Source organism: Tachypleus tridentatus, chromosome 12 (assembly GCF_004210375.1).
Source record: "Tachypleus tridentatus isolate NWPU-2018 chromosome 12, ASM421037v1, whole genome shotgun sequence".
NCBI lineage: Eukaryota > Metazoa > Arthropoda > Merostomata > Xiphosura > Limulidae > Tachypleus > Tachypleus tridentatus.
Window position 1 is genome coordinate 25,063,944 of NC_134836.1, and position 65,585 is coordinate 25,129,528.

Genomic DNA, 65,585 nt, shown 5'->3' on the forward strand with positions numbered 1-65,585 from the left:
GAGCTGACATTAAATAAGGTCTTACAGCTCTAATATCACTTCTAAAGCTATAGCATATCAGAATCGTCATGGGTGAAATTGTAACTCTGGGCATGTGTCTCGATATCTTTATTTTCAATTCTAGTATGTTTGCTAAAGGAACAGTTTTTCCGTTTCCTGAAACGAAGGAGTAAGTTCGATTTTGTTGTGTCCAGGCTGGTAGTTAGGTAACTTGTCACCAAAATGTTACTCATTGCTTTGCTATATTCAAGTCTGTGGTTTATGTGCTCTGGGACGTAACTGTTAACATCTTCTCAAACTTCATTACTTGCGAGACATACACCACTCGCCCTCAATTTATAAACTTGATATATTGCTGTTTCTAACAGTTATAACATCTTCAAGACAGGAGTCTCGGACAGTGTTTTTTTTTATGTCATGACTGATTGGCATAACATAAAAAGTTACATTAAAACTCATATTGGTTGTGCCTGCCTCCAAAGTTATTTAAATGCAATCGTTATGAATTTATTTATTTTTTAATATAAAGGTTTTTGATTACCGAATACCAACAAATGTATTCTAGGAGAAGACTCTCATACAAAAAGACCCTCACAACTCATCCTTTAAGATTCATCGAACATATTTTAAGGAAAAGACCTGATTTTGTATTAGAAATAAACTCTTTAAATATTTTTATATAAAGTGGTGTCAGTTTTGTTTTATGTAAAACTTTATTTTTGGTGTCATATTTTCCCAGTCAAGGTACGTTGACGCAAAATCAGAAATACTAACAATTATTCTATTAATGATAGTCATAACTAAACACTTTAAATGCTTAAAATTTTCGTCGTTAAATTTTCCAATAATATTTTTCATTTGAGAACAGTGAGAAACTATACTATCAACTATCAACCAACAACCAGTCAGAAGCTGTTGATAACAATATTTTATTTACGACCATACAATACCTTTCAAAATTTAGAAATATTGTTATTTACAATAATTTTCATGAATATTTAATTAATTTGTGTAGCAGAAGTCAAAATAGGTTTTGTTAAAATATATAATAGCTTAAAGTAATCTGACTTTGCTTCACAGTTTAGCTCATTCTCATAAGCAGACAATAAATATGATACCTTATCATTTTATAGCATATAGTAATATTTTCAAGTAAAAAAGTCAGATATTGATGTAATATTCACCTTTCCTGACACACACTGTCTAATTTGGATTATAAAAATGTTAAATATACTTTAGAATAATCCACTATGTAATATACTAGAAGCTGATTGTAAACAAAGTGAAATGTTGAATTAAACTGAACATTTCTGTGACTCTAGTGACTCCACTCTTTATATTCTAAAGCTAATGTTGACATTTATTACAGAATAGAAGTGTCCAATGGTCAAGAAGTGCTGCATTTTATACTGTAGTACATATTATTGGCACCACGAAAAACAACAAGAAAAGAGTATCCCCCGCTGGTACAGCGGTATATCTCCGGATTTAAAATCAGCGGTTCGATTCCCCTCGGTGGACTGAGCAGATAGCCCGATGTAGCTTTGCTATAAGAAAAACACACAGAAAAGAGTGAATACTTTAAATTAATTTTTATTAAGAACCTATAATGTACAACAACTACGTTTTTTAGTTGAGGTACATGTTATAATAAATTATTTTTTACACTGTTTGGGATTTAAATTTGAAAAGAGTATACTAGATTCAGTCTAGCGTTTCCTAGTGGTTAAATTGCTGGGCTCAGGGTATGAAGGTCTAAAATTAACATCGTATGCTGACTTTAGCCGTGGCTGCATTATAAGTTGTTGATGTTGATTGTTTAGCGCAAAGCTACACAATGGGATATGTGCGTCCGTTGTAGGAAATTCATTCACTGATTTCAGTATTGTAAGTCCACAAACGTACCGCTGATATACTGACAGACAGGCTGCGTTATAAGAATGACAGTTCATCCTGTTTCCGGTTCAATATGTGGCAAAGACTTTCTGCTACTGAGTGCCTACCTACCCTCTGATTAGTAGTTCAAGATTAAGGAAGACAGCAAATAGCTTCGGTAACTTTGTAAAAAATACAAATACAATGGCTTTATTAGTGTTTCTAAGCGGATACTATATGTTTTTAACATCAGCGAATTTATTAAAACAAAACATGTAGATTTTACCAATACAATCTTTATATTATTACATTTAATCTAATTTAAATGACAATTTTATTTGGCTTAAAGTGACACTAGATTCATTTGAAGGTGCGAAACACTAACACTTTTTGGTTATATAAATGTTTCTATGTAAAAGCAATAGACGTAGAAATAATCAAACAGAGACTTACTCCCAATTCTATTCGCATATTAAGGAGAAACAGGAATAAATCTTCAATAGCCACGAAACTCGAATTTCTTTTGCGAAGATTTAAAGTTAATCTATGAGATAGTCCCCTCTTTATTAGCTGCCGTATATTTTTGTGTACCAGCAATACCAAAGATAGGGTGCGCATATACCCGATTCGATTTTATTACTCATCAAAATCGCTATCAGCCAACCTTCAAATTGAAATTCTTTTAAGTAGGGTTAAAGAAAGATTAATCTAAGAGACCTTGGGCTTGATCAAATACATTAATAGGAAATGTTTGACCTCCTGAGTCTCTAACTTCAATTATATCTCAAATCAATCAGGAAATGACGGAGATATAAACTAAAAGTTTGTGCTTGAAAATAAAAACTCAGAACCGTTTTATGAGCCACTATGCTGCGGCTAAAAAGTACTTTATTTGATTGAAAATTTGTGACTCTGCAGCAATTTCCACAAAACTGTTAATTTTTGCGAGTAACTATAGTTGATGATTATTTTTATTTTCTTTATTCCCTTCAAAATATCCAAATTTTTTTTTATTTTAATTTTCTGACCTGTTTTACACAAAGAAGATACACAAACAAAATCATTTTTTTACCCTAAATGATAAAAAATACAGGACGGAGAAAGTAATACCATGTTTTAAATTCAGTCTTCTCTTAATAAATCTTAATACCATTCTAAGAGTAAAAAAATATTAATTAGAAACACATAAAATAACAGAAATCACCAGCTTTCAATATGTTGATCAAGTAGAATATTAGAATATATCTTATTCGATATGTATAATATCTTAATATTGTTTGTTTTGAATTTCGCACAATGCTACTCGAGGGCTATCTGCGCTAGCCGTCCCTAATGTAGCAGTGTAAGACTAGAGAGAAAGCAGCTAGTCATCACCACCCACCGCCAACTTTTGGACTACTCTTTTACCAGCGAATAGTGGGATTAAGCGTCACGTTATAACGCCTCCACGGCTGAAAGGGCGAGCATGTTTGGTGCGATGGGGATTCGAACCCGCGACCCTCGGATGACGAGTCGAACGCCTTAACACGCTTGGCCATGCCAGGCCTATCTTAATATTATCCAACTTAACTCAGACCAAGCATGACTCAATGTTTATAGCACTGAACTCCAGTGTTCGAGACAAAATGTGGCAGAACAGACTTTCCACTTTCAGCTTTTGCTGTGTTATAAAAGTAACAAATAATATCGTTGTTCGTTTTACAAAGCCCTTGTAATAGCAGATACTTCCGACTGTTTGTCTTTTTCATAGTTCAACATTGTGGAAGACTACACCTGAAACATAGGTTTCTCCGACCAGGCCTGTGTTTGCATAAGGTGCTTTTGAAGTTGAAAATTTCAGTTCTATTTCAGAGTAAATTAAAAAGGTAATTTCAATTTATTCGGGATGTAAATTGTATTGTTTTTTTGTGTGTTTTAAATGTCTCTGAAACATTAATAAGGTTTAACATTAGCTAAACACTTTAACTCAACTCACCCTTTATTGTGTACTTTTGAAGGTAGTTATAGATATACAAAAATAATATAAAGACACAAAACAATTTACTCATACCATTTTTTTTGTTTTGTATTTAGATCTTAGCCCTTCGACGAAGATGCACTTTATTGCGTTATACCTTTTACAAGTTAATAAACTACTTTTTCACTGTATTATGAACCCAAATGTTGGTTGATAAATGTAAATAAAAAAAGGCAACATGGAACTGTCGCCAATAGCTTTTATTGGACAATGTCGTGAAAAAAATTATTTTTAATTACGCAAAAGTTATTCTGTACATCAAGATGGAAATAGGAAGATTTTTTGTTTGGAATTTCGCACAAAGCTACTCGAGGGCTATCTGTGCTAGCCGTCCCTAATTTAGCAGTGTAAGACTAGAGGGAAGGCAGCTAGTCATCACCACCCACCGCCAACTCTTGGGCTACTCTTTTACCAACGAATAGTGGGATTGACCGTAACATTATACGCCCTCATGGCTGGGAGGGCGAGCATGTTTAGCGCGACGCGGGCGCGAACCCTCGACCCTCGGATTACGAGTCGCACGCCTTACTCGCTTGGCCATGCCAGGCCCGAGAGAGAAAGAAGTCACACGAATCTCAAGAACAATTGTTTTCTTATAATTATTTTATCAAATACTTTATAAACAAAGATATGAAACTTGTAATTCTATAAGTAACGAAGAAATAGAACTGTTCTTTCTTTCTCCTTAGCAGATAAATTTAAAAAAAAATTGCATCAACCAATTTTGAAATTCGAGAAAATTAGATTTTAATATTACTAACGCCATTTTATTAAAGTTCAAACTTTTGAGGCCACATAAAGCTAGTGATAACAATTTCAAGATACCGTTTTTTATTTATATTTCATCAACCAACATTTGAGATCATAATACAATGACAGAAAGAAGTATATTAATTTGTAAAAACTATCTGTGAAGTTTTGATACACCTAAGAAGGTTTTGTGTCAATTTGTGAAGATAGTGTTAAGGCTGATGATAAAGGATTTTTGAACAACTATAATAAAACAGCTGATGTAAAAATTTCCAGAAAGTTCAGGACTCAGGAACTATAATAATAATAATACACCTTCCAGAAATTGTAGTTGTTACTGAAGTCAAACAGTAAAATAAAAAAAGGGTGGGGGAGAAAGGAACTTCGCAAAAACTTACTGAGTTACAATGATTTAATACGCTTATGTGAATTTAAAACTTACAATTGATCTTACAGTTATAGAATGCTATTCAAATGATATGTCATAGTTTCACTTATAATTAAAAACTAAGGGGACTTTAGCAGTTAAAGCTGATGTCCATGAGGTTATTTTTTATGGCATAAAAAAAGTTAGGCCCAGCCGAATTTACGTAACGTACACTTAATGGTTCTGATTTTCACCACAGAAGTCTATTCTTCTAGGGATATTTGTAGACATTATTACTTGGTCAAGAAATTAATTTACGCTAGTCAAATTATTTCCTTCATCGTCCAAAACATGTTTAATATATGTTGTTTCGGTTATAAGCATTCATCAGATACAATCATGTTTAGCGTAAAGCCTAAACCGGTTAATTCCGATGTAAATTTTAAGGATAAAAACGTAACACACATTAAAATAAAATAGACTATTTTTAAAGGATGAAAAAGTACTTGTCTCAGAAATATATTTTCTTCACAAAGTAATAATGTTATTATATTAAAAGTCACTCTTTTTGTTTCCTCGCTTGAACCTAAGCTTGACCGTATGAAGTCTTGCAGGTAAATTGTGACGTTTTAACAAACGGTACGTAGCTGAATTTCAGGAATTTTAATAATTTAAGGAAAAACATGTGCTTCTAAGGTTTTATTCAATACAGGACATATAATAAAGATTAAGCACAGTTTCTGAACTATGTTCAAGGAGTCTTAATTTAATATTCATTGTATTTTAAAGCACATTTTGCATATTATGCATCAGTTTGATATTACGTCAATGACCGATGGTTGAAGCGTCCATAATAACATATGAGTCATACGATAAAATAAATACAAATAATATGAATATTTCAGTTAGTCCTATATATACTATTAGCCTCCCGTATGTATATTTTACATAAATATTAGTGATTTCACACCAATACTTCAACCAGTTCTTTACAGTGAGTATTGTAATGAGAGTAAAATGATAACCACTTAGAATGATTGTTACTAAGAAATTGATAAGGTACAAAAATATTAATAATGTTTTAAATGTGTTACTTTGCAGACGTTAAACAAAGTCGACTCAACATTTATGAGCATTATTTCCATGCCGCTTTCACTCACTTTATCGATTTCTTTGTTGCTGTGTGATGTCTTGTGGGTTTGTTTGACTGCTTCCATTTGTGTATGTGCACTAAATCTTTAGTGTGTGTGAAATATAGAGAAAAAGAGCAAAACAAAAAAAAATCATAAGAATATGTTATGTTCTGTACGCCAGTGATTTAACGCTATGATATGAAACTCCTCCCAAACTGGATATTAACAAATAACGCAAAAAATAGTTTTCAGACACGAGAGAGCGTATTTTCTAAGATCGTGACGTTTTGTTACAGCACGTGGTATTCGCTCTTAACTGGAACGAAATAACAACCATAACCTCTTCTTTGGTCTCTCACAACAATGACAAAAACTTCTTCAATAATACCTAAAAAAATCACTTTCGTAATTTTCGCCCTGTCGTTATTTATCATCCAAAACCTCATGAGTAAATCGTTTTTTGTTTTGTTTTTTTACATGCATCACATTAGCTAATGAACTGGATACCAGCTGTTTTAGAAACCTACACCCACACGGTACTGCTCGTAATAGAATGAGAAAAATATATGAACTTTTGATAATGTGTGACAATAGAAAAAAAAAAAAAAAAAAAACCTCAAATTATGGCCATACGTTTACAATCACAATACAATAAATCTTACACCATCAAAATAATAAAATTTTCAGATGTACAACTGTACAGTGAAGCTCAACTCGGTTGGTTACAGACACCAACATTATTCAGAATACAAATGCACTGGTTTGCACAATTATATTAAAGCAGAATGATATTCCGAAAGCATTTTGATTGTCAACCGTAAGACTGCATATGATCAAGCTGTTCATGTATTCTCTTAATTATCAGATTTATTCATACATTCGCTCATTCCATTATAGCAGTTTCATGCTCGTGTACAAAGTAGGTTTGACTTCCTGTACGTCTTATAGACTTACAAACACAAAATATGACTCCGATGCATGCATCTGCAATTGGAGAGAGTGAGTAAGTTCAGGCACTAGATGTTCATCTTGTAACTTACAACCCGTGTCATCTGGTGCATGAGGATCATGTTTAAGTACATGTGTACCAAATCCTTGACTAATAATGTGTTCTTTTTTTGTGATAATACAAGACATTACTTGTGGAAGGAAGAACTTCTGTTGAACGATCTTTCTCGAAGAGAATTACTCTACCACTATCAGTTTTATTTACATCAAAAAATCCACGAATCTTATTTAACAAAACTTTCTGCAGCTTTCTCTACTTCCTGGCTGAAAGTTTCAAGACCCAAACTATCAAGCAGTTTATAATGCTGTGTAACACTTTCCATCTAGTTTTTTTTTTCTGTGTCCTGCTATAAATGACGTAGTGCCACACCCTGTTAAATCATTAAATCATTAAACCATAAATGTAATATATTTATGACTGTTCTACTTAGGCGATAATAAATTGTATGAACTGGAATATATTGATGTTTCTTTGAAGTTCCAGTCTTCATTCACAGAAACCTGCAGTTTATTTTTTCAATGTGGGCAAGCAAAAGAACCAAGAAGAATTGTGTCACGGGCTGAGATGACAAAGCAATCAGCGTTACCTTCAGTCGAGTGAATAATAATCCTAGTATCTGGTTTAAGATGGCTGACATCCTTCCTTGGATTTGTATGATGCACATCCTCTTTGTTTGTGAAGCCGCGACCACAATAAATTTTATTAAGCGATGCTATTTGCATCAATTTACTGAAAGGAAAAGAAATACAAAATCTGTTTTATTAACAAGCAAAACTAAAAAGTGGTCCAGTTATTTGGCAAAGGAAGTTTCTTGCCTTCTTGTATCTTAAGATGGCTGTAATGGGTATTGAAACTTTTATTAAAATAAAGTTTAGAACAACGTTTAGACCTTCTTGAATTAACCTGAAGATGATCTAAGAAGGTCGAAACGTTGCTCTATACTTTACTTTAATAAATGTTTTAATATCCATGCCATCTGTCTTGAGATACAATTTTTACTTCAAGTGGATATCTCGTCATCACGAATTTCTTGACTTCAGTTGCTCACCTAATTGGCTTGCTTCCCATAGCCTGCCTGTCACTGGTACTTTTTTTGATAAACTGCTTGTAATATCATTGATATCAGTGTTATCTGTAGTGAACTGTACAAATTTCACATGTATTAAGTATGGAGGTATAACAGCTCCATTTTTGGTACTAATGTATTAAGGATACTTTCATCAAGAGCTGCATCACGTTTCAGAACTGATTTATAGCTGAGGGCATCTCCTGCATTTTGGAATTACTGCACAAGTTGCTTTGATCTGATTGCTTGTTGCAATGTGCTCTCTAACCCAATATTTGTGGTGCCCATTACTTACCTTTGCTGACACCGTAGACCATATCCTGGACAACGCTAAGACGCTGTTTTGTATTATCTTCCGATTCATCCAACTCATTAACTAGTACAAACATATATAACGTATCTGGAATACAGCGTAGTGCATCATTCTTATTCACATCAAAACCTTTATGTTCAGGATGTGCCGTTGTATCTCTTCGCAGTTTCAGTGCTACTTGTACTAACGACATGAAAATATCTTTTGGCTGGTATACGCAGGAATATGCAGGGACTCATTTTCAGTAATAGCCAAATCAGAAATTGGAACACAATTGTATTTGGTAGACACAAGTAGTGTTTTACTGTCTGAAACACACTGATCATGCATAACAATAAAGTCAAAGGTATCTCTTGTTTTGGACATAAGACAGTTCTTAAATAACGATATATGACTGATGAATGACAGTGGTGTGTTAACTTTGGCTTTTTCAGCCAGAACACAATAACATTCCAAACTGAAGATAGTTCTAGCACATGACCTTTATCGGCAGAACACTGCACGTCGTTTGAGAGCCGTGCCATAGCTAAATCCATGTTTTCACTCTCCCATGTTGTAGGCCTCATAAGGCGACTGTAACAAATTATATGGGATTTTTCTTCAGCTGTAATGAGATCATATACTCCAGTTAAGCCTAAACTTATTTTCTGGTCAAAGGCAGCAGCTTCTAATATGTACTGGCTCATTTTAAATATTGTTACGGGTATTCGTCTGCTTTACAGATTGAGTTTAACAAAATATACAAACAATCCAGTCAACGGGTTTTACAGATCTACGGGATAATGCTGGCAGTTTTTTGATGCTAACTTTCTGGGAAGTGCTAGTCTTTGTTAAGCCAGATGTTAATATTTTCGATTGACATTCTAGTCTCTGGAACTTTCCTTTGTCCATACTATACATAGCATTGTTTATTTTATACTAATGAACTAGTTTCTTCACCACTAAATACATTCTCCAGCCTATCTGTGACATCTCGGCTTTTCCTATCCCTCAGTTTTTGTTTTTGCTTTCTTATTTGTGTCACTTCTTTGATTTTTTGTTGACCCTGACCGCTTGCATCCCTTAACTCATACAACTTAACCTTGTCACATAATCTGTATATAATAATAGTTCATAACACAAGTTGCAAGAGATAAACCTGAAACAAACTAACATACATCAACATGCTTCAAAATAAAACTCTCAGAAGGACACACAGTGTCAGACATTAAATAATGAAAATGTAATGTAAGACAAGGTAATACCTGTGTATCACATTACAATTGATGAAACTTGGAATGATAAAATGGTCTACAGTCATAGTTCTTACATTCAATATTTTATAGTAAATGATGTTTAAAGATGGCGATCTTGTGTGAATGCAGAAGAGGGTATAGTTGTGCTAATCCTTGTGTTTTACATTCAGTTTCCAGATTATTTATCCTGTCGCCAATGCTCTTTACTACTTCTGTATTGTTTTTCGCTGATGTTATTTTATATTTCTATAAATTTATTATTACAATATTTCTGCATCCAATGACCTTTACTACTTCGGGTTTGCTGTTATAATACTTCACTACATCATTCTTGGATCTTATTTTAAATTAAATGTTCCTCAGACATTTCTTCCTTGTAATTCTTCTCTTGAATTCCATATATTTTATCTCTTGGTTGTCTTTCTTCTTCACATTTTTTTTAACTTTCTCCTCATTGTTTTATATCTTCTTATAAGCTCTTTTCACTCTTTCGTCATTTCCAGCAAACTTTTGACTTCACTTTGAGCACTTCGGTTTCTAGATGTGTTATCTTGGCATCGATGTTCTTTTCAACGTCATTGATTTTGCTGTTGTGATCATTTTGGGTTTCTTTTTGTATTTCGTTTTTGACGGTATTATTTTTACTTTTTATTGTCCTTCAATATATATCTGGAGTACAAAATTCGTTTTTTTTCCTAAACTTCCATCCCTCCAGTATCTCAGCGGTATGTGTGCGAACTACAACGCTAAAAACTGGGTTTCGATACCTGTCGTAGGCAGAGCACAGATAGCCCATTGTGTAGCTTTGTGCTTAATTTAAAACAACAACCTAAACTTGTTTTTACCTCTTCAATCTTTTTGCTGTAATCCCGGTGTAGTATACTTTCTGTAGTTTCGTTCATCTTATTTGTATCTTTAATTAGACTTTAAACCTTACGTTTATTTCTTTTAATACCTTTATTAAATGTTTTTGTCTTACTTCTTTATCATATTTCATTTCATACAGTTTTCCTGTCTGTCATCTAATTTTGGCCCGGCATGGCCAGGTGGTTACGGTACTCGGCTTGTAATCCGAGGGTCGTGAGTTAGAATCCCAGTCACACCAAACATACTCGACCTTTCAGCCGTGTAGGCGTTATAATGTGACGGTTAATCCCACTATTCGTATGTAAAAGAATAGCCCAAGAGGTGGCGGTAGGTGGTGATGACTATCTGCCTTCCCTCTAGTCTTACATTACAAAATTAGGGACAGCTAGCGCAGATAGCCTTCGTGCAGCTTTGCGTGAAATTAAAAACAAACAATCTTTTAATTTTACGAAAATTTATTTTATTTATTCCGAATTTTCTTTTTATGTTCTGTCTCCACTGTTTCACGATCTCCAACATATTTTTGATTTCGCTACGTGCTTGTTTTATATTGAAATTTAGTCAAAGCTCTGTTTTATTTTTACAAACATAATCCAGTCTCTGACATAAGCTGTTGCGACTCGCTTTATCCCTTTGCAGATTGCTTTTAATTATTTGGTACAAATAACACGAAATTCAGTCCATTATAAAATAACAAAATTATTGATTTCTTCAGTAATATTCTACGTGCAGCTTTCCCTGATAGACTTAATTACGTGTCTATCATTTCACACTAAACTTAATCGACTCAAACTTGCGACTATCTAACTTTCTGATCACTAGTACACTGACTGGATAACTTTATCTCACTCAGTATCTCTACTTCACTGAATAAGTGGATCATGTATCTCTGAATACAAAATACGATTTCCTTCATATTGCATTAAGTTTCAAGAGTCGCCGTCATCACTATGTTGCGTTAGAAACTCTCTTTAGCTTACAGCATTAAACTCCAAAAGTAAAACGTTAAAATTTAGCCCAAATTGGTATTCGTTTGCAAAATGTAATATTTCTTTCACACTTAATGACACTAGTGATACTTAATCATACGAGAACACCAACATTTGAGTACCACAGTTGATATTCTGTACACTGTATCAATATGCAAAGGATTTTGTTCACACCGTGTTAGTTTACTAGAGCTGATATTCTATACATTGTAATAAACTGTATTAGTGTTCTAAGCTTGATATTTTCTACACGGTATTGGTGTATCATATTAGATATTATTCAAATTGTATTAGTACAGAATTGATACTGTTTACACTGTATTAGTATACCAGAAATAAGATTATTTACACTGCATTAGTGTACCAGAGATAAGATTGTTTACACTACATTAGTGTACCAGAGATAAGATTGTTTACACTACATTAGTGTACCAGAGATAAGATTGTTTACACTACATTTGTGTACCAGAGATAAGATTGTTTACACTGTATTAATGCACTAGAGATAAGATTGTTTACACTACATTAGTGTACTAGAGATAAGATTGTTTGTACCTTATTAGTATAACCTCATCGATCTGCTACAAGTTAGCTACGTTTATAATTTACGGTTAATGAAATTTAACAGCATAATAAACTTTTCTAACTTTCACAGTTATCTCTAAGAGAGTTTATATGCTAGGAGAAAACAGTAGTCACTAGTCCGTATATACTGTATGTATATCTACCCTACATAGGAATCTTTTACCTATTTAACACAAGTGTCTTCATATGAAATTGATGATGCGTCAGTTTCCCTGACCCACACGCTGTTGTCATCCTGAGAAACATTACCACATATCTCTTCAGCTCCATCAAATCTCGGTTCCATCCAGCTGTGACTTCAATATTCACGCTCTCGGGTCCCAGCTGAGGCCTGGGGTTTGTTGTAAGTAACGCAGCGAAGATCCTTGATGACGTTTAGTCATTAGAACTAGAACTGCGGCAGTGGCTTATACACTCTTTGGAGTATCCATTATACCCGCTTTACACAGTGAAGGGAAATCCAACATATGAACGAAGTTTATATTATGTTTACGTATGTAAATAGATAGATATGCAACTGTACGCGAGAGAGACCCAGGCGTGGTCTCTGGTGCTCAGCATGCCCTGATAGTGAATTCTTTCTTTCAAAACTCCGCATTGCAATTTGGATTCGTCGTTGTCATATAATAGTGAAGGTGAAATCCCATTCATTATTTGATTAGCAAGAGTAGCCCAAGAATCAACGGTGGGTATTGTTAACTTTCTGTCTTCCCTTAAATATGTATTCAGAATGAGGGACGACTAGACATGGCCTTTATGTAGCTTTGCATTAAAATCCGAAAGGCAGAAAAATAGATATTCTGATATACAAATAATTCGGTGGAATATTAGAGAGAGAGAGAATGTTGAAGGCTATATATAATGTTACTTTAAATGATTACAGAAACAACGTATTCTGTCCACGTGTATGTACGAACACAAGAATACGATCACGCAACTCCCAACCCCACTGGTTCTTAAAGTATGGTGTGTCACCTTATTCTTTTCAATCAGCTTTTAGGGTTAGCGCTGTGGAAAAGATATAAACCTATATTATGAAACGTACCGCACTGTCGGGCCATTGATGCGCTATAGGAATACCAGTGAAATATTATTGTTCGATCAGCCAACACTTGTTAGTAATGGTGTTGATTAGTTGTTTTTCCTCTAGTCTGTCCGTTTAAAATGCTAGGCGACTATGCGCAGGTAGACCTTTGAGAAACTGTGCGCGAAAATCTGAAGCAAACAAAATCATTATTAATAAGGACTTCTCTTTAAGAAGGAATTATTTACAAAGGGTTTACACTAAGGGTTTTATATTATTATAAATTTCAGATATATTAAATTCCTAATAACATTTTTTCCCCTGCTCTGATAGTTTCATGCTTGTGAATATTCGCCATACCAAAACGCTTGCAGCTGCACGTTGCAAGTACCTGTGAGTCGCAAGGCACGCTTTCGGCACGCGTTGGAACATGCGGCACGTGCATTTTGGCGCCTGATTTCATCTCACGTTGCCAAGACCTTTATTATCCGCACGTATTCTCACGTGTATTATTGTTGTTACATGTCACAGCCGCTTTTCATTACTAGTTGCTACTTGGACCACAGCCTAGCTTTAATCTTTCAAAGGCCGTGACTCATTCACTTCGCTCACCAGTCCGTATGGATGATTCTGTAGTTCGTAAATTAAATGTGGTCCAGCTAGTCAGCATCCTTCTCTCACGTGGATATCATGTGGCATGCGTAACTTAATTCAACACGTGTGCTACACCAATACATCAAGTATATCAAACTAGCCAAGAAAACTACACAAAAATCATGTTTCAACTATCGAAATGCAGTTAAACGTATAAATAACTCATTCCAAGCAGTCTTAACAAATATTATTGATTCTAATTCTTAAATTCTCCCAATAACTACATAACTATTTTTCAAAATTCTATTACTTTCTTTAAACATTTAACAATTTTACAAACAACAATTTGTTGTTGTTTTTTATATCTCTCTGCAGAGAAGCATACAGTTTTCCAAGTTTTCTTCTTCCAAACAGTTTTCAATGGACCACCGTTCCTTCAATTCTTGTAAGTTTAACTTGCAACTTGGAAGACTTATATTTTGATTCAATACGCCTAAACACATTTTTAAAAATTTATACGGTAAAAAATCAATGAATTAATATATTTATATTTTGGACTCCTCTGCAGTCATGTTTAAAGCAACCAAAATGAAAATTGGCACAAATATATATGTTCATACGTCACACACATTCACATTCCAAATAGTTGGAGTTGCCCATTTTGAATCTTTTTAGAGGTGTCAGAGTTCACAGAAAACATAATTGTGTGGGTTTTGTTCAATTACTCAGTCATATTTTAACCATTATGCATGAGGTTTCGTATGAAAATATTCTCTGCAAGTCCCAGACAGAGATATACACAGTTTGTGAATTTTCATCTTTTGTTCAGTTTTCATCAAGGAACGAACAATTTGGGAGTTTTGTAAACTGTTCACGTGTATGTCAACCAACTTACTTGGAAAATGGTATAAAAATATCTTATTCCAGGTACAAAGCAGTGATGTAGACAGTTTTATATGTTTCTGTTATCAGTGTTGAAGGAATATCTGGAGTATGTTTTAATTATTCAGCATTAGATACTAACGTTGAACGAGTATCTAGGCTATATTTATTTATAGATGATTGTAAACCAATATTGAAGTAGTATCTAGGTTATGTTTTAATTATTCAAGGTTATAAACTAACGTTGAAGCAGTAACTGGTGTATGTTTTTATAATTCAATGTTGTAAACCAAACCTTGGGTATATTTAATCATTTAAGGTTATTAACTAACGTTGAAGTAGTATTATCTGAGGTATATTTTAATTAATCGAGATTATGAGGTTATAAATTATTAATGAAGTAGTATCTAGTATATGTTTCAGGGTTACAAAGAAACGCTAAAGAAGTATCTGTCGTATGTTTCAATTATTCATGATTAGAAACGGACTTTATATTTTAATTCTTCAAGTTTATGCAACGTTGAAGGAGTATCTAGATTACGTTTTAAATATTTAAGATTACAAACCAACGTTGAAGGAGTATTTGGGTTATGTTTTAATCATTCAATGTTATAAATCAATGTTAAATGAGTATCTGAGTTATGTTTTAATCATTCAAAGTTAGAAATCAATGTTGAAGAAGTGTCTTGTTATATTTTAATTATTGAAAGTTATAAACCAGTGGTGAAGTAATATCTGGGTCATGTTTTATTTTCTAAGCTAAAAGCCAGTGTTGAAATAGTACCTACCTGGTGTATGTTTTAACTATTTGAGGTTATAAACCATGATTGGAATATATAGGTTATGTTTTACTTGTTCAGGGTTATAAACCCGTGTTGAAGGAGTATATAGATTACGTTATTATTCACAGTAGTAAACCAGTGTTGGTGGAGCATCTGGGTTATGTTTTAATTATTCAAGGTTACAAACCAACGTTAAAGAAGAAAGTAGCTATATTATGGTTATTCAAGGTTCTAAACTAATGCTGAAAGAGGATATGGATTACGTTTTAATTATTGAAGGTTATAAACAATGCTGAATATTGAAATATTTCTGTAAAACCTTTGGCGTAGTATATATGAATATTGTTACATGTTAACAGTTTTGTTTTGAAATGTTACCCCTATTTATTGGCTATAATCATTATTGTATAATTTCTAATTCTACCAAAGTGGCACAGCTGTATGTTTGCATACTTATATCGCTAGAATCCGTATTTTGATGCTCATGATGGGGTGAGCACAGTTAGCCCATTGTATTACTTTGTGCTTAACTTGAAACAACCAAGCAATACCTAATTTTCAGTGAAGTGTTCTCGAAACACTGTTTCCAGTTGCTAATTATACAAGGTTACCTGTTCGTGGAAAATAGTAAGCGAAATTTTGACAAAAGAAAGCTCAGAATCCGAGATTCGGAGGGGTATAGGAAAATTCTAATATCGGAGAATATATAAGAGAAACAGATGTTTTTTAAACCAAGTAAAGTTTTCTTAACAGTGTTTTGTCAAGAATTCTTACATTTGGGTTTTCAAGAGATTTTGACTTTTTTAAACCGTTTTATTTCGGAAACGTAACGCAGAGCTGCTTTACAGCTGTAGGCCTCGATAAAGCAATATTGACTTTTTACGTGGCGCCTGACGTGGCATCTCACGCTAAAAGCACAGATGGAGTTTTCTAATGGATGCTTGAGCTCAGGGGAAATTACGTGAGGTGTACATTAGTCGCTGACGCCACACAAATTCCAAGGATATCCTCCATCTTTAATTTTTCATGGTAACCTATCACAGTTCTTACTCTTTCCATTGTGTCACTTACTGTATTGGTGAGCATCTGCCAGGCCTACAAAGCACATTTGGCTCTGCGCCAATAATCTTCGCAAGTCCCCTAGTGATTAGGATGACAGAGACGAACAAGCCTAGACTTAGGGCGGCGAAATTACGACCAGATCGAGCAAATCACCATGAAAAATTCATGATATTGTAGTAAGAGGTTGTGCTTCTATACTTACAGAGATACAGGAAAGTTAGTTCTCTTGCGCGTGGGGATGGAAGAGCAAGTAGTGCGAAGTGACTAAATTAAAATACATAACAACGTTAGAGTAAGAAAAAAAGTTTGGAAAACTTAGTCGCTCCTTTATCCTTACAAGCGAATTATCTTTGAAAATCTTGAAACTACGGAACAATAAAACTAAGTTTTGAATTGTGTAAAAATTCCTTATTAATAACTGTTAATTGTTTACGCTCATATTAACATGGGGCCCGGCATGGCCAAGCGTGTTAAGGCGTGCGACTCGTAATCTGAGGATTGCGGGTTCGCATCCCCTTCGCGCCAAACATGCTCGCCCTTTCAGCCGTGGGTGCGTTATAATGTGACGGTCAATCCCACTATTCGTTGGTAAAAGAGTAGCCCAAGAGTTGGCGGTGGGTGGTGATGACTAGCTGCCTTCCCTCAAGTCTTACACTGCTAAATTAGGGACGGCTAGCACAGATAGCCCTCGAGTAGCTTTGTGCGAAATTCAAATAACAAACAAAACATACGAACATGGATTCCTCCTAGCACGCTGTTGTTTCAAGGAAAAAACATTTTTGAAGGGGTTATTTGTGTTATAAAAAAGTTCCTTCATGGAATACGAGTAAGATTTGTTTGGTATTTCTAAAATTATTAATGATTTAGTACAAGAAAATATTACATATTTTAACACGTTGTGTGACAACAATTCATTATATCAAATTTGATTTGTCAATTTGCCTGTCGAACTTCCTGTAACTGACATTTTGTTGTTTTAGCTATTAAGGTATCTTTTTCTCTGTTTTACCTTAAACTGCTGGTACGAATTGACAGACATCATTCGTGAGGCACTTCCTACAGAAATACTAGATTGCACTCATTAATAATCTTAATTTACAAACCAACAACTGAAGATTGCATTGTTAGCCTGCAGGTGGCTGTTTTAGTCGCCCTATTTCTCTTATGTTTATGCAGTAGACATAAAAGCGTACACAAAAATTTGATTGTAATTAATTATTTGTCATACGCCCTGTTGTTCATCTTTTCATTACACAAGTTCATTCCCTCTTGATAGCCTGTTTATCTTCATTAGGGAAGCCAGAACAGTTGGTCTAATTTAATAATATCCCTGTTTGACACTGGCTGCTTTCTGTTGGAGAGAGATTGCTACTGAAGTTTGCTGGTCCTTTCTCTTATTTACTATAATGGCAGAACTGAGTGGATCGTGAAAAATTGACAATTTCCCGTTTCACAGAAGTATGGATTTTGCTGGTTTAGTACACTTTGTGTACTTCTCACTAATATGTTAGAAACGTTTAATTAAAAGGTTGTAAACAGAAAAATATTTCATTTAGAATATTTTTCTGTTTACATTTCACCAAAATTATTTTTTATATTAAAATATATATGCATTTCACTTGTTTATAATACTTGCTTAGAAACAAACAAATCCAAAACAGATATTTATTTATTACTTATAATAAAATATTTTTCCTTTCATACGCTTTTATTATGTTTTTCAAACTACAATTATTTTTCTCAGCTGACTTTTGACATTTTATGCTATAATTTATTGATACGTTCTACGATTACCAGATAGTGCACTTGCTTGTTTTTTTTTCTTATCACGTGATCTACTGGGGTTCGTGAGACTGTGAAAGCACTTACCATTATTCCTCAAATTTTATCACCAGCGTTTCATTAAGGAAAGGAAACTCATTTAGGTTCTGCTCGTTGCCTTGACAACTTCTCTTCTGAAGTAGGCTGATTTGAGCAAAAGTGACGCACGTGCGACTTGCCCAAGGGCGGTCGTCAGGCCTATCTAGGTTGATTTTCAAATGACTCAGATTCTAGAGAAGCCTTTTAGATGCCCAGGCAAAAAGGGGAGGGACTTGTTCTCGAGAGTATAGTGACCATATAAAGTAGTATAGAAAGAAAGGCACACCTTAGAGTTTTCAATATCATTGTGTAATTTCAGAAAATGTGCCTACATATCGGAGAAAAGCAAGCGGTGGACAACTTGACTACACAGCTCCGGTGGTTTAGCGCTTTAACACACCAACTACTGTTCATTTATGTGTTTCAGTATTTCACAAAACTTCACACGAAGATTTCTTGTCAGCTGTCTATGATTTTGAAATGGTAGTCCAGAGAGAAATCAGCTAGTAAACAGTACCCACTACTAAATATTGGGCTACACTTTGCTCTGATCTGATGTGTAGCGAATAATGAAACCTCGGATTCACAATTCCTGCACGTTAAACACTATGCCACGCTTTACAGAGAGTGGACAAATAAAAGTGACCCCTCTTGAAAATGTTGTTATATCTTTTATTAGATAGCAGAAAAATATGTAAAACTACATGCTTTAAAACGCACTCGACAAGATATGTTCAAAATATAATCTCAAGTCCTAAATTTAACACTGGCTTTCATAAACACCTGAACTTTTCATGATTTTAGTTACATTTTCTCATAAAAGGTGTTGTGCACCTGTTGCATTGTCTTACTTCTTATCACAGTTAGCCTACAAGATGATCAGACAAGTTTCTCTGTAATTGTGGAGTCGTTAAAAGATATCTTAGAAAAAAGATAATTTATGTTATGGAATGGCCAGGAAAATCAGTTGATATCAATCCAACTAAATATTTACAAGCTAAATTAAACCAGTTAATGAAAGATCGCAAGCCAAACACGGAATATTAACTTTTTGAAGTACTCAAAGAAGGTTGACAGTCAATCACTAAGGAACAACTGTCCAAACTGTTGAAAGTATGTAACGTCAGTGTGAAACAGTACTGAAGTCCAAAGGAATGCAGACTAAATATTAACTTGTGAAACTGGTATGTGATATTTTAAATTTCATTTTTACGTACAATTATTGTGAAAGCCAGTGTTAAAATTAGGACTTGGGATCATATTTGAACAGATCTTGTTCTAAAAACGTATAATTTTACACATGTTTCTGCTATCTAATAAAATATATAAAAAATTAACATTTTCAAACGGGTAATTTTTTGCCACTCCCTGTATATATGGTAATGTTACTAGCAGGTATTATATTGATGTTAGTTCGGGTAAATGAAGATTTGAGTTGTTTTTTTTTCAATTTCATCGTGATCCATTAGTAATCAAAACAGTTAAAATGTATCTGTTGTTTTGGAGGTGCTGTTGTGTTATTTTTCTATTTTTGAAGCTTGCAAACTTTATTTTACTTATACGATTTATTGGGTACAAGATCGAAACACTAGCTCCATTTTGTGACCACATCGTCATTCGTTTCCGCCATTTTGTATGTACATTAAAATCTGTCCAAGGCGGATTCGTACGGAACCGAATAAAATATCCAGCTTAGACATAGTGAACGTGTATTTCTTTAATTATATATCATTTTTGAGCGAAACGTTATAATCAAATTTATTTGAAGAAAGTGTCCAATTTCAAATGTTTCGTTTTTTTTAATGGGCTTTCTCATGCGGTTAAAAGAGAACGCCATTTTTACGGTCTTTTCATGAAGTTCATTTTAACCCTTAATTTTTGCATACAGTTTGATAGCGTTAATATAACTTAACACATGCGATGAAGCGGGAATTTCTATTTCCTCACTATCTTTTCCATTTTGTTCATCTTCTGAATCTCTCACACTGTTACCATCTTGCGATTCCATTATAGATGGGCCTGGCATGGCCTAGCGCGTTAAGGCGTAATCTGAGGGTCGCGGGTTCGCGCCCGAGTCGCGCCAAACATGCTCGCCCTCCCAGCCGTGGGGGCGTTATAATGTGACGGTCAATCCCACTATTCGTTGGTAAAAGAGTAGCCCAAGAGTTGGCGGTGGATGGTGATGACTAGCTGCCTTCCCTCTAGTCTTACACTGCTAAATTAGGGACGGCTAGCACAGATAGCCCTCGAGTTGCTTTGTGCGAAATTCCAAAACAAAAACTATTATAGATTTTAAATCAGTTTCTGTTAAAACATTCTTGTCAACGTTCACAAAACTTTCCGTGTTCACAGAATCAACTGCATCAATCTTCTCAATCAAAGTTTGGATTTCACTAGAATCGTCATAACAAACAACTTCTCCACAATCCCTGCCATTATCAAGAGTAAATCCACAGTTTCGAAAGCACTTTATTACGCATTTGATTGAATGACTTCAAAATGCAATTGCATCTAACACGTCAATTTTCATGGTCATTTCAGATGCTCTCTTACAGTCATCCATGTTTGCAATAATATGCTGAAACATCAAATTTTTATATTTCAATTTTATACACTGTATAATTCCATTATCTAGTGGCTTAAGAACTGATGTTGTACATGGAGGTAGAGAGGCTAAACGAACATTTGAAAGTTGAACTTTTGGGTAACAAGTTGCATTATCTAGGAAAAGTAGAATATTACTATTTTCTTGTTCCATTCTTTTGTTTAATTTAACTGCAAAAATAATGACGGCAGAAAAAAGATTGTTTGTTTCGAATTTCACGCAAAGCTGCTCGAGGGCTATCTGTGCTAGCCGTCCCTGTATTTAACAGTATAAGAATAGAGAAAAAGCATCTAGTCGTTACCACCTACCGCCAACTACTGGGTTACTCTTCTACCAACGAAGAGTGGGATTAACCGTCACATTATAACGCCCCCAAGGCTTAAAGGGCGAGCATGTTTGGTGTGACAGGGATTTAAACCCGCGATCCTCGAATTACGAGTCGAGTTTTTTAACCACCTGACCATGCAGGGCCTCAGAAAAAAAGAATCAATACTTACTGTAACAAAATGTCCGAGAATTTATTAATATTTTAAACAAATTATTAATTAAATAAGAATTAATTAGTATTTAAAGAAATTATTAATTATATAAGAAATTAATATTTAATCAAAAACATTTTTACCGCCTTACCCAGGTTCTAATCCTACTTGTTGATAGATGAGGTTGGTGAAAGATAGTTTTCCGTCCGCGTTACGCAGGTTCTGCCATATAGAGGGCCTTTTATAAGAAAAATCTTAAGATAATAGTGCAAAATTTTGATATTTCTGGCTTGTACAGGTTTCCGCCTTATGCAGTTTCTGACTTTGATAAGTTTTACTGTATATCAACTGCGTGAAACGTAATTGAAGAGAAAAACGTGGACTACACGTTTGTCAAATGTGTTTATCATTGGAACGTATAGTAGTTACATTGATAGAACAGTGTTAAACAGAAATGTTATCTGTATACTGTCCGTCCACACTCTGATTGAAGCGTATAACCTTTCTTAAAAAGCTCGCTTACGTACCAGTAGCACTGAATACTACTAGGACCGTCATGACTAGGTGATTAAGGCACTCGATTCATAATCTGAGGATCGCGGGTTCGAATTCCCGTCACACCAACATACTCGATCCTTCAGCCGTGAGGGGTTATAATGTACGGTCAATCCCACTATTCGTTGGTAAAAGAGTAACCCAGTAGTTGGCGGTAGGTCGTAACGACTAGCTGCTTTCCCTCTAGTTTCACACTGCAAAATTAGGGACGGCTAGCGCAGATAGTCCTCGCGTAGCTTTGCACGAAATTCAAAACAAACCAAATAAATACTCATTACTAAGTCCAGGTACCGTGTTCTCTGCTAGCATCCGGGTACCATGTTCTTGATAGAGTCGTGATACCGTGTTCTCTGTTAAAATCCGGGTACCATGCTCTTGCTAGAGTCGGAATACCGTGTTCTCTGTTAAAATCCGGGTACCATGTTCTTGCTAGAGTCGGAATACCGTGTTCTCTGTTAATATCCGGGTACCATGTTCTTGCTTGAGTCGGAATACCGTGCTCTCTGTTAGTATCAGGGTATCATGTTCTTGCTAGAGTCGGAATACTGTGTTTTCTCATGTAGTATACAGCGACCGTGACTCCACTAGGATTTGGATACCTCCTCTACTATATCTGGATACATGTTTATTGCTATAGTTCAGATACGTTATTCTCTACTGCTTCACCTTACGTGTGTTGTAACTTACAGTTTTCACGATATACGTGTTGTTGATTATTCCGTAACATTATACTTGTACTTAGGCTATGTTCGTAATTCAATGGCCTAGAAGTGTTGAATGTAGCCTTCCACTTAATATCAATTTTCCTCTAAAGATCAACAAATATAGTAGAACTTAAACAAGGCTTTACAAACAAACATGAACCAACGATATTCCCACGGGAACTTATCTGTTTACTTATATTTTCCCATGAGTTTCACGTTCGTTTCCAAATGATGAACATCAAACACGCAAGCAGCAATACATAAGTTCCACGTACCAGTCCTAGAGGAGACCGTTATCAACAGACGACTACATGGTTTGCTTTCCAACCAATCCAAGCAGTCTCTACTTTGTAATACTTAGGAGTGAGTAAGGTTTTCATCAAAATTAGTTGTAATTAAAAAAAAATCCTAAATATTTTATGACAAAAAAAACTCGACTGCTTTTACCGTTCACGGTGTCTTGTCGCCATGTTTCCTGCAAGCTATGCTTGATTCAATGGTTAGTGTATCCGTACTGTGAACACAAAGTTCTCAATCCGTAACCGTACAAACGTTATGAGAATGACGGCCGAATCTCACTACTCGATCAGACGACAGAAGTTGATGCTGGTGTTGCTAGCTAGTTGCTATCCTTCTAGCATATCAGCTCAAAATTGTAGATAAGCCTTGTGCGGCTTTAAATGTATTTCTGAAAAAATAAACCTTTACTTGCAATAACATCTCCTGCGGAATTTAAAATCCTGCTTTTGAGACATTCTTTGGTAATATTTGATCGGATAAAAACCAAGTTCATTTGAAGCTTCAACCTAGTCTGAACAATAAATGCATATGTATTTTTTTTCAAAACATACTGTTGAATTTAAAATAAAGTGGAATACTTGTCGTAATTAAAGAAATATACACATACTTTATCGCTTATTTTGAGTTCTCTTAGACGCTTTTTGTGAGTTCTGTTTGTTTGGACTTGTCTTTTGTCCTTATTGTTAGCTCTTTCTCTGACACTCACGTGACTTCACTCTGATACTTAGTTTGAATTATCTCTGTCGCATATCATGAGTTATTCCTGAAGCTTATTATAATTTCATTCTCAAACACATATTTTGAGTTTTTTCTGACGCTTAGTCTGAGCTTATTCTGAGTTCTCTCTGTCGCATATCTTAGGTTATCCCTGATGCTTATTATAATTCTTTAACACATATTCTGAGCCCTCTCTAACGCCTAGTCTGAGTTTATTCCGAGTTCTCTCTGACTGTTATATTGAGTCCTTTCTGATGCTTGTTATCAGTTCTCCTTGAAGCTGTAAATAAATAGTAACTTAATTTGTAAGCTGTCATATGGTTTGTCTATAGCTATTGGTTTCAATTTTGTTTTTAAACTGTCCTTAATTAAGAAAACCTATTGAAATCGCTAGTTAGGTTTTTATTTTTTCTACGCACATGATGCACATGTTGTGACGAACATCAGTATTCGATGATCAGAAGTCCTTCAAAGACAGACTAGTATTCATATAATAAGGCTTCTAGGCTTACTGACAGAAGCTTACTCAGGATTATTTAATACCCAGCGTTCGATTATAGATATGTTACATAGAGTATTGATTATTAAGGTGGGGATCACAGACTTCGAGGAGCTTCTGTGGGGGAGATATTTATTGCAAACATAGGTAAACTATTTAGTCCTGAGAACCTAGAACTCATGTAATATATACTGAAATATAAGATGTAATATAATTATTAGTGATAAGTCTTAGTAAATAACGAGTTGAAAACCACTGGTTAGTGTATATGATCCACCGAGGATCTGCATGGATCGTTTGTAGGATCTCTTGTTGTCAAAATAGTGTTGTCTAAAGGAAACGATTTATCATGAGATGTTATAAACTGAAGTTTGAGAGTTGGTACTGTCTTTTAGAAGGAGAATATAAATCAAATAATTTATAAATTACTACATCGAAACAGCTCGTTGGAAAATATAAAAACGTTTTTAAATACTTATTAGATGAGTATATAACTGGGCTACTATAATATTTTTCCTAATTTGATGTCCCCCGCTGGAACAGCGGTAAGTCTACAAATGCACAATGCTAAAATCAGGAGTTCGATTCCCCTCAGTGGATACAGCGGACAGACCTATATGATTTTGCTGTAAGAAAATCACACACTTAATCTAATAGATTTCTAATAACATAACTTTAAGAAAGACTACACTAAGGATAACTTTGCCTAATTACTGATTTAAACTAATTCAACTTAAACTAATGACGGCGGGATTAAAATGTTTTTTTTTCTTACACTTTCATTTAATTTCTTTCTAATTAACAGATACGACGATCTGATTTGACGAAGAAGGTCTGATGATGAAGAATTTCCTCGAAGAGGAAAATTAGTTCTTTAAAAGTAATGTGGTAAAGTATCATACCAGCAATAACGTCTTTTAACGTCTTTGATCACCTGAACTACATCTTATGGACTAAACGGTTAGCTTAGAGATGTGTATTGTTCAGGCACAGCCATCTCTCAGTGCCGCCTGAACTGTCTTAAATGAATAGCGTGTTTAATGCACCAATGGCTGAAAGTGTGTTTGATAGCACCACTTCTAGAACCCAAGTCATGTGGATCACAATGTCGAGACGATAACACCAAGCTATGCGTATTTCCTACATGTTGTCGTAACGTGAGATCCATCAGGGCCAGAGTTCAGGTAGCATTGGTGGTCATTCACTTTCTGCTCCAAGTAGAAACAAAATGAAAACTTGGTGCATTGTTTGAACAAATTAACTTTAAATTTCTGTCGTTAAGTTACAAGGTAATTTTAATTGTTCAGGTTTATTAGATTAATATCACAAAATCGGTATATCGTACTTGTGTTATATATCTTTTGAATAATTTCTTAACTAAGAGGTAATCTTTAGAAAAAGTTACTTTATGTAGCGAATGATATCATGTGGCTGTTTTATTTCTGACCATTGAAAACAATGAACGGTTATGCCTGAACTACATAGATCCCTAAGGTGGCTATGTTCCCATCATGTGTACATAAAGTACTGTTTGGGCGAATAAACTTCATAGTTTAACATGTTAATAAACTGCATTTTTTTCATTTTAAGTGAAGAGTTTTGGTATTGAACGAAAGATTTCCTAGTGAATGAGACGTGGGTGAGAAAAGCTTGGTTTGTTTTGAATTTCGCGCAAAGCTACACGAGGGCTATCTGAGCTAGCCGTCCCTAATTTAGCAGTGTAAGACTAGAGGGAAGGCAGCTAGTCATCATCACCCACCGCCAACTCTTGGGCTACTCTTTTACCAACGAATAGTGGGATTAACCGTCACATTATAACGCCCCCGCGGCTGAAAGGGCGAGCATGTTTGGTGTGACGGGGATTCGAACCCGCGATTACGAGTCGAGTGCATTAACCACCTGGCTATGCCGGGCCAGGGTAACAAAAGAAAAATATAATACATATTTCTGATTTGAATCTCGAGATGATTAATTTAGGAGAAAATTTAAACAAAATAACAAAAACATCTGCAGTTTATATGAATTTCATCCTATTAGCTTCCGATACTTCATAGCTTTCAGGGTTTTAAACCGTATTTTGAGAAACTTAATAGTGTGTGTGTGTTTTTTTATATGTATATATATACAAACGTGTGTGTCTATTTATATATATATATTCTGATACAGTACTGAATATTGTTAATACACTAATTGTTAACAATGATTTATCCCGAAACAACGACGCATGTGTTTTTTGGCTCACATCGGTCATTACGTAACGAAGACCGACTAAGTAACTACATTGTTTGTATTCTTAAACATGGAGAGGAAAGTCTCGTGTCCCTTTCGCACAATTACGATCAAGCTAAGAGCTCGCACCGGACCAGATTACAGCTAGTTCTGTACTACTGATGGTGGAGGACATAACGACAAGTTAGTATTGGCTGGGTGTCTATATCCTTTAATTCATTATACTAGTATTCTAAAGCTTTAGATAAGACATTTCCAGTTGGTCGGAAATGTATCTGTTAAATTAGTACGTCAGTTATTAATGTTACAAAATGTATTTAGGTTTTAGGTGTGATATTTCCAGCTGACAAGAAGGACTTGAGTAGTGTCATTAGTTTTTTCATCAATGATAGACTTATATGTGAAAAAATTATTGTATGTTTGGTTTGTTTGTCGGTATTTCCAATTCTGTTATATTGTGATTTGTCTACAATAGAAACACTAATAATTCCTTAACTTTCATCAACAGAAGTAGTGGCAGTTGCACCAGTCAAAGCTCTAAAAACCGTCAATGATCAAAAAGCTTTTGCAAAAGTGTTTCCCTTCTAGTTACCTTGTATCCTTTAATAAAAGAAACATATGTAAGTGTAACTTAAGGATATTACTACATTGTGTTGTCCTTCTAGTTACCTTGTATTCTTTAATAAAAGAAACATATGTAGGTGTAACTTAAGGATATTACTACAGTGAGTTTCCCTTCTAGTTACCTTGTATTCTTTAATAAAAGAAACATATGTAAGTGTAACTTAAGGATATTACTACAGTGAGTTTCCCTTCTAGTTACCTTGTATTCTTTAATAAAAGAAACATATGTAAGTGTAACTTAAGGATATTACTACAGTGAGTTTCCCTTCTAGTTACCTTGTATTCTTTAATAAAAGAAACATATGTAAGTGTAACTTAAGGATATTACTACAGTGAGTTTCCTTCTAGTTACCTTGTATTCTTTAATAAAAGAAACATATGTAAGTGTAACTTAAGGATATTACTACAGTGAGTTTCCCTTCTAGTTACCTTGTATTCTTTAATAAAAGAAACATATGTAAGTGTAACTTAAGGATATTATTACAGTGAGTTTCCCTTCTAGTTACCTTGTATTCTTTAATAAAAGAAACATATGTAAGTGTAACTTAAGGATATTACTACAGTGAGTTTCCTTCTAGTTACCTTGTATTCTTTAATAAAAGAAACATATGTAAGTGTAACTTAAGGATATTATTACAGTGAGTTTCCCTTCTAGTTACCTTGTATTCTTTAATAAAAGAAACATATGTAGGTGTAACTTAAGGATATTACTACAGTGAGTTTCCCTTCTAGTTACCTTGTATTCTTTAATAAAAGAAACATATGTAAGTGTAACTTAAGGATATTACTACAGTCAGTTTCCCTTCTAGTTACCTTGTATTCTTTAATAAAAGAAACATATGTAAGTGTAACTTAAGGATATTACTACAGTCAGTTTCCTTCTAGTTACCTTGTATTCTTTAATAAAAGAAACATATGTAAGTGTAACTTAAGGATATTACTACAGTGAGTTTCCTTCTAGTTACCTTGTATTCTTTAATAAAAGAAACATATGTAAGTGTAACTTAAGGATATTACTACAGTGAGTTTCCCTTCTAGTTACCTTGTATTCTTTAATAAAAGAAACATATGTAAGTGTAACTTAAGGATATTATTACAGTGAGTTTCCCTTCTAGTTACCTTGTATTCTTTAATAAAAGAAACATATGTAAGTGTAACTTAAGGATATTATTACAGTGAGTTTCCCTTCTAGTTACCTTGTATTATTTAATAAAAGAAACATATGTAGGTGTAACTTAAGGATATTATTACAGTGAGTTTCCCTTCTAGTTACCTTGTATTCTTTAATAAAAGAAACATATGTAAGTGTAACTTAAGGATATTATTACAGTGAGTTTCCCTTCTAGTTACCTTGTATTCTTTAATAAAAGAAACATATGTAGGTGTAACTTAAGGATATTATTACAGTGAGTTTCCTTCTAGTTACCTTGTATTCTTTAATAAAAGAAACATATGTAAGTGTAACTTAAGGATATTATTACAGTGAGTTTCCCTTCTAGTTACCTTGTATTCTTTAATAAAAGAAACATATGTAGGTGTAACTTAAGGATATTATTACAGTGAGTTTCCCTTCTAGTCACCTTGTATTCTTTAATAAAAGAAACATATGTAGGTGTAACTTAAGGATATTACTACAGTGAAATTTAGTTAAAATTCTTATACAAACAGAAGTATTACAAGTATTGTACGCTAACTTATATGAAAGCTAATTTAATCCGTATATATTTCTGTTTAATAAACATGAAGCGTTATAATGTTGTCAATATCTGATCTTTTATCGTAAGAAACTTGAAAGGTATTGAAATTTAATTTTTTATTTGTCCATTTTGTATCAATACTTATTCTCAAGGACTGATTACGTGACTAACAAATATACAAATATTAGAGTTCCTTCAATCCGTATTATAAACGTGTATAAAAATAATCATACGTACAGTGGGACAAACGTTTTAGGTTTCAAATATTTTGTATAGAGTATAAAAATAAAAATATTTTCATTACTTGCCCCTTATTATGATATCCTACTTGATCAACTATACTGATGCGTTGTAAGTCAGTGTAAACATGTTTGGTTTACAAAACATGAAAGACAAAATCATTTATCACAAGAAACAAAAGATGAAATATTTTGTCAAAAACTTTCTCACTGTCATCATAGTTGTTTTACAAATACTGTTTTTTTCTTTAAAGATCTGATATTTGATAACTCTTGGTTAAAGTGTCTTTCTCTGTAATATCTCAGAAAGTTTCGTTGATAACTCTGACCCTTTGATTAATTAACAATCGAACAATAAACTTACTCACTCTTGTCAACATCAGTCTCACGAATAATGTGTTTAAAGTAAGATCACCGATTCATTAAGTACACTTGTTTATCATGTACGTTAATAGGTTTGTTTGATCTATTTATTCAGTTGCTTCTCATTTATGAACTATAGTATTCAAGTAAGTATCATAATTGTTGTTGTTGCTGTTTTGAATAAAGCACAAAGCTACACAATGGGCTATCTGTGCTCTGCCCACCACGGGTATCGAAACCCAGTTTTTAGCGTTGTAAGTCCGCAGACATACCGCTGAGTCACTGGGGGGGGAGCAAGTATCATAATGAAAATAATCATAAATTATTGTTCAGTTTTGTTCTATACAGCTACTCTGATATCTACTGTTTACGTTCCTCACATATTCAGTTGAAGAAAAAGTTATATCATTCTTTGTTGGATACAGTTTTCCAAAGTTCTTGAACTGTAAAATATCAATATTCAAATTGTTCTCATAAGTTGAAAGAGTGATGTAATGATCATTCCCAGTAGTACAGACATGAAATGAATCAAGTGCTTTTTCATGTTGTTTAATATTAGAGGAACCTAATTATCATTTTTCATGTTTTACAGATTCCCTTTTCGCTGATGGATTTGATATTTCTCGCCATTTTATTGTCGTCAACAGCATTCATTTTTTTTACAATAGACTAAAATATAAAATAGTATATAATTAGTAAATTACACCAACAATATTTACTATAATGAATATGAATGAATATAATCATTACTCTGTCAAAGAAACACAGAAATTAGATTTCTGAGTGAAGAAACGTATGTAACGATATACTTACATTTAAAGGAAGGCTCGGCACGGCCAGGTGGGTTAAGGCGTTTTTCTCGTAATCTGAGGGTCGCGGATCCAAATCCCCGTCACACCAAACATGCTTGCCCTTTCAACCGTGGAAACGTTATAATGTTATAAATAGCGACAATATTTTATAATTGATAATTGCATTTTAGAAACATACAGTTTAAATAAATATAAAATTTTGCAAAATAGACTTGGTCATTCTAATCCTGTGGTTTTTATAATTTTGTATATTTTCTTAACCAAGACGATCAGTGGTCTTGAATATCAAATGCTTCGAACATTTTGCTCTAAGTGGACTGAAACGCTATGATAATTTTCACACAGAGTATTTAATAATCTATGCTGATTAATAAATTAATAATTTAAACGTTATGCAAAAAAAAAACTTTTAAATTCCAGTAATTAAAGTATACTTAAGCATAAACATGTAGAGTTTATTATTAAATTTACTGTTTATAAAAGTGGATATTAATTATTATTGTAACTGATGTTAAGCATAATAAACATTAGATGTTAATAAAAACGTTTATCATTTGGTCCTTGGAATAACTAGCAAGTTGTTGTGAAATAGACTTTATCATTCATATCCTATGTTGTTTTTTTCTTTCTAATTTTATATATTTTCTTAACAAAAATCTTCAGAGACCTAAAATATGAAACACTGAGGACTGTGATTATCTTTTCTTGTCAGGTTGTTTGAGGTTTAGACAATAATGACGTCATTATTTCTGTAGTAGGTTTGTGTACTTTATTTGTACGTGTGACCACTTAGTGATCTTTGTAATTCTGTATCTAGATTGTATGCATGTGAAATAAAGTAAAACAATATCAAGGTTTCACACTTCTAATCTGATAATTTTTCTGAACTTTTGTATTTCCTGACTATAAGTGTCCTTCAATGACTGAGTCTTGCAAAATTGTATGGTTGGTGACTTCCAAGGTGTTTTAGAAAAAAGCTTTACATTTGATCGCATGTTCTCATAAATGTTCTAGTTTGAAATCTGATATGGGTTTGTTAGTGTTATGAGCTTATACCAGAAACGACATGTAGATATCTACATGTGTGTTTCACGAAAGTGGCCAGTCTAAATATTATTGTATTTTAATCAGTTCATCTATTATATGTAAGTTCAGGGTGGTTATTGGTTATGGACCATTTGTAAAACATTAAGTGTCACACAGAACATTGTCTGAAAGAAGCTGTAAACAGCTAAGAAATGTTTTTACAAGTTTTATGAGAGTTTGAAGGTTGTCGACAGTTATGTAGAAAATGAACGAATACCGTAAGTCAATTGTTTATTATTTTTATTACAGGTAATGAATTTTAAGATAATTAAATCTAGTCGTTGGTGACTTGTAGAAATACTTTCACAGTATATTTATTAAAATCCTATACTAATAACAGCAATTATGTATATGTGAAAATTTGCCTATGTAAAACATGTGTGAATTACTTTCTCACAAATTAGTAAAAGTGTTATTGCATTATAAACGTTTTTTTTGAAGATGTAAATTGTTTTATAAACTCAGAGTATAAGATTTAATTATTGTACGATATTGTCCTTTATAACGCAGTTTAAACTTATAGCAAGGTGTTGTATGGATCAGATTGAGTATAATACCTATAGTAATGTATTGTATGCATCAGATTGAGTATAATACCTGTAGTAATGTATTGTATGCATCAGATTGAGTATAATACCTATAGTAATGTATTGTATGGATCAGATTGAGTACAATACCTATAGTAATGTATTGTATGCATCAGATTGAGTATAATACCTATAGTAATGTATTGTATGGATCAGATTGAGTATAATACCTACAGTAATGTATTGTATCCATCAGATTGAGTATAATACCTATAGTAATGTATTGTATGCATCAGATTGAGTATAATACCTGTAGTAATATATTGTATGCAACAGATTTAGTATAATATAGTCTTTTTAGGGCAAAAGGTATAATTATTTATTACTGAAAAATTTTAAATAATGATTTAATTGTTGTATCGTCCTTGTAGGACTAATTAAACATAAGGAAATTTAATGCTTTTTTAGGACAAATTATTTATAAATTAATTAGTATTAATCATACTTTTAAGGATGATTTAGATAATGATTAATTATAGACATGATGAAACATGCGTTATATAAGTCATGGGCGCCTAGAAATACATTCTCTACTTTGTGACGTAATCATCCATCATGACTGCATGTCATGGCGGTCTAGCAACGGGTTCATAACAATACGTTCTTAAGTGGCAACTTTTAGAACAGTGATCTGATCACTTACATTTTCATGTATCGTGGTGTGACGTCACTACCGCCTGTAAAGTGCGGGGCTTACTACTAGTACTGCTGTTTAAATTTACAGAAAAATCGATTAATGTTATTTTAATTATTTCATTCAGTTATTTTAATTAAGTATTATTTTGAGTTTACACAATTAATAAATAGTATTTCATTGAATTAATTTTTAATTAAATTTAATGATAGTTAATATCTTTATTGGCTATTTCAATTAAATAAAAGGAATTATCTGATTAAACATCGCCTTTAAATTTGCCTAAACGACAGTTAATGCTTTATTTAACCTTTCTAAGTAAACATTGCTTTCGATTCACATAAAGAACAATTCATTTTTTTTCATTTCACTAAGTATTGCTTTATATTTACAGAAATATCAATTAATATTTGTTGGGATTGTGGTGCCGCTGAACATGCTCCCTGCTTACAGCTGTGAGCGCGTTATAAAAGTAACAGTTTACCCTCTTGGTCTGACCAGAGATTAAGCGTCAGTAACGTTGGATGCTGCTTACTGGCTACCTTCGCTTTGAACAGTTGCTCAAAATTAGGGACAGTATATCTGAACTGTAATGGCTATTAGACATGAATTTTATGACAATTGAAGGTGCCTTCGTTTTTGTAATTCCAAACTGTTTTATTTTTTTACTCAGTACTGTTTATAGTTGTAGTTTGGTTTGAATTTCGCGCAAAACTACACGGGGGCTATCTGCGCTAGCCGTCCCTGGTTTAGTAGTGTGAGACTAGAGGGAAGGCAGCAAGTCATCACCACCCAGCGCCAACTCTTGGACTTTTCATTTACAAACGAGTAGTGGGATTGCCTGTAACATTATAACGCCCCCACGGTTGAAAGGACGAGTATGTTTGGTGTGACGGGGATTCGAACCCGCGACTCTCAGATTACGAGTCAAGTGCCTTGACCACCAGCTCATGCCGGGCCATAGTTACAGAAAGAACAGTTTAACATTTCGCTTTATTATCTCAGAATTTCAGAAAAAACAGTTGGTGTTTCACAACTAAACAGTGTGCAAAACGGAATGTTTTGTTTAATTGTTTTCAGACAAGAGTTGTTTTTGGCTTAAAGAAAGTCAAGCAGTTTTTCACTTACAGAGAACGGTAATATTTTAAAATCAAATACTTTTTGCGACGCCTACACAAAGTAAATAGAGTAGCTATTAATAAATTATTTAAAGTTCAATAATACACTTTTATTTGATAATTAAAATAAACAAACAGGTTGACACATTGTTCACTTACATTCGGAGAGTAGTTATAAAATGTTCAGAACACGACATTTCTATTGAAAATATCCAAACAAAACATTCACAGTGTTACTACCACAATAAAACATTCCAAGCAACCAAGACCTAAAGTAAATACATAAATACAATTATAGTGTGCTAACTTGCTATAAAACCCCTTCTGCGCTGTTACTTAATGAAGAATTCGTGAAATATTTAGATATATCATCTGTTGTAACTACAATACACTTGATATAATAATAAAGAATAAAAGTATAACAATTATACAATCACCAAACCAGGAGATCCGCAAGTGTACATCACAAATAACTACGATTTGTCTATTTCTTTAACACTGTAGGTTGATACTTAAATTTCTGTTACTAAATATTCAATTTAAATCATTTGAATATTATTGTAAAGTTATTTACTTAAGGAAGTTCTAAGTTCCTATGTTTCTCAGCTCTTGTTTGATACTTTGATCTATTTTTTGACTCATGTTTATTGATATCAAAACTTACACCCAATCCAGACATCGACGACACCTATTAAGAACATTTGTGTTGTTCTCCTGTTTTCATTGTGCGAGTACTATTGACTAACAAACTGACTTCCCTCTTGTCTATCATTTCAATATTAGAGACGGGTAGCGCATATAGCTCTCGTGCAGTATTTATGTAAATATCAAAAACTAACCTATTATTTTGATTAGAGCAGTAATAGCTTGCTACTAAAACTGTCAGATGAGGAACTAGAAATTAAGATAAATTTCAATAGGTGGCTGTAGATAATATTTAAGATAAAATAACCAGTAGTCGAGGCGAGGACTTATTTTAATTCAGTCTATACTATGTGAATGTTAACCTCAAGAGAAATCAAGTTTAGGAATGTGGTCTATTATCTTGCATGGAATCATAAAATGTAATGACTATTAAAGCATAAGTTACCCGGTGTTTCAGCAGCAAACTTGATGACTTATGACTCTAAATTTGGGATTGAATCCCCGTGGCTTGCACAGCATAGATAGCCCATTGTCTGGCTTTGTTTAAAGTGTTTGTGTCACACATGCTTTAGAACTACTTAGATAATTGGAACAGTGAAACGGAATCTTGTAAAAAAGACAAAAGACAGTATGTCTGTTGTACTTCAGATGTACATGACAACTTGTCATCAAACAATCTAACACACAACTAGAAGACATAAATTTAGATAAACAACAGTGTTTCATTCATAAGAGTCGTAATTATCATCACCAAGCTTGGTGCCAAGCGAGCAAAGAACGCTTTATCATATGGGCGAGCCGATGAGGTTGACTGTAAAAGGATTTTCTAATAATATACTGAATTCGTTAAAGTTCAAATTTATTATTTAGCTCCTTCGACTGATACAAATAACTACTAGTTCACGTATAACTATTTAATTATAACTTAAAATTTTCATCACTGTTGAGTACTGAATCAGTTTACAATTTGTAATTATAGAAATTGAAAGATGATCCCTCCCTATAAGTGACGATAGCTTGTAAAAACTACAGGCGCCACTCTTGGCGCGAGGCTGTCGAGATTCTGAACAAATCAAGTCTTGCATTACTCAAGAACTGTAATGGATACGTCGCTTCTCTTTGGGGTGACAGTATGGTGAGGGTCGTGTAAATGAAGTAAAATATTATATTAATGATGAAAAGCCAACTCCATCCTTCTAATCGTAACATCTCGTGAGCACTAGAGCTCGTGACGTAACGAGTAGCTTTGGTCGCCACGGTGATGCTCACTCAGCGAAATACTAGTAGGTTTGTACTTAGCAGAAAGTGTATACTGTAGACATCTTGAACTCAACAATCCTAACATGTCCGTGTCACGTCATTTAATGATGAAATCTTGACGAAGTCTTTTGAACATTGGACTTTGACAACTCTAAACATTTTCTTGGAAATATAACAAATAATTTTAAAGTAATCCGGTTTGCTTTGGGAGAGATACATTTCAGCAAATGTATCTCAGAACGGCTGATATGGGTATTAACACTTATTGATAGGAGAAAACAACGTTTCGACCTTCCTAGGTCATCTTCAGGAGAGTCTTTAAGTAAATGATAACATTGTTGGTAATATAAACAATAATTTAAGTAATCTAGTTCTGTTTTAATGAATGCTTTAAGTAAACTTTAGTACTGTAATAAAAATGTAATTCTGGCTTTACTATTTACGTAAAAAAAATTAACAAAAATAATTTGTACCACATAATATCCAAGATTTTATCTAAACATTATTTAACATTTTCATATTGGTTAGAGATTGATAATTAAGACAAATCGCTGAAAAATAAAGAGAGGTAAGACTGCTTCTAATAGACCTGGTTTTATCCATTCTATGATATAATACTGAACAAAGAAATGCATTTCAAAAGTGGGTTATTCATTGCCTATACTTTTCGTTACGCTCTAGTTAATAAGTAAAAATACAGCATATATTGAAATTGTCTTTTATCCACGGTTCACCTGCACACAATTAAAAAACTGACTCACATTAATATTGAAGGCCACCATTTTGTATTTCTAGTCATCATTGCTTGAGGCACGTAATTCAGGAAAATCATCCATTAGAATTTTTTACCGATGGCGAGTCACCTTTTTGCAGGTTATTTGAAGTTATGGTCTGTTTGATTGTGTTTATTTTTTATTTATGATTTGTATGTAGAGACTCAACTACAGAAATGTTCTAATCTTGGGGAGGTGGACTCAGCAGATAGACGGATGTGGCTTTGCTATAAGAAAACACACACACATTATTAGAAATGTGGAATCACAGAACGATGCTCTTTTTGAACAACACAACTATCTTATTGGTTGAAATAAACAACAGTTTGTTTTGTCTTTTTTGTTGTTGTTGCTAAATAAATGTGTTAGTGAGGTACATCGTTCTATTAGAACGAGGACCACGATTTGCTGTGATTTCATTTAACATAAATTTTGTCTATTATAAAAGGAAATTTTATATAAAAAAAAACATGATTAGTGTTTCTGTTAAACGTGGATACAAAGAAACATGAATTTTGTGTTGGTTAAAATTTGACACAAAGAACCATACTTTGTATTTTGGGCTACAAAGAACCACGAAATATTTGTTGTTTAAATGTGGATGCAAAGAATAGTTTTATTGTATTTCTGATTAAAATATACGGCTTCTTGGGAAGGAACTGTTCATTTATTTGTTAGTATTTAGACAAAAATTATGTAATGGAGTATTTATGCTTTATCTATTACAGGTATCAAAACTCAGTTCTTTAGCATTACAAACCTTTATAAAGCATTTTAAGCATTATGTAGAGGTGTTAAACGAAAGTAATAATTGTTTGTTATAAAATGGGTTATGGTTCAAATAAAAATGAAAAAACGAGAAGACAAAGCCGATTGTGACAGTTCAATCTTGTTTCACAGTAACTGATTAGTTTATTGTTTAACCCCAAATTATGATTCAAGGATACATGGAGGTCAGCTAGATGTCAGCTATTATATTCCCTAGAAAGCCTCAATGGTACTATGATAAAACTTAATTATAGTTACAGTTGAGTTGTGGTCCATGGCAGGATGAGAATTTCGGAAAGGAATCTAGGACTAGAACAAACGTTACGTAATATTAGCTTAGAATAGCGGCTGAGGAAGCAAAAATGATATAAAAACAATGTTAGGTAATGATTCCCGTCTTTTCTTTGTTATAAATTTTTTAATGATCTCATTAGATGTTTATTGCATACTCTACTTTATGAAAGGTAATGCTTGATTTCTTTAAATGACTAAATACTTGAATCTTTAAATTAATAGCCAAACATATGTAAAAAGTGGAAGTATACCCGTATTTCATGGTATCGGTTTACTTCCTTTTCGAGCAATGGTCCTAAAACAAAGTAAGGTTTGTGCATCGTCGGACAATTTTCAGTTACTATATAAAAAGTTAGATAAATCGAACCTGGCAACCGTGAGTGATGGATGTTCATACACACCTACATAATGAATCGTCTTTATAGTAAGGTAATTACACTGTTGATAGAGTATACATATAAATTAAAGTTGGTATCTGAAAAGTGACGGTTTCTTGGCCGGATAGAAAACCTCATTCCTCTCTCCAACATCTACAGTTAGACATTAACAAATGTTTTGTCACGGACGAATAAATTACTTCATAATAGGTGAACTTAACTTTATGGTAATAGCACAGATAGCCCTTGTGTAGCTTTGCGCAAAATGCAAAACAAAATAAAAACTTTATGGCAAATGTTAAGTCAATTTTACTATATTTCCTCTTTGACTTGAACCGGATTCGAGAAATTTGTTTAACCTCAAGATGTGTTTCCTTTTGACTAATGATGGAAAACAACAATCTACTCGCAACCTCTGACATTTGTATAACACATAAAGTACAATTTTTCTACGATGGTGAAGAATGTTAGGAGTTTAAGTTCAGGTGATACGAATTATATATCAATACCACCAATAACAACTGAACTGCGAAGTTAAACTGCAGACGACCTAAAGATTCTCTAGTGACTGAAAAGCGATTAACATTCATGATTTTATGTAGATTTACCTGAAGAGACAGGTATAGATGCAGAAGATGGACTGATGTTGATGATGGTGACAGTACAATCAGTTAAAAGCAACTCGCATCTATATGGCTACTTTTAAAAGAACAGTGCGGTTGACTCTTACTTCTATGCCACGCTAATAGCTGAAAGTACGGAGTATATTTTGCCTTATATCTTGGGATCTAAACTTAGATCTTCCATCTTCTGATCAGTAGTCTAGTATGCTCACCTCTTCTCCATTAATAATATGTATACACGCATTATTCAATCAAAAATTAATCTAATGGTCGCAGGTTCGAATCCCTGTCACACCAAACATGCTCATCCTTTCAGTCGTGGGGGCATTATAATGTGACGATCAATCGCACTGTTCGTTGGAAAAAGAGTACCCCAAGAGTTGGCGGTGGGTTGTGATGACTAGCTGCCTTCCCTCTAGTCTTACACTGTTAAATTAGAGACGGCTAGCGCAGATAGCCGTATTGTGGCTTTTCACGAAATTCAAAACAAACAGTCAAAAATATTACTTGAAAGTTAAACAGTAAAAACAAAACGTTTGTAAGCTGTGTTTGCGTGTGTATTTCTTATCACAAAACGACATCAGACTATCTGCTGTGTGCAACGGGATAAATCGAACCCTTGATTTTAGAATTGTAAATCCGATCCGTAGACTTACCTTTGTTACAGTGGAGGATCATTTGAGAAGAAGGTGGCATTTGTAAGTAAAGATAAAGAAACACTCGACCTTGTGAAAAAGTAAGTCCTATAAGAAATGGATGGTTGGACATTGTCGATTATACTTCTTATATTTATATCACCAAGCTTGGCATAGTTGGTATTTTGCTGTTCTGTGAATCTGAGTTCAAATGGTTCGAATTCCATTACAGCGAAAACACGCCACGCGGTTTTGGGCTGTGGATGTGCTATAAAAGTAATGTTCGATAAAAGTAGTTCAAGACTTGACGATGGTTCATTTTGATTACCTGCCATTTCTTTAATCTTATCAGTTAAAAGTTTGGAACAACTATGGGAATATGTAGATTGTATACCTTTACGCAAACATTTGAAACAAACATGCACAAAAAATAGGACAGTAGTACGCAAGGTACTCATGGAGACTGGCTTGCATACCCGTAAGGCAATGATTAGTCCGGATTTCCACGGGTCACCATACGTTCCCATAGGAGACATGGCTGAAAAACAGGGAGACTGCATGCAATATAGCCAGTAACTACATTACGTTGTATGTTGGAGTTCCTTTATGGCAGGTTTTGCAAAATTAGTATTAACCCAAAATATTGTCATAGACTTCGATTTTTCTGCATTTGACTCCTAGGTTAAAACCTTTTATGTTTACAAGTTGTCAACGCTATTCAGGATGATGGAATGAAAAAAAATGCTTTATTATAAAGTGAACCCCCGAAGGAGACGCCGTTTCCAAAAGAGCTGTCTGGAGCCCACTATTCGCCAATACTACTGTAATATACATTTCACGTATGTGCTGAGAGTTTTAAACGCTATAATTTGGGGTTTACTTTACAAACAAGCAAGATTTGCCAGTACGGTTATTTTTACAAACTTTAAGAGACAATGGTGTCTAAAAACTGTGAATTCACACCCTCCGTGACAATACAATGATCAAATATTAATGATAATATTTTAAGAAACTACATTTATAGAAGTATGCTTAATAACACTATGTAACACAAATTTTGTTCCTGGATAGTATGTGCTATTTCTTAATGGCGTATGTTGTGAAAGTACAGAAAATGGTCAGTATTCCCTTCAAACTTTGCTTTTGTGACCTGGATAATGAAATTTAGAAATTAACCTATTTTCTACGTAAAGACAGGCAAATTTGCACATTTTCATTTACATAAGGTCTGAATAAAACAACATATCAATCAAGATTTATATGCATTTATACTAAAGTTATTCAAAAATGTTTAAAAGTGAGTTGTTTTTCAAGATTTGCGACTGTAATGTAAATCACTTTCACGTATCAGCCCCTAAATATAGTCTCCCATCATGTTTTCGTTATATACTCCCAGGTCACAAAAGCAAAGTTTGAAGAGAAAAATAGGTCTTTTCCATTTACTTTAGGCACAAGCAATTGGGAAATAACACTTTCTGCCCAGGAACAAGAAAAAGTAAAAATTTGATTACATAGTGTTACAAATGTGTATATTTCGAATAGTTACTTTATTATTAAAAATATTCGTAAAATTGTATAGTATCATAAAATTATGTTAACGTAAATGATTTTTATCACAAATGTTTTGGTTCTCCAAGACCTCCCAGTTGTACTGTAGTTTCTATAAGATTCTTGGGGGATTGAGAAATTTCTGGTTAATCTGGAAAGTATTAATAAATTAGAAAACTGCTCGCTAATAGGCGACGTGTTGATGAGACGTAAGATTCCTGCTTAAGCTGAAAGGTTTTAATAACCACGAAAATATTGGCGAACCAGGGAAATCACTGGGATAATCTTGGTGAATTGAGAAGTCTTAATGAATCAGAAGGTTTTTGGTGTATCCAAAATTTTTTTGATAAATAAGAAAGTGCTAATGAACCGGGAAAATTATTGGGGAATTGAGAAACGTTTGCTGAATCGAAAAGGTTTAAATGAGCAAGAGTCATCTTCATGGATTGGCAAATTACCTTTGAATTTTAGAAGTTCTAAAGAATCGTATGGTTCTTAGTGAGTTATGAAAATCCTGGTAAATTCCGAGAGTCTTATAAAATTGGTTTACTTAGAAAAGTAGTATATGAGATCACAGACTTGGCTGGAATGTTGATTATTTTGAGAAAAAGTTCATGTTTTAACAAGCAGAACCTTAGCAAGAAGTTGTAGTATGATTTTTCTATCACATATTTAAGAAATCATCTGTTTGTGAGAAATCACAAATTAACATTAACAGTAACAATTACAGAAAACCTTGTTACTCTCAATATTTCAGTACAATGTGCTTTAAACATTATTAAAGAATCGACATGTAAGTGCAGATGTCGTTAGGGTTTTACACTCTTGTAAATGTACATATTTACGTATAGAAATTCGACAATAAACAACTTTCTGTTTTCACATACTTTTTTGTAAACTTAATTTATTTTATCTGGAGTATTTTTCATGGAATACGGAGTCAATAGACATATCTGTAACTGTTAGGACAAGAGAACACAACTAGTCATGGTTCTTGATGTGGAGAATTATTATTTACTATCATCCGATTAATCAATGTCTTTATTGGTAATCTGAGTTATGAAATAGTTTGTTTACTATTAAGTGCCGTGCTGCAAAGTGGATTGTCTTGGCTGTATCCATAGCATGGATCGAATGTTAGGGATTGATCATATAAATTCTCAAATAAAATAGAAACGAGTTTATTGTATTCACGAATGGATTTGGTTTCCTTGTAAATATCAAGAGGTTCGCCATTTTACTTGTAGTGAAACCATTTTTCAGAGAAGAAGAAAACATTATTGTGCTGTTTTCTAAGGTGGATTTTAAGTCTTAATAATTGTATAGATGTAGTTGCAATTTGAAACAATACATTTTTTTTCTTCAAGATAGGCGATTATATTTTTGCCCAGCAAACACAAACTTAATTCTACATCAGTTATGGAAAATTTTTCATCTGATCGTATAACAAAGTTTCTTTTTTTTTAAAGTAACAAGATTTAATTTAGGGAAAATCTTGCCTAATTAGTCTTTTAATATTATTTAAGTAAATTATTCTTTATTTAGCTGGCCCGCATAGCATAGTGTGTTAAGGCGTTCACCTCGTAATCTGAGGGTCGCGGGTTCGCATCCCCTTCGCACCAAACATGCTCGCCCTTTCAGCCTTGGGGGCGTTATAATGTGACGGTCAATCCCACTATTCGTTGGTAGCCCAAGAGTTGGCGGTGGGTGGTGATGACTAGCTGCCTTCTCTCTAGTCTTACATTGCTAAATTAGGGATGGCTAGCACAGATAGCCCTCGAGTAGCTTTGTGCGAAATTCAAAAACAAACAAACAAATCTTTATTTAGATCGAAGTATAGGTGTGGATTAGGTGTAGTTGTATTTTCAGAGAGCATTTGAGAAGATGCCACATAAAAATTGGTTTTACAATTATCTCTGTGTATGTAAGGGATGGTTTAGTTCATTGGATATAAAACTGACTGGATGGAAGAAAATAGAGTTGTTATAAACTGAGCTCATTCAAACTGGATTAATGTCACTAATGGAGTATCTCAGGGCTCAGTCTTAGGACCTTTATTTCCCTTGATTTACATCAGTGAAAGAATAGTCAATAAATAATTTAAATTTGTTGACAGTATTAAGGTTTTTGGTGTTGCTGGCTGTGAGTGGGATACTTCTGCTTTATAGAAAGATTTAAATTTTTTGTTGAGTTAGGCCGATAAGTGACAGGTGGCTTCTAGTTATAATAAGTCTTTGAAATGAGTTGACTTAAGATGTGGTGGATGCATTTCATTTAAGAGAGTTTAAGGGAAGGATTTATTAATATTTAAATAATAAAAAATGTATTTTTGTGTTTTCGTTTTGTTTTAAAGTTTAGTTTAATGAATGGGATAAATTAAATGGACCAAAAGGTTCCGTGTTGTTTTTAAATCGTATATACATGTGTATGTATGTATATAATGCTCATTAGTTAATTTCTTTAACTTTTTACAGTAGTGCTAAAGGATTTAGCAATTAAAACTTTTTTTCATGGGAATTATTAATTACTTTTTAATAACGCTTTTGTTCAAGTTTGAAAAACTAATAACATCATATAGGAGACATCCGCGTGCCAGGTGGAGTGTTCCAGGTTGCATTCAATCTTGATATTGTCTGTGATGCTTGTCCAATAGTTGATATTACATGACCTATTTATGTGATAACCAAATTTCGTCCAGCTGGTTTTTATTTTGTTAGCGAACATCATCCGAACGGAATCGGGAGGATACATCCCCTTCAGTTGATTGCACACAGAATGAAACAGATGCGCGAGCCTCGTGACAGATGCGAGCTTTCACATTAATTGTTCAACTTTAATAAGTGCTTTTCGGAATGATTATTTAGATAATTGGGAAAAAATATCTTTTGTACACTTTTTTAAAATTCTAATGATACATAAAACATTAATGAATCAAATGTAGTTTGATGAAGAACATTTTTTTATTATTAACTGATTGTTAAAATGTAAGTTAAAGAATGCACTTGGAGGTTAAAGGTTGTTTCTTGATGGAAGTAAGCGAAATAAAGATTGATCAGGTCATTGGATTGTTTCTTGATGTAGATAAGAGGAAGAAAGATTTACCGGGCTGAAAGATGTGCATTTCTCTAGGTCAGAGAAAATTTCTTGGTTTGTATTCATATAGCTATACTTGTCTACTAGGTCATGTCTCATAAAGTTAGTTACATAGTATGTTGTTACAGTGTTCCAGCTTTGGCTTGTGTTAACAACCTCTTAAACGATTCAGTATTGTTTCCAAAAGGCAGACAGCAGGTTTCACAGAAACGGTTGCATGACAGATGCGAGGCGCTTGTCAGCTCGGACTCGGGGGACGACCTAGGCATAACGTGAACCTCACGCGGTCCCCATGTGTGTGCCAGCAAATATAAACGAATTATCGCAACTCGAACAACATCTCTGTCACTTTAAACGTAATGAAAACCCTCGCCATGAGTCTGGTCCTTGGCATTGTAATGAACCTATAGTTAGGCCTAATCTTGCTGATCAGACTCCAGCTGTTGTAGTGTATACTTTCCTGCAGAACCAGATGGAGAAGTGTTTTACACTATTCAACAGCTTTTTAAATATACTAAATATATCCACTCTGCAGGTTCTACTGTCCTTTAACACAGTTAAAGACTTATCTATCTTACTTTTTCGCCAGCTTTTTAAATATATTCAAAATAAATATCTACAGTTCAGATTCCAGTCTTATCCGTATTACTTGTCCAACAATATTTGACCTTACTAAACATATCAACTCTGCAGGTTTCATTGTCCACTACCACAGTTAAGAACTTATCCGTCTTACCTTGTCCGCCAGCTGTTGTTGTTTTTCATATGTGGGTTCAACTGTCAACTAACAGTTGGAGACTTATCTGTTTTACTTTTTTCCTACAATTACTTATTAACTATTACAACACTATGAGCACTCTTATTGAAGTTAATAATAACTAAGAGTACGAAAGAAGAGACTCCAGTAAGCGTAAGTGCAATTGGAGTAAGTCATTACGTACTTATTTTTGGAGCTGTATGTCTATTGAAGCCAATAATCACTCAGTGTAAGAAATGCAAGTTGCAGTAAGTGTAGATTAAATTGGAATAGGCCATTACTTATTCATTATTGAAGTTGTATGCTTATAGAAATAATAATCACCCACAGTAAGAAACGTAAGATCTAATTAAGCTTTAAATACAATTAGAGTACGTCGTTACTTATCCATTGTTGAATCTAATAATTCTCAAATTTATATCGCGATAATAAAATGTTCGAAGTGGCACATTAATCTAGTTTTTTAGTTTTTATAGCAGTGAACTTTAATTTTCCTGAAATGTTATATTGATCCAGTTAATACAGTAATATGTTAAAAAAACAGAGACATAGAAACTAAGGCTTTCTTCTGCATGCAGATATGAATACGTTTGACTAGGTGTTTGTTTACAGACGTTTGATTTTTGCACGTCTAAATTCAGACACAAAACTGCCGTATGTTTACTGAGACGCCGTCTGTTACTCGACTCTGTAGAGTTCATGTGTTTAGCAACTTTGTCACTAAAGTGGAGTGGTTGGAAAACTTAAACTACGTGTTGACTGACTTACTGATATGGCAGGCGCCAGACAGGAGTTGCCACTAACTGAGAACTGATTTTCTCTTTACGGATATAGTTCTTTGAACTTGTCATCAGGGAAGAAGACATCGATGCAAGTTCAAAATAAACTTTGAATTCCATTTCCTACAAGGGTGGATATTCGAAAGAACATTTGTTTTTACTATATCTATTTGAGATATCTCTTCGGCTTGTCTTGTTTTGAATCTCTAAATGTCAGTGATGAACAGATGCAACGAGACGTGCTGACTGACGTCACCAAATAAAGGCCGCCTCGTGCGTTCTGTGTAGGTACTCGCAAGTTGTATCTTCGGAAGCTTTCAGTGCCAATCCCGCGAGAGAGATTATGGTAGAAGATGAACCAATTAGGCCACAAGAGATTTTTTTTATCTGAGTTCCAAATTTTCTAAGTATTTTCTTAAGTAAACATGCTTACAAAATGAAGTTTACACACTAGACATCCATCCTGTTGAGCTCAGACTGTTAGCGCCCAACACCGGACTAAGTTTATTTTAAGTCAATTTATTTCTAGAACTTTGGAAGGTAATTTCAGGTTTTTTTGTCTCCAAGACTCAAGTTAAACAGTAACTGCACATTGCCTAACATAGTGTTATTGCTATAGAGGTCTTTTAAAGGAAAATTAACAACGATTTGCAAACAGTTATCATGGCAACAGCGAGAGTTGTTCCACGTTGTTGAACGAGTATAATAGTACAATGTATTTTATTATGCACAACGTATTCTACAGGAAGTCACAAAAGTCAGTTTCTATACACATTTACAAAGTACGATAAAATATTTGCCTCAGAGTCAGTTCAATGAAAACTTTAAATATAGTGCCATTATCCACAGCTCATCAGCAAAGAAACTAAAAAAAGCAGTATTAATTTCCAATACAATGACAACTGACTTTTTGGACAACCTATAGTCTGCCCTGACTTAATCCACTAGGAAATGGTTTAGATGTAGCGACCAACTAGTGGCATCTGGTTTAGATCAACGTGTACATCTAGCGGCACCACGACTGACTTTGTTTGGTTCAGATCAACGTAGTCCATCTGGTGGCATCAAGACTGACTTTACCTGGTTCAGATCAGGTAGTGTAACTGGTAGCACTAGAACTGAATGTATCTGTCCTGTTCAGAACAACAAAATAGATCCAACTTGCAACCTTAAAACTCATGGTCTATCTAAAGAACTCCTTTGAAAGTTTTAACAGTTCATAAAGACGTAGTCCATCTCTTAGCACTAGGACTGAATGTATTTGATTTAGAATAGCGTGGTGAATCCAACTGTTGGTCTACGTCTCGTGATCTGTCTAGCGAGTTTATACTGTTTAGAGCAATCTGACCAAATTATGACTACATCTATTAATCTTTCTCAATCTTCATTAATCATGAGTTAAAGTTTTTGTATTACTTAGATTTTACATAAAACTAAATTTCATTATGTCACGTAAATAAGACACTTCGGTGATCCAGGTTTCTGATCTCTACAGTAAGGTCCTCGGAAGGTCAAAGATTAACTGAATCATCCTGTTCTTTCTCTATCTCTTGAAAGAAACTCCATGTGTCATACAGTAACTGAAATTACAAATATATGTTTTGATGTACCGCTTTAAAATAACACAAGATTAACGTTGTAACCGAATGTTCTTCATCAGAACCACAAAGATCGATCGGCTGAAGCATAAACCATGCATTCCTTATTCTTAAATATGAAATTAGATAGTTTTTTTTTCTAATGAAGAGAACAGTAAAGAATCTATTATTGTAAAAGAATATAAAGTAATGCTTCATTTTCACTTCCCAGTGAGTCAACTATCGATGGAAGTATTATTCAATTTTATATTCCGCACGTGAGAGTAAGGAATTTTAAATAAGTTGACCAAGGTTCTTGCTGTGACTTTAACTGGATCGACGTATATTTCAGTTTAAAAAACTTGTCACGTTGGATAATAAACCATGCACCATCTTAAGATATCGTATAACTTAATATGTATGTCTGCGGATTTACAACGCCAGACACCGGGTTTCCATACGCGTGGTGGGCAGAACACAGATAGCCCTTTGTGTAGCTTTATGCGTAACTGCAAACAATGTTTTAATGTACATAGCGGTAAGAAAAAGAATTTAAACTAGTAACAGTACGCATGGTCCACTAGTCCAACTTTACAGACCGAGACGTCACGTACTTGTACTCAACTAGATGGAACGTATATTATGAAAACTCTACAATGAACACTTTTAACGATTTTTGTCCATTTAGAGGATTACATTAGAAGGAGGACAAGCACGTTGGAATTGTGTTTGGAAAGATTGAGAAGGATCATTGGATTTACAGGGATTTGCTGTTAGCCTGTACCCCGAAATGGAGCTGTTTTATCTTAAAAAGAATTGCAGTTTTCAAACCTTTTAAAACAAAAATACTTAAGTAACAGCTAACACTAGAATAACCCATATCATTTATATACGTAAGACTAGAACTCCGTAATAAATTATACTGCGTAAACGAAATACTAAGGCCAGTGAGAAATAGAGTCACTGTTTCTTAATTTGTTTTACAGTGTTCACTATCATCGAAATTCACGTAATGCATCATACAAATTCATTTTATGTTTTTCTGTTATTACAAAGAACTAACCAAACAGATAGGGTGAAATCACTTGTTTTTTTCTATATAAAGCACATAGACATGGGATATCTCACCAGTGAATAGAGGATTTATGGTAATATCGTGCTTTTGTTAGTCATTTATTTTGGACGTGTAATCGCAAGAAACTAGCCGAGTAGAGAGGAGAGTATTCATAAATATTCCAGATGTAAACATGTTGTTAACTTTAGAATACGGGCCTCATCGACTTTAAATACACGTTTGCTATTTACACACTAAGTTCTTCTAGATCATTTACTTTATTACCCACAGAGATATTTGAATCACACACACACACACACACACACACACACACAAATCGTCAGTTTTAAAATTAGTTCCATTAATTACTGCTAAGGTTACCTATCCATTTTACAGGAAATGGATGATTTTACTGAATATTCTTATAGTTCTCTACAATGCGTTTTATAATATAAAATAAAATCTTCCAATGTGTAAACCCTACCGGTGGTGAATGGTATACAAAAAAGTCGATAATTTAAGGGTTAAGAGAATTAGCTTCCAAAACTACTGTTTTTAGCCATTTCCTTTGCAGTTTCAGCCGCCATCTTATGTCTCTCTCCTTCTAGTTGTTTTATTCTTTTTTCTAGTTCTCTTTTAATTACATCCTATCAGTTACTGCACCACAAACGAAACAGTAGAGTACAACGCTGATTCTAATTTTTGCTAAAAATGATTATTTATGTACAAGTAATTTTTTTATGTTTTGCATTTTCATAAGACACAATCTTATTTACCGACGTTTTGATTACGTAATCTGTGCCATAAAAAACTGAAAATGTTCGTAGCGAAACGTCGAGGAGCAAAATCGTGTTTTATCTCAGTCCAATATCGTAATGTATTGAAACTTAATGAGTTTACTCTTTGAAGCTAAACAAACTGAAAAACAAAAAGGGTCAGGAATAGTCCTCGGCAGATTCGTAATTTAATGGGACATTGATTGATTCAAGCTCTTATTAAACATTTCTCTATTTGTAGAACATTGAAGCAAACTCTTGAAATAGTCCTCGGCAGATTCGTAATTTAATGGGACATTGATTGATCCAAGCTCTTATTAAACATTTCTCTATTTGTAGAACATTGAAGCAAACTCTTGAAATAGTCCTCGGCAGATTCGTAATTTAATGGGACATTGATTGATCCAAGCTCTTATTAAACATTTCTCTATTTGTAGAACATTGAAGCAAACTCTTGAAATAGTCCTCGGCAGATTCGTAATTTAATGGGACATTGATTGATTCAAGCTCTTATTAAATATTTCTCTATTTGTAGAACATTGAAGCAAACTCTTGAAATAGTCCTCGGCAGATTCGTAATTTAATGGGACATTGATTGATTCAAGCTCTTATTAAATATTTCTCTATTTGTAGAACATTGAAGCAAACTCTTGAAATAGTCCTCGGCAGATTCGCAATTTAATGGGACATTGATTGATTCAAGCTCTTATTAAATATTTCTCTATTTGTAGAACATTGAAGCAAATTCTTGAAATAGTCCTCGGCAGATTCGTAATTTAATGGGACATTGATTGATCCAAGCTCTTATTAAATGTTTCTCTATTTGTAGAACATTGAAGCAAACTCTTGAAATAGTCCTCGGCAGATTCGTAATTTAATGGGACATTGATTGATCCAAGCTCTTATTAAATATTTCTCTATTTGTAGAACATTGAAGCAAACTCTTGAAATAGTCCTCAGCACATTCATATAACATAGTAGGACATTGACTCAAAGTGTTATACATCCATACAATTTATAGGATATTGATTCAGCCTCTAATGGAATAGTCCTCTGTACATTTACGTAACATCGTAGACATTGATTCAAGGTCTTAGATAAGAGTCATCTTGTGAAATAGTTCTAGTTAGATTCAACAATCATCGTAGGACATTAATTCAAGTTCTTATGAAAAATTCCTAGATAGATTCACGCCACATCATATGTCAGGATTTTGACTCAGACTCTAATGAAACAGTCCTTCATAAATCTACATAACATCATAAGACAATGACCCAGCATCTTATAAAACAGCCCCAGGTACGTACACATATCTTACTAGGATATTAATTCAAGTTGTACAGAGAAGCTATGATATGAGGTCAAATAGAATATGATATGAGGTCAAATTGTTTCAAAACAATGTGATTTTCCGTGAAAAAGTATTTTAAATGGTTCATTTACTAGAACAGTAATAATATCCTGCGTAATTTTTATATTGTAGACGAGCCTTGCATGTAGGATTATAGCTAAACTTTCCGAAAATTAAGTGTTTTTGTCATTTTTAAACTGACATATGTGTAAAAATAGTTCCATGTTTAAAGAAAATCTGGCCCGGCATGGCCAGGTGGGTTAAGGCAAGCGACTCGTAATCTGAGTATCGCGGGTTTGCATCCCCGTCGCACCAAACATGCTCACCTTTTCAGCCGTGGGGGCTGTTATAATGTGACGGTCAATCCCATTATTCGTTGGTAAAAGTGTAGCCCAAAAGTTGGCGTATGTGACGATCAATCCCATTATTCGTTGATAAAAGTGTAGCCCAAAAGTTGGCGTATGTGACGGTCAATCCCATTACTCGTTGGTAAAAGTGTAGCCCAAGAGTTGGCGGTTGGTGGCGATGACTAGCTGCCTTTCCTCTAGTCCCTCTATTTTTAATAACAGTAATGTGAAATGTACATCCTTCTTATAGTGTCTATGTACAAGTATATTTAGGGTATCGTACCCTGTACAAAGTATCTTAATGTTCACAGAGTAATAAAACTGACCTATTTTTATTAACGGCAATGGTATAACTGTGTCTTTATATCAGTGTGTCCGTGGTATCTTACTATTGACAGATTAATACAACAGTCCAATTTTTAATAGCAGTTACGTGATAAGTATATCCTCTTTACATTGTTTCTGAACTCTTAGCAATTTTCTTTCTCTTTGTGGAACTCTAACAGTGTTCTTTCTATTCTTACACAGCTTCCAACTGTCTTGTTTCTTTCTCTGTACAGCTCTAACAGTATTGTCAAATTATACAGCACTTTGTCCTATCTACAAATGTAATAAAAATTAACACATTTTTTAAAGTACAAAAATAATTGAGAAAAGCAACACAGTTTTAAAAAATATAAAGTTAATTAACCGACTAAAATTAAAGATTAAATTATACGTACCTCGTGGTATACTCTTGAAAATTGGTATGGTAATTAACTTTATATTTTTGTAAATGTGTTTGTTTTTCTTACTTAATTTGTATCTAGAAGACTATTAATCTTTATAATATCTAACCTTCTTCTTTTTGCCTATGTACACTTCTTATCTTTGTCGTTTTTGAAGTTTTTTATATGAAATGAAAGGAGAGAAAAAATTTCTGATAGGCTTTCTGTGTAACATTTGAAGGTCGTTTATTGGAGTCATAATGAAATGCTGGAAAGCTGACGCTCTGAACACTTTTGAGTCAGAGTAATTATATGAATCAAGCGGTCACTCTGGCACGTGCTGTCTAAAAACACGTGCTCAGTTTTATACACGTGTTGTCTTTCGCGTTCATTCTGCAACACGTGCATACGAATTACACTAATGGTGCATCAGTTTACTGTAGAATAGTGAGCTGAAAAGTTTGAAACATTGATCTAGAATCATTGTTGTGAGCTATTGGGAACGAGACATATGCTAAGTTCTCGGGATTTTCATTCTTAATTAAACTAAAACGTTTATATGCACTCAGTAATGCATCTTAAATGTTTTATGAATTTCTCTGAATATAAATATCTTAATGAATATTTCAGATGCATTTCTGTAAACATTATAACTTTGTGGGTAATTGTACTTAATATGTAGTGACACGTATTACTGTGAACATTATCCGATTAATGAAAATACAGTGATGTAAGCGTGATGCTTGATGTGTGTAGTAGTTAGGCGTGACAAACAAACTCTGTCGGTCGTTAGACAGTAAGACTTTTCCTTTTTTGAACGGATGGTAATCGAAAATAACAGAAACGACGGCTGTTTATTCGATACAGCTAGTGTAAGTTTTCTATTAGTGCAAAGCTATGGGCGTCGATAGGTGGGTCGTTGGGTGCGAACGGCCACCGTTTTCAACTTCAACTGCATTTTGATGGTCGTGGAAAGTTAAATCTGTATTCTAAAGACCTCTGGTATGGGTATTAAAACTTTAATTAAACTAAAGTACAAAACAACGTTTCAACCTTCGTAGGTCATCTTCAGATTAACAAATAGTTTGTGTTGTTCTGTACTTTATTTTTATTAAATTTGTAATACCCGTACCAACCGTCTTTAAAATACACTTTGTGTTTCAAGTTGGTTTCTCGTAATCATTAAAAGTTAATAACATAACTTTATAAATTTACTTTCATAACTTCTGTCGGTTTGTTAGGTGCTTATTAACTTTTATATGGATTAAGTCTTGGACCACTACTGACTCATGATTTATTTTAACTTACATTGTTATTCAGAAATAATGCCCCACCTGTCGTTTTCATATATTCTTGGCATCCAAGTCAACTTCCCTCAAATGGATATTTCAAGTGTCTTTGATAGATTTTTTTTTTCTTTTGTAACATTGTGTTTCATTCCACCGGCCCCGGAGGGGTAGTGAGGGTATTGCAATCGGTTCCGTGTGTCTGTCTGTCTGTGTTTCCACGTCCGTACCTCAAAAATTAATAGACCGATATACACAAAGATACCGAAAACGGTGTACTAACTTAAACTGCGAACAATGTATAGCAATGTAACACACTGTGAGGTATGTAACAACAACGTAACAAGGGCTAGTACCTAGGATTTTGTAGAGGTGCAAACAAAACAACAGTTGCTGAACCCGACTATCCTTGGTATAAAACATGAACCAAATCCTCATGAAGATCGTCATCATCATTAGAATTTAACAAAAGATGAAAAGTCCGCATGGGACAGTCCACCCCAAGTGTGGTCCTGATTCGGCTTCTGGATGACTTTGAATCATTCTTTAAAATCAGAAGACAAATGACATTTTCCCGGTTTTCGGTTAATAACTCTGTAAAACATGATCAGATTTTTATAAAATTTCATGGGTACATTAAAGATTAGACTTCTCATTACACTACAACAAATAATCCGGATCGTTGATCAATTTGAATCTGAGAAAGATTTTTTCTATGTTTTCGTAGGTGAAGTTTAATGTTATCTAATATAAACTCATGCAATATCGATAAGAAACGGCGGTGTAAAGATATGTAATATAATGAAAGGTATGTAATCTCTCTGATTGTTCTCGTTTAAACTTGTAAAGTAATCCTTGAAGACACTGTAAATTAAAATATACGTATACATTAAGTAAAGTAATTACTTAGCTCCAAAACTACCAAGTCAATAAACAGAAGTGTGCTTCAACTAAAACGCTAGAATGAACGTTTTGTATTTCAGATATTCTGATAAAACGTTTGCAAATTACACTTCAAGCAAATGTTTCAGATACACAGTTTTTTAGAATACATTATTCTATCTTTTAACCATACATTTTGGTGAAAATTCTATCAAAACATTTGCTACTTAAAGTTTGTCTATTTTATTGACAGTTAATCAAGTGGTTTCCTTGTGCTATAGATCTGCGTTTACTGGTGTTACCATGCGTGCGTTGAATCTATTCCGATATCGTAAAATTAATGAACTAATGGAAAATAATAAGTCCGTGTTTTGATATAAGATTTGTGTGTTTCCTATCTTCATATAGCTACACATGTGCAGAGCCGTCCCTAAGTTTGAACTGATAAGACTAGAGCGAATTAACATCTCCCACTGGCAATTTAGACTGGCAAGTTTTATGTTTCCTATTTTCCCAGCTGCATATGGGCTACCTTCACGTAGCCGTCCATAAGTTTTAATTAATAAGAGAGTTTAGGCTACTTTGTCTAATCAAACAGTAACTTTCACACCGCAACCACGACCCCAAAGTTCTAAAGTTGTTTTTGCGAACCATGAACCCTCTCATTCATAATCTAGGCACACTAACCTCTGAAGAATACATCGCTCAACATTCTTGTTACTGTCTAAAACTTCAAACTACGTAATAAAAACCTGAAATGATTCACTCGATATTTGTAATACAAAAAGAGGACTGGAAACGGAGCTTTGACTTTCGTTGAAAGTCAGAAACAAACCTCTTCTGACGTGAAACCAACCACACATCACCGGTGAATATCGCGTTACCATGCGGTAGCGAACAGCATGCTGGGGGCTGAAAGAAAGGGTCGTTACATCTCACTGTATGTGGATGTTTGAAAATACAACACAGTGGACAGAGGTTTGTAATAAAAAATAATTTAGCTTTAATCGGAACAACATATATTAGAAATCCCGGACTTCTGTCACGTAATTTGACCTGGATATTACTAAGCTGATTTAGTCATACGCAAGATTCAAGTGAGAGCAAGAGTAAGAGGGGAACATAATTTTCAACTGTTATGTAAACATTGTTATGCTTTTGTCCAGGTCAAGCCTTTTGCAACAAATCAGTGATGTCGAGAAATCCCATTTGTAGAGAAAAATATATATGTAAAAACAGCTCGTTTGGGCTGAGAAAATTTTTACGTAGAGGAGCGAACAACGATTCTACCTTCTTCGGTCATCGTCTTTTGTAACAAAGATCCAGGATCGAACCCAAGCAGTTGACAACAAAAGATTGACAGCTGATATGTACAAAATAAACTAATTACACTCATCTATTAATAAAATGAAAGACTAATAATTAGACTTAGATAGACTAATGACTATTAATAAAATGAAAGACTAACTAATTAATAATTAGATTGCCTAATGATCATTAGGATGATATTAACAGCCGGAACATGGGATATTATCTCATTATACTTTATTATCGAATAATTAAAAGTAAAAGAAAGTAACCAATAATTGGGGATCGCATATGCTACCAGGATCTGCGTATCTTATTACGTTATTTTTAATCCATAATTGATGAAGTCGGTCTCTGAAAGCTCCTTTCTCGCTTACTTCAGCGTCAACAGAGTCGGACGAATGAGATGTGGGGTGGGAGAGGATCATGGCCCCTATTGTTCTGATCGTGGGATTACACACAGATAAAGCCTAACTACGTATAGATAAGATCCACATAGACTAACCCTAAAGAGAAACGTGTGTCGAAGGGTGTTTGTCACTCTTACTTGGTTAACTTTCCCGTTTTTCCCACACGCTATTCTGTTCCACAAACTAGATATTCCCGTGCCAATGCATATTCTAACGTTAACTGTTGGTTAGCAGGCAAGCAGTGCGGATATTCGACTTCCACCGGAAACACGTGTATTATGCTGTTCTGTAGCAAAACTTTCCAGATACAATTACTTGTGCTGTGATTTGCTGAGCTGTTTGAGCGAGTTATGTAAAAATATTTATCTTTAAAACATAGTAGTAGAGTGTGGTTGGTTTGGAGATGGTGAAACGGTGACTCCACGTTAGTGTTAGATAATGTTTAAAAACAAAGAAAGCCACAATTAATAAAAATATAAGTTGATTTAAAACTATATACGACCCATAAATAGTTTGAAGTTTAATAAACTACATGAGATCAAAGGTCCATTTTAGAGCATAAATACTCATAACGTAATATTGAGTCAAAAGTCAAGGTCAGATGAGCCGGACATAATTACTTTATAAAGCTGCATATAAAGGAGTAAAGAAATAGACTGGTCAGTTTTTAACTTAAGAGTAGTTTTATGAAACCATCTTTTTACATAGTCATATAGCTTCGTAACTATTACTGAAGCGATAAAGACTTCGTAATGTAGCTTCTGTGGTGCCACGTAAAAAACAAAAGTAAATATAAACTCAGTGATTTGCTGTGAAGATTTTGATTTAGAGGTACGTAATTGGTTGCGATTATCTTTCATTTGATTTCACTCGACTGAAAATTTGTGAATGTAAAATCACTTTTGATTATGATTTACTTAGTGTTCTTCTTTTAGAAATCCTCAGTAAAATTGAACAGTTTCTCTGGTTATGTTTTCCTCCTTGAGGGATCTTCGGTATGGTAGTACAGGCCTTCATGTTTTGTTTGCTTTCTTGTAGAATCCTTTCTAAGGTAGTACAGGCCTTCAGGTTTTGTTTTGTTTTCTCGTAGAATCCTTTCTGAGGTAGTACAGGCCTTCAGGTTTTGTTTGCTTTCTTGTAAAATCCTTTGTAAGGTAATACAGTTTATTTATTTTGTTTCCTACTTTGGTAGTGTAAAATCATTTTTCCGCTTTTGCGTTCCTGCTTACAGAATCTTCGCTAGGATAAAACTGTTTATTTTGTTTTGTGTTCCTACTCATAGAATCATCAGTGTAGTGTTGCAGGTCCTCTGGTTTTGCGTTCCTATTTATAAAATCCCTAGTGTTGCGAAACGCTTCGTCTCGTTTGTTAAGTCGTTACATGTATAAAATCCTCGGTGGAGAAGAAGAAATAGTTGTTGTTGTTTTTTGTGGCGTCCTTTTATTTTCGTTGACCCAAATAGTAAATCAATAAGTGAAACCAAATTTACTTTCCAGTAAATCTTAAGACACTTAAGGAATAAGTAAACGTGATCATATAACGATAGATACTAAGGTCCGGGTCACCTTTACTTTATATTTGAAGTGACTTAATTAACGTTCTCATGTTTGGATACAAAATAGAATGTATGGCTGGATGTCAAGGTGATGTGTCATCAGGTCTAATTGTGTAATAATATTAAAATACGTGGTCACAATGAATGGTATAGTTTAGTTAAGTACCCATGCGTGAAGTTTAAATCCAACTTTTCATATAATAAGTCTGAATGTTTACATTGAATCACCTTCCGATGTGCAGAATAAAGCATTTTGCTTTTAAAATTGTTCCAAGGAACCTGGCTAGCACTTTCGTAAGACCCGTGAAGCTCGCTCTTCGTCTTCCAATTGAATCAACTAGCAAAAAAATTAAATATTAAAGCGGCGGGATTCTGTAACAAGGTTTTAGGAGTATACCCAAGGAGTCGTCATTAAGGGTAAATGTGGTTTAAGTTTCGTATCTCGGGCGTATTTTAACGCCCCCTCATTTTACGACAGCTGATTAAATTAAGGTTTGTAAAAGCAGGAAACTGAATAAAGGCAAAGGAAGATCCGTGAAGGGAATCAGAGAATGGAAATATTTGAAAAATGTTGAACATTACATAAAGAAAATCCAGTGTAATTTGATAAAAGAAGTAAATGAACAGAAATATTAAGGCATACTTAAAGAGATAAAAGGTTTGAGACACAAGTTGTGAACACATATATAGAGGTATCAAATATTGGTAGACACGTGTTGTAAACACAGATATAGACAAGCATAAGTGTTGATAGACAAGTGTTTTGAACACAGATACAGACAGATAGAAGTGCTGGGAAACACGTGTTGTGAACACAAATATAGACAGGTAGAAGTGTTGGTAAACACGTGTTGTGAACACATGTAAACAAGTAGAAGTGTTGTTAAACACGTGCTGTGAATACAGGTGTTGACTATTAGAACAGCTGGCAAACATGTGTTGTGAACACAAATGTAGATTGGTAGAAACTTCACAGTGAAACGTCTGGTGTTCTGCTCTCACAATTCCTTCTCTATTATTGGTGGTGTATTTTCTCCTTTAATAACGGCCAATTGGCCATAATCCGAGGGTCGCGGGTTCGAATCTCCGTCACACCAAACATGCTCGTCCTTTCAACCGTGGGGCTGTTATACTGTTACGATCAATTCCACTATGCGTTGGTAAAAGAGTAGCCCAAGAGCGGGCGGTGAGTGATGAAGACTAGCTATCTGCCTTCCCTCTAGTTTTACACTGCTAAATTAGCGCAGCTCGCTCTCGTGTAGCTTTCCGCGAAATTCAAACCTTTAATATTTTCTTAACTATTAATCTACGAACCTTATTTCTGTTTCTCGGTTAGGTGTCTCGTTTTTTAATTACTTCTGTAATAACCATACGTATCTATGATATTGAAAAAAAAAGTAGTGTGAAACTTTTAGATCAACGTCAGCTTGGTTTTGCGCCTTTAGTAACTACGAGACCTTATTCATGTTATAAGTTTTACAAATTAAAAGTTTCGAACACGCAAATACAAACTTCAAAGGTGAGATCTCCCGCACTCTCAAGCTCGTGCCTTGCCCGTACAAGGCTGGCGAAGCATCAAACGTATATAGGATTTCTGTGACGTTCCCTGCGAGTTGAGGACACAGACAGCCAAACTGACTGTGATCAATATCTGTAATAATCTGCTACTATGGTTACCGTGTTATTACTTCCTTCTATGGACGTAAATTACGTTCATGAATTCATGGCATTCCGACTGCCCGCTGAGCGAGATGTCGACGAAGAAACTTGATAAAAGAGGACTACGTGCCTAGTTGTTTTGTTTTTCACGGCCTTGTCAGTTCCCACAATACCTTTCGGTATAAACTGTAAACACCCAAGAAACCTTGTAACAGATACTTGCCTTGACGTGGTTATAGTTTTTGTTGTTGTTGTTTTTTTCAGTTGTATTTAATGATATATAAATCAAAATATCTTCTAATATTGCACAAATCATAAAATATTTTCATATCATACATTATTTTATTGTTATAGTTTATTATACATTATATTCCGTATGCCCTCATTCAATTTTGACTTAAAATTGTTATACTGTGCCCTATTTAGCATACTATTATTCCGTTAAGACTCAGATATTGTTATACTATATCCTAATCTACATTCTTATATTATTCAGGTATAGTTAGATTTTTTCTAGTAAACCTTGACGTTTCTTTTCACATAACAAAGCATAACCTTTTTAATGACAAAGATGTTTTCAATTCTAAATTAAGAACATGAAAAGAACAGACTGATCATTTCCAGTCAGTGTAATATATACTCTGACGTTGTGTTATATAAGGTAAAGATACTAAAGTTCGTCTCAGAAAGACAAGGAGAAAGGTTTGTAAGTTTATGAGCAGAACACACATATATATATGTATACACGCACACATATACATCCATACTAGGCCTTTCTCGGTTAGACAATCTTTTCTTAAGTAGTTTAACCCAACTTTGGACGTTTCGAGAGCAGAAAAGTTCTTTTATCTGAAAACAATAACAAAATATGCAGACTTGTAACAAGGTTTCAGTCAAAGAGGGGGCAGAGATGTTGCAAAAGCATAATATAATTGAATCGTTTTTCTCTCAAACTAGCTCTGCATTTGTTTTCTCTTCCAGTAACAGAAGATTGGTGATTCAAAAATCGTGACGGTCAATAGCCACTGTACATAGTTTGTGGATCTCACAGTATTCCTACTGAAAGACAAACATGATTTATAGATAGAGAATGATAAAATGCCCATTAAATACATGTGAAAGTTCCTAAAATGCTCACTACCACATCCAGACTTACCTGAATGAATCTAGTGATCCTCAGAGACTTTGTTGAAATTTAGTTCCACTAGGATAAGTAACCACTAAACTATAATCATTTTAAGTAAGTGTTTCTTTATGACCTTGTAAAACACTGTAGTTAATAGGAACGTTACTATCAATTTTTGTATAAGCTCCTTGTAAAACACAGTAGTGATTAGGAACGTTACCATCAATTTTTGTATAAGCTCCTTGTTAAATACGGTAGTGATTAGGAACGTTACTATCAATTTTTGTATAAGCTCCTTGTAAAACACAGTAGTGATTAGGAACGTTACCATCAATTTTTGTATAAGCTCCTTGTAAAACACAAAGTGATTAGGAACGTTACTATCAATTTTTGTATAAGCACCTTGTAAAACACAGTGGTTATTTGAAATAGCAGTATTTATCATGGCTGCAGTTAACTCTCTCTCTGTTGAATTTTATTAAGTTAGACGTTATTTTTTCTCACCATAATGGGCCAAACAGCCAGATCAAAATCTCCTATACCTCAGACATTGCCGCCCCAAGAAAATACAGCTAAAGAATTACAAGCTACACTTAACGGAATGTCGAGCTTGACTGTCACTTTTATATTTTATCCCCAACTTAAAATGCAAAACGTTTTGTAGCACCGAATATTGGATCCAAACCTTTGTATCCCAATTAACCAAGTTAGTTGGAAATCGTCGTGACCCTAGTTAAGTATAGTGGAAGTTAATTAATAACAATCCACGTCCATGTGTGTACTAGTGAATGCTGCATTTCTTCAAATTAATGATTAGCACACGGTTACCGTGGCAACAAAGAACATTATCTGCAGTTTTTGGACAGTGTGCTGTAATGGTAATCGTTTCTAATTAATACTTAGTTTTTATTTCCATGTGTCATTTCTAGTTTCATTCTGTAAGAGTTGGTGGTATTTAGTTCCAGTTGAAGGTCGTAGTTATAATAAAAGGTATTTCGAACTTACCACGAAGTGTGCGTGTGTGTTTCTGCATATATCGACTACTTAAATCGTTGGACCACATTAGTCCAACTCACAAGTCTAATTTAATAGTTTGAATCCACCCACAATCAATGCACAAGACAAAAAAAAACAACTGAAAATTGATTCTGAAATAAGGATCCTATTACGTAACCTTTTAATTACTAGTTAAGAAGTGAGGATACCAATCATAATTATGAAACGATCCCACTGGAAACTTCTAATTTAAACGAAACTATTTCCACTATAATTGAACTAAAATTATGTTGTTAACAATATTCTTCGAAAATCACAAATGTTTTATTTTTCTGTAATATATAAAACTATATATGTTTCTTCTTCTCTGAATCTTAGAATATTGTTAGAATACACAAGGTAACATATAGACAACAATATAAATGTTCGTACACATTACAGTAAAAAATAATTACGTCTAGAAAATCAACATAAATATTTGGATACATTACAAAAAAGTTACTTTGACAAGATAACTTATAGAATAATATATGTACATATGTCTGTACGCATTACAGAAAAACACAATTACTTGCTTAAAATAACTGATAGAGCAAAAACATGTTTCTAAGCATTACAGAAAGGACAATTACTGCCATAAGATAACTTATATTACAATATATATTTGCATACATTACATAAAATATAAAAATCAATTACTTACACAAGATAACCTACAGAACAACACTATAAATATTTGTATACATTACAGTAAAAATCAATTACTTACACAAGATAACCTACAGAACAACACTATAAATATTTGTATACATTACAGTAAAAATCAATTACACAAGATAACCTATATAACAACACTATAAATATTTGTGTACATTACAGTAAAATCAATCACTTACACGAGATAACCTATAGAACAACACTATAAATATTTGTATACATTACAGTAAAAATCAATTACTTACACAAGATAACCTACAGAACAACACTATAAATATTTGTATGCATTACAGTAAAAATCAATTACACAAGATAACCTATATAACAACACTATAAATATTTGTGTACATTACAGTAAAAATCAATCACTTACACGAGATAACCTATATAACAACACTATAAATATTTGTATACATTACAGTAAAAATCAATTACTTACACAAAATAACCTACAAAACAACACTGTAAATGTTTGTATGCATTACAGTAAAAATCAGTTACACAAAATAACTTCCGTAAAGAAAAACATAAATATAGCCAACATGGTATAATACATTTTATGTTACTACAGTATGAAACAATTATGTAATAATTGCCTTGGAATAAAGTAGAACCTTTTTGTTCTTATAGATTGACTTGGCCCCTAAGAATTATTTCAGTAATTATTATTGTGTTTTAATTATTTATTGCCTAGTTTCGACTGCCTTTATAGTGGCAAAAATAGCTTAGTTACAGCTGCCATGGCAACAACTTCCATTTACTTACTGCTCGAGGGCGCGGTCTGCTAAGCCTTAAGATTTGTCATGGTGACTTACAAAACGTCGTGTATTTATAGCGTGTGATCGATCGTCAAGGGCCGGGCTCACGCGAGACGTCACTTCGTGCAAAGTCAATTCTCGTTTAATGAGATGATACAAAACCAGAAAAGAAAAGATGGCCTGCAGCTTATCCCCGTATCTAACCAATCGATGACACCGTGAAGAAGGGAATATATTATGTAACAGCAGTTCCTCGTGGAGTGAAAGTCACAACGCAATATTTCCCGGCTAACTTATCGAGGTTCCCATTACTTTATTTTTTCTGTCTCAGAAAGCATAAACTGCTATATTTTGTCCTTTTCTGGTCTTAGACTTCTTTTTACAACAGTTACACTCCTCAGACGGTGAGGAGACGAATAAAATGACATTCTTTGAGACTAGGAAAAAGACAACATTATCTTAGCAATGGAGCGAGACAAAATTCTGAGATAATAAATAAAGACGACATCTCCTGAAGAGAAGATCAAATCGACGCTCTCTCAGGAGAGAAGTGAAATTACATTCTCTGACTATAAAAGCAAGAGAAGAATGAAACTACATTCCTGATATTCCCTGAGAACAAGAGCAAAATGACATTCCCTCAGGAGAAGAATTATACCGCTTTCCGTGACTTTAAAGCAAAGTGGTATTCCTTGCAAGACTGTATCCTCAGTGTACGAGTGAGACGATAGTCTCAAACTCAGGACACTTATTTGTCTTCTTCTTAGCACCAGTTGTCCACTTAGAAGCATTGTATTAAACATATTTTATTAGACTAAAGACAAACTGGGCTATCTGCTTTGTCTACCGCGGGAAAACTAACACCGAATTTTAGTGTTGTAAATCTGTAGACTTATCGCTATTCCATCGAAGAACATTAAACATTTAATAAAAATTCATATAATAAGACCAAGTTTCTAGGTGTTAAGTAACTTCTCCTAAATCACTGGCCACACCGACTCCTAAATTATACCAGACGAATCGTTTCAGTCACGAGGCTTGCACAAACGTAAATCTTTTTACTCAACCTCTTAGGAAACCTAGGTATTTTGCAAAAACATATTTATCCAAATACCCCTAAAGTGTATTCGAACCCACGACCCTCATATTACGAATTGTGCACTCTAAGGACCTGGCCATGCCGATCTATAGTGGAAATGATCACTAAACTGAAAAGTTATAGAATAGTATTTTCAGTATTAAATTTGTATTACAGCGGCCCTGTAAACTGTAAACTACCCTATGTACATTTTGTTAGTAAAAATGCACCCAGTACTTTTTAAATCTTATCTTGATTGGTTAATGATGTTTTATATTTTAATATTCATTTTAAATTTTACAAAGTTTTTCTTTTTTCGACTGAACAGAAATTTAAATGTTTATTTATCACTTGAACATGCATAAAAATAATTAAACATACTTTTATAGATAGTTCTAGTCAGCGAGAGAACCTTGACTAAAAATATTGGTGCTCAGGTGGAGTTGACCTGCTGTTCATTTTTAGTTTTTAAATATAACAAGCTTTGACAAATAAGTGATAAATTATAACCAATTAACCAGAAACAGAAAAGCTGACAGTCGTGTCTGTAACATAACACTAAAGTTAAACCTTATTAAGGAACACTACGATCGTGTATTTTGTGTACAGGTACGCGTACATGTTGTTTAGATTCAAGTATTTCGTATACAGATTTATGTAACCATTGTTATCCATCAAGTATTTCATACATAGGTGCATGTAAGTATTAATATAACAAATGTTTTAGACATAGGTGCATGTAGGCATTAATATAACAAGTGTTTTATACACAGATACTGATACCTACTGTTATGGATAAAAAATTTTATACATAAGTATAGGTACATATTATTTATGATGAAGTGTTTACACACATATAATGGTTTTAATTGTTGTAAATCATGATGTTTTATAAAAAGTACAAATACAAATTGTTTTGGATGAAGCATTTTATTCATAGGCAAAGGTTTATATTGTTTATGGTCAAGTTTGTTTGTTTTTATGAACAGATATGAGTATGGTTTTTTATGGGTCAAATGTTAACACACAGATACAAGCATACATTATTATGGATAAAGTATTTTGTACTCAAGTACAGGTATGCATTGTTATGGATCAAATGTTTTATACATAGATACAGATATGTATGGATCAAATGTTTTATACATAGATACAGATATGTATGGATCAAATGTTTTATACATAGACACAGATATGTATGGATCAAATGTTTTATACATAGACACAGATATGTATGGATAAAGTATTTTACACACAAGTACAGGTACGCAATTTTATGGATCACATGTTTTTAACAGGTACACAGTGTTATGAATCCAGTGTTTCATACACAGTTACAGGTACCTATTATTTATGATCAAGTGGCTTATACAAAGGGACAGATACTCATTGATATGGATCCAGTTTTATGTACACAGTCATAAGTACACATTGTAAAGTATTAATTATTTTATATCCAGATAGAGGGACATATTGTTTATGATGTAGTATTTTATGCACAGGTATACATTATTATGGAACAAATATTTCATATACAAGTACAAGCATGTATATTTTATGGACTTAGTGTTTTATAACAAGTATGATTCCAGTATTTTGTACAGAGGTACAGTGGCGTAATGTTTATGATATAGTGTTTTATGCAGAAGTATAGTTACATATTGTTATGGATCAAGTATTTCTTTTACAAAGGTAAAAGTACCCATTATTATGGATCAAGTGTTTTATACCTATTTCCAGGGGCACATCGCTATGTATCAAGTATTTTGTGCATAGGTAAAGGTTTTTATTTCTTATAATCAAGTGTTTTATACATAGGAATGGTGTCCATTGTTATGGAGCAAGTGTTTTCAACATGGTACAAGTACGTATTATTATCCATCGAGTGTTTTATATACAGGCACGCATTGTTTTACATTAAGTGCTTTTTGTATAGGTGCAGGTTCCTGTTGTTATGGGTCAAGTGTTTTATACTCAAGTACAGGAACGCATTGTTATATATCAAGTATTTTATACACACATATGAAATACATGTTGTCATGGTTTACATAAAATACATTAACTTGTTTTGAAATATATAATGATACGGACAGAGATGTGTACACCAGCAATTTTAATGTTTTTGATGGACCTTAGGTGGTTTTTGTGAGAATAAAAACCTTTTTATGAAACCAACGAACAACAGTACTCAGTGGAACAGAAGGTATTACCACATAATCTGGAGTAATGGTGACTATTTATGGTCATTTGACTATCATGTTCTACTATGAAGAAAGTTGTTCCACGGCACCACAAAATGAGGAACATCGTTTTATAAACTACTGTTAAGTTTCAACATTGATAACTGTCGTAAGTAAGTTAAAGTACCAACAGCTGCTTTTATTGTAGTTTTTTTTTTTCACCTGTACTAATACAGTGTATTAACAGTCATAGTAATTTGAACTGGTTTGTTTTTGTATTTCGCGCAAAGCTACACGAGGCTATCTGCAGTGTAAGACTAGAGGGAAGGCAGCTAGTCCTCACCACCCACCGCCAACTCTTGGGCTACTCTTTTACCAACGAATAATGGGATTGACCGTCATATTATAACGCCCCCACGGCTGAAAGGGCGAGCATGTTTGGTGCGACGGGGATTCGAACTCATTACGATTAATATGAATAACAAAAAAAAGAATTTCTTTCAAATTACGAACATTACAAAAATACGTTGTTTGTTATTGTATTGTATTGCAAGAATGTTTCTTTGTTCAATATCTCTCACAATGTGACGGTTTCTTTTGTATGGAAG

General features: G+C 33.8%; 2 long non-coding RNA genes across 2 annotated transcripts; one reads left to right on the top strand and one right to left on the bottom strand.

Annotated features, from left to right (window-relative positions):
• Positions 1–915: 915 nt before the first annotated feature.
• On the bottom strand, positions 916–18,862 carry LOC143235245 (uncharacterized). The gene is made up of 2 exons (XR_013018982.1): positions 18,420–18,862; positions 916–1,547 (listed from the first exon to the last, which is right to left on the bottom strand). It is a non-coding gene; the product is annotated as an uncharacterized LOC143235245 (long non-coding RNA).
• Positions 18,863–24,082: 5,220 nt separating this feature from the next.
• LOC143235246 (uncharacterized) lies at positions 24,083–37,190 on the top strand. The gene is made up of 3 exons (XR_013018983.1): positions 24,083–24,416; positions 25,075–25,157; positions 36,497–37,190. It is a non-coding gene; the product is annotated as an uncharacterized LOC143235246 (long non-coding RNA).
• Positions 37,191–65,585: the final 28,395 nt, after the last annotated feature.